The 72089-nt window shown below is 36.9% G+C and overlaps 2 protein-coding genes, 1 long non-coding RNA gene and 1 other non-coding gene across 6 annotated transcripts; 1 reads left to right on the plus strand and 3 right to left on the minus strand.

Annotated features, from left to right (window-relative positions):
• Positions 1 to 18791: 18791 nt before the first annotated feature.
• Positions 18792 to 18898, minus strand: LOC145065205 (small nucleolar RNA R71). The gene has a single exon (XR_013688351.1). It is a non-coding gene; the product is annotated as a small nucleolar RNA R71 (small nucleolar RNA).
• A 10030-nt stretch (positions 18899 to 28928) lies between these two features.
• LOC145060944 (uncharacterized) lies at positions 28929 to 30858 on the minus strand. Its single transcript, XM_079008278.1, has 4 exons — positions 30661 to 30858; positions 29691 to 29826; positions 29384 to 29608; positions 28929 to 29302 (listed from the first exon to the last, which is right to left on the minus strand). The coding sequence occupies exons 1-4, from the start codon at positions 30855 to 30857 to the stop codon at positions 29087 to 29089; spliced, it is 774 nt and encodes a 257-aa protein (XP_078864404.1). The 5' UTR covers position 30858; the 3' UTR covers positions 28929 to 29086.
• Positions 30859 to 32267: 1409 nt separating this feature from the next.
• On the minus strand, positions 32268 to 38946 carry LOC145064805 (uncharacterized). Of its 3 annotated transcripts, none has more exons than XR_013688092.1 (6): positions 38326 to 38946; positions 37459 to 37537; positions 37278 to 37357; positions 37102 to 37178; positions 36261 to 36410; positions 32268 to 32472 (listed from the first exon to the last, which is right to left on the minus strand). It is a non-coding gene; the product is annotated as an uncharacterized LOC145064805 (long non-coding RNA). The 3 variants fall into 3 exon arrangements; XR_013688091.1 differs by lacking the exon at positions 32268 to 32472 and adding exons at positions 32490 to 35664; positions 35776 to 35859 and having other exon boundaries at positions 37278 to 37537; XR_013688090.1 differs by having other exon boundaries at positions 37278 to 37537.
• Positions 38947 to 58950: 20004 nt separating this feature from the next.
• On the plus strand, positions 58951 to 63147 carry LOC145061297 (chaperone protein dnaJ A6, chloroplastic-like). The gene is made up of 8 exons (XM_079008735.1): positions 58951 to 59107; positions 59589 to 59705; positions 60720 to 60861; positions 60942 to 60999; positions 61283 to 61325; positions 61799 to 61847; positions 61937 to 62020; positions 62112 to 63147. Exons 2-8 carry the CDS (start codon positions 59599 to 59601, stop codon positions 62946 to 62948), a joined length of 1320 nt encoding a protein of 439 aa, XP_078864861.1. The 5' UTR covers positions 58951 to 59107; positions 59589 to 59598; the 3' UTR covers positions 62949 to 63147.
• Positions 63148 to 72089: the final 8942 nt, after the last annotated feature.

A 72089-nucleotide genomic window follows, 5' to 3' on the forward strand; every position in this document is an offset into this window, starting at 1 on the left:
TGCGACCCGTCCTTCTTCTTAACAAACAGAATCGGGGCTCCCCAGGGTGAACTGCTCGGTCGAATGAATCCTTTGTCTAACAGCTCCTGCAGCTGTGTAGACAACTCCTGCATCTCAGGAGGAGCCAACCAATACGGTGCCTTGGCTATCGGAGCCGCACCAGGAACGCGGTCAATCCTGAACTCCACCTGTCGCTCTGGAGGTATCCCAGGAAGCTCCTCTGGGAAAACATCTGCGAAATCTCACACCACCGGAACCTCGCTCACTGTCGCCTTACCTGCCTCCCGGATATCCATCACGTACGCGACATATCCTGCGCATCCCTGCTGAAGGTAGCGTTTCGCCCTCGTTGCTGAACATACTGCGGGTCCACACTGCGGCCTCTCGCCATGAATCACTAACTCTCCCCCACCTGGGGTCCTGACTCGCACTAGCTGTTGCGTGCAATCTATCACCGCCCCATTAGGGCTAAACCAATCCATGCCTATAATCACCTTGTTCCCACGCAGCGGAATGGGAACCAGGTCTACTAAGTAGCGCTCCTCAAACAAACGCAATACGCAATCCCAAAACACCATCGATGCTCGCACCGATCGATCATCAGCAATCTCTACCTCCAAAGGGCAATCCAACATGCCCGAAGACTCAGTGAACTTCTTGCTAAGCACAAGAGAAACAAACGATCGGGTAGCACCCGAGTCGAACAACACCTGAACTGGGATACCGTTCACATGGAACGATCCTAACACATATATATATACCGAGCACATATCAATATCATAACATCATAAAATAAAAATAGAGGGAAAGAATCATACACGTCACCACATCGGGTGCGGCGCGTGCCTCGTCGGTAGTAAGCTGAAATGCCCGGCTCCTCACCACCGGAGCCTCCGCCTTGCCCTGCCGGCCATCTGTGATCCGCAGGGTCGCTGGAGCTGGCGCCTTCACCGGCGCTGAAACTGTCAACTGGGGGCAATTGGCCTTCTTGTGGCCCTTCTGGTTACAGTGGAAACACAGTAACTCAGACGTCTGAATAACTGCTGCCGGAGCAGTGCGATCCCTGCTATAGTGCCCATACTTGCTGCACTTGTAGCAGCCTGATGATCCCAACCTGCACGCCCCCTCGTGCGGCCTGCCGCATTTCCTGCAGCGGCTCGGTCCTGACTGGCCTTTCGGCCTACCATCTGATCCCTTGGGCTTCTTCCCCGAAGCCCTTCCTGTCTGTCCCTCCTCTGACTTCCGTTTCCGGATATGCTACAGATATCTCTCCCTCTCCCTCGCCCTGGCAATCATGGAGTCCAAGGTGGGGCAAGCTGAAAAACTAACGTGCTCCCGGATATTAGCCCGAAGCATGTCATGATAGCGGGTCCTCCTCATGTCCTCATCGCCCGCATACTGGGGCACCAACAGTGCCCTCTCCCGGAACTTGACGGTGATCTCCGCCACGGTCTCCGTCGTCTGCCTCATGTCTAAAAACTCCCTGGCCAGCTGCTGAAGCTCGACAGCCGGCACAAACTCCGCCCTGAACCTGGTGACAAAGTCCGACCAGGTCATAGCCTCGATAGCTAAGGCTCCCAACGAGTCACCCACTAACTCCCACCAATCTCGAGCTCGGTCTCGTAAACACCCTGCTCCATACCTCACCTTCGACCCCTCGGGGCAGAAGCTAGTCAATTGTGCAGACTCGATGTCTGCAATCCATCGCCTGGCAGCAATGGGGTCCTTCACCCCGTGGAAATCCGGCGCACCACTGCCCCTGAAGTCCTTAAAGGACAGCGTGCGCGATCCCGACTGGCCAGATGTCATGTCGCTCCTGAATGCCCTGAGGCGATCCTCCATCAACTCGATGATCCCTTCCTTGATCGACCCGAAGATAATGGGGGTCGACTCACGGATGCCTCTGGTAATCTCGGACGTGATGAGCTCACGTAGCCCCTCGTCTACCGGCTTGGAACCCGATCCCGAACCCGATCCCTCCCCTGAACTGCCCACTGCTGGCCTCGATTGTAGTACCACCATTCTGCAATATAGAAATAATAACTGTTAGTGATACTACTACTTCTTGAGGGATCACATCTACCACAAGTTCCGTGGTCTCATCTTGGCCTCCCTTGGTTCGGGTACGGATCCTCTGCTTCCAGTAGTACGGGCCCATACTACCTTCCACTCTATCTGTACCTTCTTCAAGGATTGCCTCGACTCCACCAGATCCCTTTCACTGTGGTTGATCACTGCTATACTCATCCTAGGCTTGCCCCAGGGAAATTTCTGACTCTACTCTATCTAGTCCTCAGCTGCTGCAGGCCTCCTTGTAATGCCAATTAGCCACTACCCGAATACCATCACATGTGATGAGGCTCAGATAATCCTTCGAGTACCCGACTCGTCCCTACAATGGTTGGACTCAAACAAGAGCTACGCAGTAGGATCAAATCCGGCACTCTAAGATTATTCAACCCTGATCACATATGACGTGACGTATTCGCCTAATGGCTAAATCCTCGTTATTCAGAGTCCCACAAAGCACAAAGCAAGCAGCATTCAGACAAGGGTAACAATCTCAATCAACGCTATCTGCTTACAGGAGTTGTACTAGCATACAATGCTAAGCTCATATTACCAGGCATAACCTAATCAGGCTATCCTACTCACTGTCTACTTAATACTAGCATGAAATTCTCATACAACTGAAACACATAAAGCAGGCACATAAGGCATCACTCCTAGATCCTTAGTCCTAGTCTAGCATGATGTTCTACAAAAGCTGATAAACATAACATAAACTTATATGGGTACTTTGGGGAATACTTACTTGAGCTCGGCCGGTCGCGCACATCACACACTTCGTTCTTCCTTAAAACTCTTTTCTCAATTTTTTTTTTTAGAAAACATTTTCTTTTAGAAAGTCTTTTCAATCCCTCGATTTGAGTTCAGACACCCCCGAAGGTGTGTCTGAATCCCTCAAACCAGGGCTCTGATACCAACTTGTAACGACCCAATTTTCACGTCCAAAAATTTCGTTTTAAAAACATTACTTTAGAAAACGTTAATAATTAAAAACATTGTTTGATCAAACCACATCACAACATAAACCATGTCTAAAAGCCAAATCATACAACCAATCGAAATATCAGAGTATAAATCCCAGAGAAATCTAGTAAATGCGGAAACCAGTATGTGTGCATGATGTGCCGCTACCGCGCCGGCTCCTTCCCCTTTGATGAAGAGGTACTTGAAACCAAAACTGTAAACTGTAAGCACAAAGCTTAGTGAGTTCCCCCATCGTACCACATACCATACAAACACATAACATACATACTGCCAGACTATTCTGGGGTGCCTGACTACCCGGTACGGCCATTCTGGGGTGCCGACTACCCGTGCGGCCATTCTGGGGTGCCGTCCTACCCGTGTCAAGCCATTCTGGGGTGCTGACTACCTGTGTCAAGCTATTCTGGGGCGCTGACTACCCATCGGTCCTAACAACCGATCCTCGGGGACTATTTCAACCCTACTACTACTTACACATATATCATACATAACAGACAAATCTGCGGTATCTAGGCTACCCTTTGGTCCTAACAACCGAACTCGGGGACTGGTCCCCTCCTACTACCTCTATCGCATATAACATAACAAGCCAGCATACAAACATATCATCACGTACGGTCAGACATTTCTGGGGTGTCTGCACTACCCTTCGGTCCTGACAACCGATCTCTATTTATATAACATATCAGGTAGTAGCAACCTAGATGATATCACAAAGACAATCATCTAATCATACGACTCCTATTGGTGGGTCGGCATTGTGGCCGTAGACCCACCGCTACTGGAAGGTAACTCACCTCGAACTAGTTGTTGATCTGATCGGGAACCGACTGCCTACTGCTGCTGCTGCTGCTCCGGAAATCCTCCGGCTGTAATTCCCACAACATACTCAATCAAACACTGGTAACTGTCCTTTGGGTAAAATGACCATTTTACCCCTGATCATGCCCTAAGTCAAAGTCAGAGTCAACTTTTAGTTGACCCGACTCGCCGAGTTGGCTCGCCAACTCGCCAAGTCCCTATCCAATCGACTGACCTGGATTCCGTTTCTACTTATCGAGTTAGGAATTGACTCGACGAGTTCTCCTTCCAAACTGATGTTCAAGTCCTTCATCCTACTAGCCGAGTTGTATGAACAACTCGCCGAGTTCATCTTCATCCGATGAATACTTATGCTGCGACTCGCCGAGTTGTATGAACAACTCGCCGAGTCTGATCTTGATCTAAGGAGATTGTCTTGAACTCGCCGAGTCAGGTAAATGACTCGCCGAGTTCCTTCATGGATGAGTTCGGCTTCCAACTCACTGAGTCACGCCCCGTGACTCACTACTCTACTCGACACAACGAAAAAGGGACAAACTCGGAGACTCACGAGCAGACTAGCCGAGTCATATGAACGACTCGCTGAGTTGCTACCATGCAGTCTCTAAATGGTCGATTTTGCTTGAATCCAGCTTATGTTATCCACAGATCTGGGCTCCTAGGGCCTGGTTTACACGTAAAGTTTCCAACTTTACGTGTAGATCACCACCAATGAAGGTTCTAAGGCTTAAAGTGCAACAAAAGGGGTAGATCTAGGGCTTGTGTGCAATATGACTCCATAAAGGCAGTAGATCCAAGCTCCAGGGACTGATTAAGGTCTAGATCTAAAGGCTAGCAACTTGAATCAACTAACAATGCACAACCAAGCTTGGGACATGGTTCAAGGAGGTCTTTAATGGAGTAATAAGCATAGAAACAGAGGGAAAACGAGTTATACCTCCAAGAAACTACTAAGAGAACACGAAGATGCTTGGCTTCCTTCCCTTCCTCTTGATCTACTCCACTTCCTTCTCAAATTCTTCAAGAAAACACACTAAAAAGCCTCAAACTCACAAGAACAAGAGCTAGAACGTATGGAGAGCTTCTGAGGGTGAATGGGGCGGAGTTGGGGCGCAAATGGTCGTTTAAATAGGGTGCAAACCCTTGGAAATTAGGGTTTCATCAGACAGCGCGGACTCGCCGAGTCCATAATATGGACTCGCCGAGTTGCCAACTTAACCGCGCCCCAAGTCTTGTCTCTACTCGGCGAGTCGGGCCTCCAACTCGCCAAGTCCACGGCCAAAAATACAAAATACTCAGATATATCTTACGTACCAGGAACCAGGTGCTACACATTACCTCGCGTATACAAGCCATATATGACTAAGATTAGTAGGACAGTCAGATGTGCGACTCTGCCCCAGGTCCACAACCCACGGGGAACAGGAGATAGGGCGGAAACACACATACTAGATCTGCATAATCACAGTCATATACCACCCTTGCGTATACCTTCAAAAATAATAGGCGGGCTGTATTCGTCCATAGCCTCTATGCTCGAACTTGGTCTGCTGGACGAGTGGTATTTCGTGACGGTCTGCGGACGTCTGACGATAAGGCTTCGCAGGACAAAGTACTCTTCGCACGAGTACTTCGGGGGTTTAGAATGCGACAGATAAAATTTTTGATTCAGGTCGGACTTTCGATACGAATGACGAAAGAAAACAACGGACTCTATACCAAACAAAGTTTTGGTCAAATGAAAGAAACGTCTGATAAACGACAATGTACCCGTGGTATGCTTGGTACTGTATTCCTAGTATGTTCAACAATGTACTCCTTGTAACTGTTCTCGAGTTTCTTGTTTTCTATTTTGAAACTAACATTCCTATGTATCGTACCGCTATGTGCGCATACATACAAATAAAAGTGCTTTACTTACTGAAGGGATACTTTTATACCATGATCCCCCATGGTACCACTACCATCACCCATCATATACAAGTTGTGAATACTTAAGATGAGCTAGGCAGTCGACTGAGCATCTGTGCCTCAAATCCTCAACCAATTAAGGAAAGGGGACCTAAGCGGAGTCACTCACTCTAAGTCTGCAACATATCAGTTGCGCACAACCCTGATGTATAGGGTGAGTCATAATAGCTTCTCTAAGGGATCTTTTAGTTCTCTTGAATATTACGACCTATTTCAACATGTGAGTTGTTATAGTTACTTTTAAGTGTCATCCCCAAATTTTAATCTTATATGAATATAAATTAATTTTAAATGAAATTACTATTTTGAAAGCGTACCACTACTTGACGACGACTCCGGGGTAGATTCTCCTGCGGTGATCATCAGAATACGTCCATCCACGCCTGAGCTCCTGCTTATCGGGCAGTCCCTCTGGTTGTGTCCATACTCACCACAGCCGTAGCAAGCTTGGTTTTCTTCAGCTCCAAGGACTTGGGAGATCGGTTGAGTCGGTGCCCTGCAGTAACGGACTGTGTATCCCTTTCTGTGGCAGTTTAGACACTGCATTTCCCGACATACTCCGGTGTGGTGAAAATTGCACTTTCCACACTTCGGAAGGTTTCCAGCATAACGACTGGCAGGTGTTGAAGCAGTAGGCGTCGTAGCGGCGTACATGGTACTCGCTTGTTGTTCTTGCGGGGTGTCTTGTGTTGTTTGTTTCTTCTTCCTCTTGTTCCCCGACTTCTGATTATAGTCCTCTTCCCTAGATGACTCGGGAATAGGGACTTTTACGCTATGGCAGACTCCATGATCAATGAGTCGCTAAGCCAAGCGTTTAGCACTATCGAACGTGGCTGGGTTAGAAGACAGCACATTTCCTTGGGTCGGAGCAGTCAGACCCCAAATGTATCTTTCTATCTTCTTGCTCTCCGAGGTAATCATCTCGGGGCATAGAGCTGCTAGTTCGCTGAACCAGTCCGTGTAGGTCACTATGTCTGAGCCGACCATAGTGAGATCCCACAGCTCTTGTTCCAGTTTCTGAATCTCGCCTAACGGTCAATATTCTTCCCGCATTAACTCTTTTAGGTTTTCCCAACCTATTCAGTTTGCCACTGATAGGGTCAGTGACTTAACATGGCTGTTCCACCATGCTAGGGCCTTGCCATCGAAGGTGCAGGCAGCAAACCTCACTTTGCTTCCTTCGGGGCATAAACAGATTTCGAAGACCAACTCTATTTTCTCGAACCATTGCAGAAGGGCAATGACTCCTTCAGTCCCTTTAAAGGGCAGTGGTTGGCATCTGGTGAAGTCCTTGTAGGAGAACTCTCCCTAGCGCACAGGGACTTCACGTCAAGTAGAATCAGTAGGCATTTCACCTCCACCTGTATTGATGGGGTGATATTGAGCCATGGTTGTTGCCACAGTCGCGGCCACTGCAGCGTTCAGAGTTGCTGCATCGATTTGTGGAGAAGGTATTGGAGTTATCGGAGTAGTGTGTCTGGGTGATCTGTGAGGAGGCATCTTTGCTAAAAGAAAACAAAGATGAGACGTAATAAGTCTATAGCAACGGACACAAGCCGAAAGCTGAAAAGACAAGGTTATCCTAGTTCTGGATGTATCGGGTCCTGACTTCCACAGGGTTCTAGGAACAATTCATAAATGAGTCTATACCAAATAAACTCTATGAATTTGAAATAACTATCCTCGAATGAATATCTGTTTCCTGAATAACTGTTACCAGTTGCATGTAAGAAAATAATTATAACACATGTAATATGAGCAGTGTTTCCACTCGCTCGATAAATTAACCTAATTAATATTTATTTGTGTGACGCGTAAGACATTTTGGTTACTTCGGCTGATCTTTCCTTGAATTTGTCCTTGTTCCTCCTGAACTCTTCTGTTGTCTACTATGAGGAAGTGGTTACGTTTATCTGGGCTTGTCGTGCGAGAATGAAAGTGACTAAAGAACCTATGAGCTTTAAGGTAACTTTATGGGGTGATCCTTACGGAATCCCCCTATAATTGTACAAGGTACACCAGTTTGTATTGTATATAATTGAAGATCAAATAGACCTTCGAATAATTGATCCCACCTCAACACTACTTCCTTAAAAGGAATGGATAGCGAAGCGTCGGTCACAGATCTATGTCTATAAGATCTTGATTATATATAAAACTTTATGAATATACCCTGTAAGATTATAGGCCTATCCGCAAGGGTCTTTTTAGTTATCACATAAGTTATTTATCTGGACTAAAATACTCCTATAGTATCCTAACGTAATGTACTTGTTATGTTCTAAACTTGTTATCGCGCTATCGTATCATAGAATACTCCCATGGTACTCTAACTCTAACTGTACTTGTTCTGGCGTTCTCTTGACTGGTGTTCTGGTAAGTTTTAACCCTGCTGCAACACCACATCATTCCCAAACACATGTTGGTCACATCTCAAATGAATATAGTTGATCAGGCTATATTGATCCTAGCTATGATTACATAACTGTTCGGGTTGACGATAGTGCCCAACCTTTAAATACTTTTAGTTCTGTTCTCCTCGTGACCCTAGTTCTATTGTGTACATGTATGAGCAAGTAGGTATATTTTTATAACTTGTAGTTATACTCTAAAATATATCATTATCCAGAGCACTTAAGCCCCATTGTATTTATAGACGTATATCTTTTATCGGTTGATATACTTAGTTCACTATAAACAATGCTCTAATACCAATCTGTCACACCCCAAAACCGGAACGGCGGAAACGTTCGGGGGTGGAGGACGTCATGTCAAGTATCACGAGATATGTATATGGTAAGTAAGTAATGAACAACCATTTTATTTAGAAAGAAAGTGTTTACAATGTGTGTGTTCACAAAACATAGGAGTCATAAACAAATAACAAAACAAGACTTGAAGCTGTAATGCTCTATCTTCTAAATTCCCAGCACGAGCACCTGTCTAATAGTCTCCTGAGAATACAAGTTATTTGAAAGAGTTGATCAGCAATTAAGCTGGTGAGTTCATAAGATTTTAGCGATGTGAGTAAGCTGTAAAATGTGGTTGAAAATGTATATGCACAAGTGATGTAAGCTGTAAGTTCTGTTTTGAAATGTTCGCCTGTTCCTTTAGAAAATCCTATATTTCCTACGTTAATGGAAGTTAAGTAAAATGACACTACAAGCCTTTCTATGCGTACTAAGTGGGTACAAGTTATATATACTTGGAGTAAATAAACAATCGATTGTGTGCATCTGCCCGAAACTCACAACCCAACGGGGAACAGCAAGTAAGGCGGATAGCACACATTCCATTGGTTGTTAGATTGTTGTCATATATAATCTTGGTGTATTCACTTGTTACTCATGGAGTTATTTGTAATGGTTACTTTATATCTAATGGAGAGTTCTTTTAAGAAAACCTATACTTCTTATAGTAAAATAATGACTATGGTGATTACATTTATAATAGCTTTGTTTATACTGTTATATATAATCTGATATCGGGTAGATAGTTAATTGGGGGAATCTGCCCTAAGCCCACATCCAAAGGGAACAAGACGTTGGGGGAAAACACACATTTAGCTATCTATCAGATATTAGTTTTATATATAAACATGGTGTATAAACTAAGGTGTTATAGAGTTAACTCACTTAAAGTCTCTAAAACTGTACTAGCTTAATAAAATTGATTAAGCCCTTTTCTGGGAAATCTCTAGTTTTGTCTACCAAAAATACTGACTTTGATGAGTAAGTTTTCTACTAGAATAACTGTACGTTGACTCTATATCCTATGACCTGATCCATACCTAGTAACCTTATGATGACATGATGTATACTAAGCATAGATATATATAGATTCGGGTAGATAATAGATTGGGTGACCTCGGTGGAAGCCCACATCCAACAGGAACAGGAATTACAGCGAAGAGCACACATCCTATTAGCTTTCGGAATCTACTAGCATATATGTATCCTATAGCGTATACATTAAGGAATCATAAAGTTAGCATCATGATCCTAACCTTTAATCGTAGCCTTCTACCACGACATCTTCTGTTCTGAGTTAAACCCAATTGTTCCTTTGTCAAATGTAGAAGTATATTCTCCCTAGTTTATAACTATCTCGACTAGAAAATAGATCAACTTTCAAGTGTTACCGACACTTTATGAAAGTGATGGGAGAAGTAAGTACATAGATGTCGTTTATAATGACCTACGGATGTACTAATAACCTAAAAACATAATTGTTTTATTACGGTCATAATGTGAAAGCTAGAACCCCTACTAAACACTCTCAATGTAAAGAGATTGAGGTAACCAACCGCGACCCCAGCAATTCCTTGCAAGCCGTGTAATTCACATTAAAGTTATATGATCATGTATACCCAATATAACTATCACTAATGCGTTAGTGATTCATTGGTATAATTAGATCCTGTATGTGTGTTATCATGCTATAGCAACCTAACTTGTTTGTTATGTTATGTTATGTTCTGGTATTGTTTGATTCTCTTCACTGTTTGTTCTGTTCTGGTATTGTTTGATTCTCTTCACTGTTTGTTCTGTTCTGGTATTGTTTGATTTCTTGTGTGCTTCATTGTACTAGAAGTAATGAATAGCATTCTCCTAAACTATACCTATAATAGTTTACTAATGCTCTACTTGGACTGTTACTGAAATGACTCATCTCTCTACTAAGTTATGCTTTTACTTTAATAACAGAGCTTTGTATAACTATAAAGTAACATAACTTTAAAACGAGTTTGAAATGTGTTGACAACTTATAAATAACATAAGTAACATTTTGAAGGATGTTTAACAGCAAATATTTACACAATTATCATTGTGTTCAACCTGTATCCCCCCCCTCCCACCCCTTTAAAACAATATAGTTAAATGATTCATTACGGGGTATGAACTCACTTGATGTGGGTGATTCAAACAGGTATGCGTGTAAGGATGTGAAGTTCCACGAAATGAAGTCCCGAGACACAATAAGTCCTAAATGATATATAATGACACATTTTGGCATGAATATACTGTTTATAACAACTATATTAAAGGAAACACCTTCCGGGACTAGTAAACACCTTGACCAAGTGTTGGAATCACATGTGATTCAACATAGGAAGGTAGAATGGCACTCACATGAGTTTACTACCATGGGTTTATGGCCCAAGGGAGTTTATAGTCGTAAACTCATGGCTACTCATGTGTAAGTGCAAGTTTTGAAGGCTAGGGAATGATTTAGGGACCTTGGCTCTACCCTAGGATGAGGAAAAACCACATTCTTTGGAGTTTTTGAGGATTTTACGGCCCAAATGAGTTTAAAACCGTAAACTCATGGCCATTTATCCTAAAGGTCAAAAGGAAGCATCCTAAATTCAAGTCTAAGCCTTAGGAAGTGTTTGTGGCATCAAAACACCCCTAACTTGAGTTTACGGCCCATGGACCACTTTGGCAAGTGTTTGCGGCTGTAAACACCTATATGTGATGGTATTTTGGTTTCTTTGAGTCCTAAACACATCAAGGTAAAGTGCTAGGCTAGTCTCTTGGCTTAAGAAAGGCATTTAGGGCATTTTGGCACCATAAAATGGAGTTCACGGCCCAAGAACATCCTTGGCCGTGAACTCACTTCTAGCCCTTGTGTTTTAATGATTTTGATGTTTAAACAAGTCATGGGTAGTCTCTAGGTTCATTTCCAAGGTTTGGAGGGTCATTGGGCACACACTGGCCCTCAAATTTATTGTTCACGGTCCAAGAAGATCTTGGGCCGTGAACACCATTTCCTTGGTGTTTTTGGCTGATTTTCATGTTATCTAGGCATATATTACACTTTAATACACTCTAGGGTTGAAGTACTTACAATTAGGGGTGGTCGGGTGAAGATACTTGAGAGAGAAATCGGTTTTTCTCTAGATGGAAATGTAACAAATGAATAAATATGGTTAAGAACCATATATATACCTCTAGGGTTTTTGGCAGAAAATATTTTATTCAGGCAATGAACTCTAATATCAACGAGTTTTGGAAAATCATAGTTGCACAATACCCTAGTGCATCCTCTCTCCTGATATCTCTTTAAGTGTAAATCCTGAAATACTCAAACTTATCCCAAAAGTTTGAAAGCTAGCAGAACGGATTTGACTTCGATTGCTGTGGATGGTTTTACAGAATGGAAAGTTTTGGGTTGTCACAAACCGCATGTGCATTGCTATAACGATGTAGATTTCAAACCAGAATTTTTATTTAAAACCAGATTAAACATTTAAGCATATTCCTATAAAACATAATATATTATCCTTTCATTTCAAAATCATAAGTTTTAACAAAATTAATTTATAAAAACCAGCGGAAGTCAATAACATTAACTCTTTCATGCGAATGTAAAGTCATGTTGCGCCTTTCCCTCGAACTGTATCAAAAACAATTAACTTAACAACATATGCAAAAATCTTAGTGAGTTCCCTAGTGTAGTACATATTCCACCATACATAATATGCATACAAATAGAGGGTATCAGCTTCATCCGATCCACCATCAATATTTTCAATCATATACGTATCTACATACATATCAACCATCGGTACCCAGCAACCACACCTCTACGAGATCTCAGCCATTGGCTCCAGCCATCATAAAATCACTGACTCTCTTCCATCGACAAGCGTACCAAGGCTATTGCTAATATTTTTTGGTCGCCTCATGAATGAATAATCATTTCTAGTCGGAACTAAGATAGATAGTCGAATAGATAATCCGAACCATGAGCAATACATCAAACAAGAACCTTGTAATAAGGCTTAAACTAGAGTTCTCAAGCTATGCTATTTAAATTATATACAATCCCTACAGTATCCACTTTGCAATCAACCAATACCCATCCAATCATGACACATAACAGTATCATGCAATCAATCAATCACATACATAACAAAGACTACCTAGTCTATTAGCATACTCGTACCCTAATAGTACCTATATCCTAACATACAAAGGATATATAATGTAACACGCAGTATAGTGAGGAACTCGCCTAAATAGGAGACCTAAGAACCACCGTTGCACACATGAATACTCTCACAGATCGGTCTCATGAACCGCTTATACACCAAATAGAGGTCAAACCTCAATTTACATCTAAACCCCTAAAGTTTGACCAAAAGCCAAACTTGGTGAAAAAAAGTCAACAAATTGGTCAAAGGCGCCCAGTGCCCCCTTCTGGGAACTCCTCTCCCACTAAAAGAGAAATTAGTTGGGAATATGAAAAGACGAGACGGATGCCCTGTGTCCTCATGCTTACGCAGTCAACAAAACAAATCAATTCATTAATTCATAAGTCCTAATTCTCATATATGAAGCCTTTTAGTGTCTTAATGGATAAAGTTTCCAACTTTATCGATTGGGATCGTCGAAACAAGCTAGATCTAGAACCTTAAGTCTCAAAAGTACCCAAAATGCACTTATCTTCATGCATGGAACAAAGAGGGCTCTTACATTTGTTAGGTTATTTATACATCTATATATACTAGATTAGTGCAGCGGAATTAAGCAAGCCATATGTGACATGCCTCCTAGGATCTAGGTTTGACTAATTATAGCAACCTAATTTAAAACTATAAATTTAATAAGAAATACATAATTATTAACCTCTTATGTAGCTCGATCTTGATCTTCTTGAACCTTCTTGATCCCTTCTTAATCTAACCATATTTCTTGGATGAGAGGACCTAACATAGAATCCTTCTAATGGAATCACACCCAATGACTTTAAAGAGAGAACCAAAAGAAAACTAGGAGAGGGTACAATTTGTAGAAACCTTAGAAAGGGTTAAGAAATTTGTCCCAAATAAAGGGAGGGAAGATGTTAGCGAAATCTCAAGCCAAGGTGCAAGGAGGATAGAAACCCTTAGCACCATATTTATAGCTTTAATGCCCTTGCCAAGTTTCATCTCCCATCCCAAGCAAAATGGATATAGTTTCGAAATTCTCCTCCCATCCAATGTGGGATGGAAATTTTAAATTCATTTCATCTCTTAAGGGTTCTGGTTTCAACTAATGAATCTTTTAACTAATTAATATTCTACCCCTTGAATTTATTAATTCATATTTAATTCTAAAATAGTTCTTGATTAGTTTATTAAACATAACAAATTAATAAACTAATTTTATCCTTAATTGTATTTCTTTTAATTTCTCATTTGTGTAATGAGGGCAACCCAAAAGGAATCTGTTATTATTTAGAAATATAACCAATAGTTAATGATCTTGGACACTATTTCCAAGTATGCACTCTTTTTCTACATCATATGATCAGATCTAGACTCAAACATTACTCCATTGCTCTGCGGTTCTTCAAACTCCATGGGACAAGCCTCAAAAAGCTCAACTCTCATTAAAATTGACCAAAAACACAACCAACTTCTAAATCTAAGGATGAAATGCAATAAATCTTGGATCTTTATGATTTACAAAGTTCTAGAAGTGGTATGAGGGCTGATTACTCTAGATGCAAGGCTTCAATAACCAATCTTTCTTGATTCCATCACTCTAGAACCACAAACACACTAAAAATAGATATAAGGAGAGAGAGAGAGAGAGAGAGAGAGAGAGAGAGAGAGAAAGAGAGAATATATATATATATATAGAGAGAGAGAGAGAGAGAAAGAAAGAGAGAGAGAGAGAGAGAGAGAGAGAGAGAGAGAGAGAGAAAGCTTAAACCCTTCAATGAAGGCTAGGTTTGCACAAGGGTCATTCAAGGTATGGCGAAGGCTGAAAATGATGAAACCATAGGCGTTAATGCTCTTAAAATATGCCCAAATCCCAAGGTCTAAGCCCATCTGCAGGAACGCGTCGCGCCCATAATGGGGCGCACCGTGTCCAGACCAAATTTTGTCCGCTTAATTCTTTATTGTTTCTTGCTTCGCTCCTTAATTCTTCCTTTACGTGGACTTTAAAACCACAAATCACATAGTGCAAAAACACAATCGGAAAATGGGTGGAAACACACATACATACACAACACGCATACACACACACACACACACACACACACATATATATATATATATATATATATATATGTAAACATACACATACATATGAAAATACATATACACATTCTCTTAAATACATATATTTCACCCCCTCCCCCCTTTCGGTCTTTTTCAACCGGTATTGGGCCTATTTCACCCCCTTCAGTCTCTTTCAATCGGTATTGGGTCTATTTCACCCCCTTTGTCTCTTTCAACCAGTACTATGTATATTTCACCCCCTCGGGCTACTGAATCGAAAATCCCCATACTAGATCACAAATAATATAACCCTAATTAGCAATTAGGTCATCAACCCAAACCGAGGGTCCAAATTCTAGGTCCCGACTCCTGGGGTAAAAAGGCTGCTTTAACCTTCTCTTATTGGGCCTAACATATTGTTGTCCAAACCCAAATAGCCTAAAGTCGAAAAGACACTAAAGGCCCAATATGGGCCCAAATCCATAAGGCCCAACTTAGAAAGACTTGTGGCCCAGCAAGGGCCCGAAACCTTAAATTTCAAGGTAGCCCAAAACAAAAGCCCAAAATGTGTGTTGTGAGAGAGTATGCATGATATACTCTTTCCTACACCCCGCGTACTACTGATTCACAAAGGGAAAGTTACGGGGCCAAGATGCAATACACGTAATGTACCTAGATTTATGCCCGACGTACGCATCAATGACCAAATCTTTCTATTAGGGTCTTAATTCTTTAAGACTTAATGTCCAACTTTAGATCTTAGTCCAATAAAACATATCAAGCCATAAAGTTGCAATCTTTATGCTTTTGCTTGTCTTAATAAGTTCCAAAACTCAACTTAAACTCTTTAACCACATGAAATGAATACCAACCTTTTCATGGCTCATTCAATCCCATCAAGATGACATTTTTATGCACTAACAAAATCAAAAATGCTAAGATCTAACATTCTAAGCTCTTGGAGTAGCCTATACTCACAAGTATGACTCAAGGGTCCATAATATGTTCAAAACAATCCCTAGACTAGATCTAACACACAGAGTCATCAATATAGAAGCTTTATACCTCCAACAAGCTGGAAAGAATGAATAACCTCTGGATTTACAAGCTCCCACTTGATCAATGCTCCTCTACAAGGTTTTTTCTTCTACAAAGTGCACGGCACACACATCAAAACACACATAAGGGTCAATCTATTGAGATATGGGTTAGGGTTTCGAGATATAGCTCAAAAGAGGCAATGGAGGCTGATAAGGTGAATGCTTAGGGACATAAGGTGTTTACATATGGTGCAAACCCAAAACATTAGGGTTTTTCCCTAACGGACGTACATCCTGTATAAAACTGGTACGCCCAGCATACCAGGGGGCTAACCCCGTATCATGCATGGTTCAAAGTACGCCCGACATACCTTATGTACTCCCAACGTACTAGTTCATAAGTCAAAATAAAAGTAAATAAATAGCTAAGAATTTACCTTGACATAACAAGCATTACATTAAGATTAGAAGACAAGGTTAGACAAAAAGACATATAATGATCCTTTATTTTCCTAGAAGAAATAATTATGAGGTGGAAAAAGGTTTGGTTCGAAATCATTTGACTTTCTAATGTTTTCATCAGAGAGTACAAACTTCTTGAAAGAATTGAGGATCAGGAATCATCATACCCATTTTGTTTAGAATACCATTGAATTTGATTTCCTATAATGCCTTAGTTAAAATGAACTCAATGTTACCTTTTAGAACATAATCTTTAATAAAATGGTACCGAATATCAATGTGTTTGGTCATGGAGTGCCGAATTGGGTTTTAAGAGATCGTAATATCACTTTGAGAATCACAATATATTGGAATCTGTTGAAATCGATAACCATAGTCGAAAAGCTGAGATTTCATCGAGAGAACTTGTGAGGTGAAGCTTGTAGTAGCAATATATTCTGCTTCGGCTATTGAAAGAGAAATACAGTTTTGTTTCTTGGATGACCAGCTAACCAATCTTCCATCTAGAAATTGACAGCCACCATATGTGCTTTTTCTATCAAGTTAAATCCATCCATAGTTCGAGTCAGAATAAGCTTGCAACAGGAAGCTTTCATTGGCAATGTACCAAATTCCAAGGTTCTTTGTTTCTTTGAGATATATGAAGATTTGCTTTACTGCTAAGAGATGACACGTCTTCGGATTAACCTAGAATCTAGCACATAGACATGTAAAGAACATGATGTCGGGACGACTTGCAGTGAGGTAGAGTAGTGATCCAATCATTCCTCTATATTTCTTTTGATCAACGGCAACACCAAACTGGTCCAACAAGATCTTGTGTCTGAAACCCATCAAAACCTTTGCAGAGGCACGAGTGTCCATTGAATATTTATATAGAAGCTCGAAAATGTATTTCTCTTGATGAATAAAGATTCCTTTGTTGGTTTGTTTGACTTCTAGTCTGAGGAAAAACTTAATTCTTGATTCATACTCATTTGGAAACTACAAACCATCAACTTAGAAAAGTTAGCAACCGTTGTTGGATCAGATGACCCAAAGATGATGTCATCGAATTAAATTTGGACTAACATGAGATGCTCCCCATTTGATCTTTGGAATAATATGGATAGATAATTCCTCTTTGAAAACCATTACACTTCATAAAACAAGTGAGTGTCTTATACCATGCTCATGGAGCTTTCTTGAGGCTATAAACAGCTTTTTGGAGTTTATAGCAGTAGTTCGGAAATGTGTAGAGGAGATTGTGTGCTTGAACTATTGCATTTAAGTAGTTATAATATTTTATTTTCATTTTTAATTCTCATTTGCAGTTCGCTTTTGGTTTATTTTTGTTATGTAGGCACACCAGTGCATGCATACAAGACATTGTGGACACTCTTCACCGCTTGCATTTGATCCAGAAATTGAACGAATGGCTCGCTCAAATTGGATCGATAGAAGGAAAATCAACATCATGAGTGTAGATAATGTAGTCGTGGAAGATGTGATCAAGGGTAATGATGATGCAGTTAACAATCCTCCACCACTAGTTCAACCAGTAGTTCCTCAATTCCTAAACAACAATAATGGGAACAACGGGAACAACAACAATGTTGGTGCACCAATCATCTAACCAGTACAAACACAACCGAACAGAAACAAAAGTGTCCAAAATAGTGGAAATGAAGGAGATTGGGCACAAAACATGCGGGCATGGAGGAAACCACAACCGTGGTAATGGTAGAAATTAGAACCAAAATCCTAGAAATGTTGCTCCTCAATTTGTTAATGGTGGTAATGGCGGTAACGAGGATGACTGGGATTTTGATGATGGAAGTGACAATGAAAATGGTTGGAATCAGAACCACAATGGTGGTAATAGGCGGAATCAAGGCAATCGGGGTGGAAACGAAAATTACAGCAATAACTGGAACAACCAAAATTTCTACAATGGTAGCAACAATGGCTACAATGATGGGTTCGGGAATCAAGGCTTTGGGATTGAATACCGAAGGAATTCAAATGGTGGATTCAAAAATGAAAATGGAGGGTACTACAATGAAGGTAACCAATTCTCTCATCTTTATTTTCTGTAACCTAATCGACAATACGTCGTGTCTCATTTTCAGTCGAGAGAGTATGATGATACTTCACCTATACTCTTCGCGGAAGGAAATAAACACCATGTGAAAGTAACACCACAACTAATAAGTGTTTTACCCGTCTTTAGAGGTCATAAAAATGATGATCCATACAATCACCTCTATGATTTCCTTGCAATTTCTAACACGAATACTCCACGAGGAACTAATAGAGATCCCTTTAGACTCCACTCATTTATGTTCATTTTAAAATAAAAATCTAAGTATTGGTTTACCGCTCTTACTCCCCAGAGTATTACTACTTGGGAGCAATTAAAAACTAAATTTTTGCAAGAGTTTTACCCTGCTAGTAAAACAATGGAAATAAGGAAAGCGATACAAGATTTTTCACAAAAACCCAATGAAGAATATCATAACGCATTTGAACGCCTCAAGGAATTGTTGCGTTCATGCCCCCATCATGAATTTCCTCGTTGGCAACTTGTATGTTTCTTTTATGATGGAGTCGACAATACAAACCAAACTATGATAAATGCCTCGTCCGGCAGCACTATTATGATACAAGATAGTGAAGACGTTTAGCAATTCTTGGAGCAGTTGAGTCATGGTGCAAAAACCAGTTACTCAGCTAAGAAACGGGACACCCCGGTTTCATCAGCTGCTTCAGTTGGACTAGACAAAAACGGGAAAAATGAATTCAAATCTAATATTAGTTCTTTAAATAAAAATTTTGACTTACTACTCTCTATTCTAGGCAAGGATAAAGGTGTGTTTGTTTTGCAGGGACAAAAAATATGTGTAAGTTGTGGAGATTCAGGACACATCATCGATGAGTGCATGAGAAGTCAAGAGAGAATCAATCAAGTGCACGACTATGGTCAATTCCAAAATAGTCAGCGATCATTCAATCGAAACTACAACCAAGGCAGGAACTACAACAACAATGAGAATTTCAACAACAACAACCGTCAAGGGAATTACCAAAACCAAAATCTGCCAAAACTGTTCCAACAGTCCAACTTCAACCAAGTTGGAACATCAAAGAAGGATGAAATTGATAGTAACAAGTTGGAAAAAATCTTGGAGGTCATAACCCAACCATATCAGAAAGTCGACACTAACTCCAAGTCCATAACTGCTATCGAGAAGCAGATTGCTCAACTTGCAGAGCAAATTGGGAAAATAGAAGATGGTAAGTTACAAGAACCACAACAGTCAACCCATCCTACACTCAAATACCCGGAAAAGAGCATCAAGTGAGCGAGGTAATCACCTTGCGTAATCAGAAAAAAGGTTGACAACAAGGTAAGTGCTCATCCCGTAGATAATGATAGTGACACTGAAGTCATTTTTGATGAAAAAGAAGAGTTGGATAAAAGTTTCAAATATGAAAAGCAAAACATAGCTAAGGGTAAATATGACTCTAAAGTTAGGGAGCATGGTATGGAGGTTAATATCGTACCATACCCTTCAGCTTTAGAGAAACTGACATCCTTCCCTTTTGGGAAGCGAGGGCCGAAAATGGAAGACATGTGGGATCTATTTAAAGATGTGCCTTCATATGCAAAAAAAAAATTGAAGGATTTGTGTGTTCAAAAACTCAAACTCCAAGCACACCTCCCTAAAAAGGTTAATTTAACCGAGCATGCGAGTTCTATAATATCAAATAAACTTCCACCCAAGCTTAAGGATCCCGGGGCACCTTTAATTTCTGTTACCTTAGGTAACATTAATATCAAAAAGGCGCTAGTTGATCTTGGAGCTAGTACTAATATACTTCCGGGAAATTTTTTTGATCAACACGACTTAGGGACTTTGGAACAAATTAATATCATTTTTACGATTGGACGATAAGCCAAAAAAATTCCCCGGGTATATCATTTAATGTCATAATTAAAGTGGAATATTTCTATTGTCCAGTAGATTTTCTTATGCTTGACACCGAAAGCACCTATAAAGAAATTCAGCCTTTTATTATTTTGGGTCGCCCGTTTTTTGCAACAATAAATGCACAAGTTAATTGTAAAATGGATTCCATGGAGGAAACTGATGGTGTTTTCCAAGTACAAGGGGGAAATTGGATGGACCATAGCAGACTTGAAGGGAATTGGTCCAGCCACATGTATGCGTCGAATTATCACTAAAGCTCGAGTAAAACCATCCCGAGATGCACAACGAAGGCTCAACCCAAATCTGCGGGCTTGGATGGGGAGAACAGATATATAGATGGAGGGTGTCGACACGACACTAGTTAATCTTACTAAGAAGATGCGACATGTTGTTATTATAGTTGATAACACTTATAGTGTTGCTACTCGTCAGTTGTACCAGCACGAGTACTATACATATGCGACCTACAGACGAAATCGTGTACAACATGACCTGATGGACATTGATCTACCACAATGATCTCGAGCACCAGCATCGGTTTTCTACCGATCTGGGGACCCGAGTGACTATCAATCACCATCGGAGTACGAGCACTATCATCCACCACTAGCTACAGTAGACACCGTTCGATTTGATGATTTAGTTGGGTCGATCTTTGGGTATCCTCCACCATACCCATGATATCTGCCACAGCCACCTCTACAGTAAACCTTAGTGAGATCCTCTTTTGAATTTTTTGTTTTTATGGTTGTGATAATTTTCTATTATTTTTCCTTTTATCTTTTTATTTGGGATGAATGTACTGTTATCTTAAACTCATATATTGGTATTGTTCTCTCATGGTTTGGTTCTATGAAATTTGTGATGAGTTAGTAGCTTTTCTATGTCTTGAATGTAACTCATCAAGATGGAAAATGATTGGAGTTTCATACATCGAGTCATATATATATATATATATATATATATATATATATATATATATATATATATATATATAATGTTGATTTTGTGGGATGCTATAACAACCCGTTATTTCAAGTCAATGTAAGTCATACTTGTTCAAATAGAAGTCTAAACTACAACTGGGTACAAGTGAATTAACACCATAACATTGATACAATAAGAACTTTGAATGCCATGATAGCATGTTTATATAAGTTATTGTATGAGCATACTTTAAAAATCATACTTATATAAGTTATATATACTTATATTGAAAACCATGCATATATATGTTTATATAGGTTGATATGTTTATATATACTAAATACCATGTTGAAATAGGAGAATATGAGACAACATATGTAAAAAGGTTAAGTTAAAATCCAAATTAAACACCTTACATATGAGATTTCGGTTTTGGGAATCTAGGATCAATGGTGTTTTCGGTTTTAAGCATCCAGGAACAAGGGTGTTTTCGGTTTTGAGCATCATGGAGCAAGTTGTGTTTTCGATTTTGGTTCTTCCACTAAGACCGAAATCATTCAATTGTGGGGCGTCCAAGGTGATTTTGGTCATGCTAGGACCGAAATCAACCTTATCTTGGCCGAAATCCCCCTTAATATCTAGATATTTTACTTAATTTAACTTCCCAATGTGATAATTCCATTTACCAACGTAAACATCACCTCAACCACCGATCTTTCCCTTCCTATGTAAGATACAAAATGGGATCATTTAACACTTATAGTGAACGAAATCTTCCACAATTTCTCTCAAATATCAAACCTCTTTTCTCTCAAATTCACTTTCATATATTCCCAGTGATCAAGATCTTCCATATTTGATTGTAAGTTCTCTGCATATTATTTAGTGTTTTATGAAACACTTGTGTTATTAGAACACCAAATTCACACACTATTATGTGTTAAATATTATTAGGATACGTTTATTTACACGTGTTTTAACCCGAGGATCATCGCAACCCTATCATACCCAACCAAGAACACACACCCGAGGTGAGTTCATATCCCTACGTTTTCACAATATTTCATTGTTTTAGGGGGGGGGATACAAGCAAAACTCAAGAAATCTTGTGTTAATATTTAAATTATTTCAAATAGTACCAATCGTTGTCGTTACTAAAAATATATACTTACATACATATAAATTATATAATTAAGATTCAACATGCTTAGAATGATGATTTTGCTTTATTTCTTGTTCCCTATTTGGTTGTAGGCTTATGGTATAATCATTTATTCGACTGTCTTTTTAATTGTAATTATATAAGTATTATATTATATTATGGTATAATCATTTATTCGACTGTCTTTTTAATTGTAATTATATAAGTATTATATTATATTATATTATATTATATTATATTATATATATATATATATATATATATATATATACTAGGCGAATGCCCTCGCGTTGCGTGGGATATAAAAAAATATTTTATATTAAAAATAACTAAATCATTGTTATTAACAATTAAATAATAATTTCATAAAAAATATAAAAAATGATTTTTAGTATTGTTATTATATTAACTATATTATAAGTGATAAAGTTGGAACTTGAAGTTGTTTTGCATATACATAGTTATATGATTAAAATAGAAAAAAAATTTAAAAATAAATAAATCATTATTGTTATCTATTAAATAATAATTTCATATTAAATTAAAACGTTTATATTAAATATTACCATTATGTAGAAAATACGATAACAGAGACATCTTTTTATCTATCTTAAATTTTATCATTGTGTACAACATATGATAATAGAGCCAACTTTTTATCTTAAATAGTAAAAAAAAAAATGTTTTGTATCATAAATATTACCATAATTATGTAGAACATATGATAATAGTGACGTCTTTTATAAGGTTAAAACTTTAAATTGTATTACATACAGGGTTGTAAAACTTGGCTAACACAATCAAATAATCGGCATGTTACTTAAACTAGGCCTCCAATGGAAGTGAGTTTGCCTAAATCAGCCAGAAGACACTCGGATCCTTATTAAACTCGATCCAAATCTAAAAGATACGATCCAAAATCATTTTTGAAATTCTGAAATTTAATTGGTCACTTGTCGACAAAGACATTCTCACCAAAGAATACACTCAAGGTCCTACAAAGTTAGATGCAAGGAAGATCTTATGGCTTAGTCCCTTTAAAATATTTCACAATCTTTCCTATTTATAAAGAAAAATACATTCTCTTATTTACTCTCACAATCAATGTGGTATGAAGACATTTTAATTAAACTCATTTCTTTATTTGCCAATAACTTCATTTTGTTAAATAAAATATTAAATAATAAAAATAAAACGTTATCCAGAAAATTTATTGTTCAATAGTTCCATTTTTCAGTAATCTCGTAAGTTGCTATAAAAAATCAAGTTTTTATTGAATAACTTTTTGTTAAATCCTAAAATCATAAATTCAGTTAGGTATTTAATATAGAAAGTTTGTGTATATGTATTTTCATGATTCAAAATGTCATTGTAAAATGAATTCATTTATAAAATATAATCGAGTATATATTTCGTGCTTTGGAATCAAAGTGATTTTTCAAACAATTATAATTTTATGTTTAGGTAGATTTTTTTATATTTATATAACATTATGTAACTTATAATATTATTATAAACAATTTGAATAATCATGTGAGTTTCAAATGTATGTGTTGAAAGGAAAATGTTTCATTTATCGGTCCAAATTGATCAAACTCAGACCGATTCAGCTTAATATATCAAACCACATAACATTTTTTCTATTGAAACCCGGTTTGTATATATTTTGTGTTTTTGAATCAAATTTATTTTTCAAACAATTATAATTATGTTTAGGTAACTTATTTATAATATTATTAGAAAAAATTTGAAAAATCATTGGAGTTTCAAATGTATGTGCTGAAAGGAAAATGATTCCTTTATTGGTCCAAATTGATCAAACTCAGACTGATTCAACTCAATATACCAAACTACATAACGGTTTTTCAACGGAAACTTTGTTTGAACCTAAAAAAAATCTTGTTCAAAACCATTTTCGGGATTCTAAAACTTAAATGGACAGTTGCCAATAAAGACAATCTCACCAAAGAATACACTGAACATCCTAAAAAGGTAGGCATAAGGAAGTTCTCATGGTTTGGTCCCATTGAAACAATTCACAACCTTTCCTATTTATAGAAGAGGAAACGTTCTCTTGTTTACTCTCATCATCGATGTGGGATGAAGACATTGTAATAGAAACACGTTTTCTTGTTAATAAAACATTATTCAACTTATTTAGTAAAACACCCTTTCTCTTGTTTACCCTTTCTTTATTGTTCAATAGTTCCATTTTTCTATAATCTCGTAAGTTGCTATCCAAAAAAGTAAGTTCTTGTTAAATAACTTTTTGTTTAATTCTAAAATCATAAATTCAGTTAGGTACTTAATATAGAAAGCTTGTTTATATGTATTTTCAAGATTCAAAATTTCATTATAAAAAAATTCATTTATAAAATATAATCGGCGTATATATTTCGTGCTTTTGATCAAATCGAATTTTCAAACAATTATAATTTTATTTTTAGGTAGGTGTTTTTTTATATTTATATAACATTGTGTAACTTTTTTAAAATATCATTGGAAACAATTTGAAAAATCATGAGAGTTTCAAATGTATGTAGTGAAAGGAAAATGCTTCTTTTATGGTCAAAATAGATCAAACTCGGACCGATTCAACTAAATATACCAAACTACATTATTTTTTTTCTAGTGAAGCCCGGTTTGTATATATTTCGTGCTTTTGAATCAAAGTGATTTTTCAAACTGTTATAATTTTAGGTTTAGGTAGATGTTTTTTTATATTTATATAAAATTATGTAACTTATTTATAATATTATTAAAAATAATTTGAAAAATCATGGGAGTTTCAAATATTTGTTGTGAAAGGAAAATGATTCCTTTATCGGTCCAAATTGATCCAGCTCCGGTTCAACTCAATATACCCAACTACATAATTTTTTTCTAACTGAAACACGATTTAAACCTGAAAAAATTCGGTTCAAAACCATTTTTGGAATTCTAAAAGTTAACTGGACACTTGCCAATATAGACAATCTCACCAAATAATACCTTCAAAATCCTACAAAGGTAGGCATGAGGAAGTTCTCATGGTTTGGTCCCTTTGAAACATTTCACAACCTTTCCTATTTATAGAAGTGGAAACAATCTCTTGTTTACTCTCACCATCGATGTGGGATGAAGACATTGTAATAAAACATCATTTCTTGTTTATAGAAAATTATTTAACTTATTTATAATATTATTGTAAAGAAATTGAAAAGTCATGGGAGTTTCAAATGAATGTGGTGAAAGAAAATTGAAAAAGGGGGTTTCAAATGCATGATATTTAAGAAAAAAATGCTAGTTTTATAAGTATGTATGATATACGTATAAAACTATTTGAACATGTTAAACAAAAACAATATTTTTGCAATCTATTTTACTACCATTTGGACATAAATGTTAAATTTCATGAAATATATTTATCAAGGGTTTACGGCATCAAACTTTCAAAGTCATTAATAATACAAAGGTTTTCATTTCAATAGAACACACACTATAAACTATAATAGGTATAGTTTATGGAACATACATATCATTTTACCGAGTTCGAGATGCAATACGGAAAACAAACATATAAACTATAATAAATATAGTTTTTGAGATATACATACAGTTATTTATTACAAAAAGGACTTTTCATTATTCTACATGTAACCTTCAATATAGCTTTGTGAGACACATTTCAAGTACTTATCTAAGTACTAACGAAAGCCCTGAAATTATAACCAGAGTCTCATGGAGGGGGAGCGTAACACTTGTGTATAGATCTATACGAGACTAACAAGCCCATGCCTTATATGTTAGCTACAGTTAGGCCGGCAGGCCTAGGGTGACAAATGTCGTACCGATTCTGACGCCTGAAGAACGTCGTATTTAGGTCATCTTAGGTCATCAAGCATGATTATAATAACTCACAATTGGGTATTGAACAATACGATTAGTGTACGAATAAGTAAACAACTTCACATAGTTTTATTATATAATAAAGCTACAATATAGTATTTTACAGTACAGTTGGTGGATCCAGGCACATACAATCACAAAATTTCATACAAGTACAACCACAGTATACTAATTTCTTAATACAGAGAAACTTACATTTCAGGGAACATTTATTTTATGCTTTTATGTGGATTAAAACAACATCATACTATTTCAGAGTACAACAACATTTACACGTTTTGGTCTTAGGGTATTAAGACTACAACACATTTACAATAGAAAATATAGGATTTTCTGGAAGAACATACTTACATTTTCAAGGAACAAAAGACAGATTTCAATTACAAACATGTTTATGAACTTACCAACTGAATTGTTGACACTCTTTTCAAAACTACTTGTATTCTTAGGAAATCAGTAAACAGGTACTCACGGTTTTGAGAAGACAGGGCTTTGTAGTGTCACGTCTTTTAGTTTTTGCTATACATTTTGGTGTCAAGTATACATTGATTTGAACACAAATGTAAAACTGTACATTATTAATATCATGGTTATTGTACTTTGATTACTATTATGCAATTGTTGTGATATTGTACATGACGTCATTCGCCCCCGAACGTTTTCGCCGTTCCGGTTTAGGGGTGTGACAGATGCTAAGCCGTTTTGGAAATTTTATATATATTTAAAAACTGTTATATGAAATACCTAGGTCTATCAAATTGGGCCGTCGTGTCGTGTTTTTGTCTGACACGACAATTTTTTTTGTAACACGAACACGACACGACACGATGTCGTGTTTTTTTTTTAACTAACACGAAAACGAACCAATTAAAAAACGACAACATGACACGACACGACAAAGATAATATTACATAACTATTGTTTTATTTAATTCATATTTAATCATATAACACGATAAACACGAAAAACACGATAAACACATGCTCAATCGTGTCAATTTCGTGTGGATTTGTAAACACGACCACGACACGACACGACATCGTGTTTTTTATACTTAACACGAATACGACACGAAAACAAATTCGAATTTTGATTTTGTCCCGATATCGTTTCGTGTCGTGTATTTTTGTCGTGCCATGTCATAAATTGACACCCCTAGAAATACCCAAGTTTGAAAAATGAAGGTTTTTTGCTCAAGCATACGATTTTTCAATTGAGGACCCAACGAAACAATATGTACCATCATGCTTTGAGTACTTGGTCTTACTTATTCTTGCACCTTTAGGGTTAGGATGGGGCTATTATTGTTTTCACAAAACCAAAAAGCATCAAAGACATTGAAGAACTTCCAAATATCTATATTCAAGCTCAAGTCAAATTTAGTCCATGCAACAAAGGTTTGTATTTTTGGCAGATTTAGTCCCTGCAACAAAGGTCATACATTTTGATCAATTTAGTCCCTACAACAAAGGTTTTATATTTTGGTAGATTTAGTCCTTATAATTTTTTAATTTATAGAAATGGTCCGTGTAATTTTTTTTAAAAAACAGTCAATATGTGTAAGATTTCTTATTTTGACAGATTTAGTCCTTATAATTTTTTAATTTATAGAAATGGTCCGTGTAATTTTTTTTCAAAAACAGCCAATATGTGTAAGATTTTTTATTTTGGCAAATTTGACCCCTATACAAAACTACTTATATCATTTTTTTGTAGTGTTTTGTTTGTGTAGATAAATTTTTTCTTTCGGTTTCGATTTTTATAGGTAAAATGATCAATTTATAGATTTTTGGATTTAACATGATAGAATCAAAAGGCTCAAGTCCCTTTTTGTAATTTTCTCATTTCTTAATGTTTTTTGGTAAACTCTTTCTTCAAGTTTTAGTTATGTAGGAAGGTAATGCATGTTACCCTTCCAACTTCCAACATGGATATAGTATGTCTCTTAAGAATGTTATATAAAAATATGTTTGCATTATTAACATTTTAGAAACGCCATGACATTGACAAATTTCAATCAAGTTTCCATAAATTTTGCTCAACTTATTCGAACTCGCGTCAATAGCGTGGGGGCTTTTTACTAGTTTCTATAAATAACGAAGAGTTCTTGTTCAAGAACCATTATATGCATACGTCAAAGCTTTTGTCGAGGAACTATTTATGACAATAATTTAAAGTTGTACATGGACTAATATCATAAAAAAAATCAAAGAATCTTACCTCGGTTAAAAAATAAAATAAAATAAAATAAAAGATTGTAATCGGTTTCTAACTTCAAAAACCGAAAATTGCGGTTTTTGGTCTAGTTTCAGCCAAAAATCTCAACGTGTTCACCGATATTGAAAGTCAACTAATTATTCACATCACTCAACTTTTCCATTAAACTATATATACTAATGCATCTATAACAAGTATCGTAGAAATATTATATTATTATGTATTAATTTTTTATAAGAACAATTCATCCCAAAGATGAAGAATGTTGTATTCTGGATCTAACTTCATTTTAAAATATCTTATCACCAATATATCATTATAGATTATGGACAAAAGTGATATCGGGTCCATATATCAAAGATTTCACATTCTTGTTTACATAAAAATATGAAAATGAACTTTTAGCCACCAACTTATTGACACAAAACCTTGAGAATCAATAGAACAATATACAAATGTAAGATTTGAATTCAACATAACTAAAAGAAAAAAAAAACAACATAAATTTTCCTCTTCTCAAAACCTAAAAATCACCTCAAATTTGTAACTAAAAACTATCTCAAAACCAAAGCTAATCTTTATAACACTTTAACAAACTCCTTTCAAAGGCTCCACATAGTTTATCTTTGCATGGTTGACACATGAAGCCACTTGCATCTTCCATAGTTTCCGTATCAACCGGCTCACATATGAACTCTTTGTTGCACCATGTACAATGTGTTTTGAACCTTTCATTGATGATTTCAACCTCTTCTTGTTCTTCATTGCCAAGATCCATGTCAGCATGCTGATGTGGACCCATTCATGCCCATCAAAACATTCATATTAGTTGGAACAACAACAACAACAACAACAAAAATTAACTTACTTTTTCAAAAGCACGGGTCCCACTTGGAAGATCAAATCTTCGAGTGGTTTCCTTGTGAAAAGTCGCCAGGTGTCGCTCCAACTCACGCATATCTTGAAACACTATTCCACAAGGAGAGCATTCAATAAGAGTTGAAACTTTAACATCATAGAGTTCACCGGTTGTTGACCAGTCAACATCTTCCTCAACCTCAACAACAGATGAATCTTCAACTCCATTCACCTCCTATACATTCAAAAACCATATTATTTTAATTTTTTCAGAAAGATGATTTCAATAACAGTGATTTGAGGTATTTTGTACTTACAAATGTGGGAACTGTATGACAACCGTTTTCTGTTTCCCTCATTTGCCCTTCTTCAGAATGAGCATCTGTTATTAGGGATTGATTTTTCAGATATATTGCAGCATCCTTGCATGACTTAAAATGTTCCCCTGAGGGGCTGAAGATATTAAGGAAACAGCATCATTAGGGATAATTATGAGGGGATTCTTCAAGAACACGTAAATGTATAGATGGAAATAATCGAATTACTCTAATTATGTTACTTGAGTTTGGACAAAAATGAAGTCTTTTTAAGGAAAAACCATATGCTAGGGTTTGAAAACACAGTCAGTAAACAAACTCTCAAAGTTTGACTAATTATGATCAAGAAACGAATTGAAACCCTAAAATCCAGATATTGTGTATAAGCATTCATGACATTCAAGATTCAAATGAGCATCTAATAGAGATGGATGTGACTTGTGAGCCAGTTCAAAAGATTAAAAATGCCATGAATGTTATGAGAGATTGAGAACAGAGCACTTGCCCTATGTTTCTTCTGATGACATGAAGGAACCAGGTATCAACAATGTGGATCTTTATAGGAACTGAGTAATATCGCTTTAGAAGGAAATAATCAAACTTTTAACTTGAAACTAGGTTGAAAATTGCGTTCGTATGAACAGAAATGAAACCTAGAGATAAACTGTTATTCGCAATTGTATACCTCTTATGAACAAAAACCATTTCTGATTCAATGTAATCTAACTTGAATCGGAAGTCAAAATAGAGGACGAATCGACTAAGAATCTACGAGTTACAGAACCAGCGAAAAATCCGTACAGTTGGTGTTTTTTACTGATTCTGTGTTCAAAGAACACGTACATTTGTTCAATGGAAACAGAGAAATAATCCATCTGGATTTTAAACCTAACTAAAAATTGCATATAAGTTGATCCGAAATTTCGAATCGAAAGACAATGTGAGAAGAGGGGAGAGTGATGATCACAACCTGACATAACTCCGGCAGTAAATAGAGTGCAGTCCAGCGCGGCGGCGTAAAGCGAGCTCGATTTTCCAGTCAATTGGCAGAGCTTTCACGAATTCGGCGGCGTCCACCACCTTCCTCCGCTCACTGCGACCACACCACTCTCCTTGTAAACTCTCCATAAACCCTATCAGCTGTGCCCTCGACATACGTTCCGTCATACTCGCCAATTCGCTCTCATACGCGCCGTCCGCTACACGCGCCAGAAAGTTTAAGTCAACCTCCTCCCCTTTCACAAAAATTACACTTAGCCCCTCCAACTCCTTTTTAGTCTCATCCATCGCCCCATATTTTACCTTTACCTCCATCATATGACTTTTAACCTCATGTTTGGCAATCAACATCTCTCTATTATAATCATCTTCCCCCTCGCCCTCAAAAATGAATTCAAATTTGTTTCGGGTAGCAGGAAGTCTATGACTTGAGCGAGGGCGACGAGGAAAGGAAAGTGTTTGGGCTTCAAGCAAGTTAGGGTTAGTGGTTGGTGTAGTGGACTTTTGGGCAAATGTAACTTCTATGAGACTATTGTAATCGGGGTTATTGTTGTCAAAAGTAGTAGACCAGGTAGAGGAAGGGAGGTGGTGATTAGAAATTGGTACATTAGCCATTTGCAGTGAATTATGGATAATTTCAACTTTCTTATGACTTTGTTGGTAGATGGTGCTTCTTATGGGTTTGTTGTTAGATGGTGTAGGATTTTTGAGAGGTAGTTCTTATAGGGTCTAAAAGAAAGTATACATGAAATAAATGCATTTTTGAAATAGTTGACTTTTTTTATGAAATAATGATAATAATAAATGTCATAAAAAGGATATTTCCTTTGTGAACTAAGCATTAATTTTTTTTTTGTTGCAAACAACATATGATTCTTATAGAAAATGCAACTTATAATTTTTTTAAAATTTTTTATTTGACAAATAAATATTCATTTTGGAGTTGAAATCTACTCTAATAAATGAAAGTTTTTTTTGTCACTTGTCACACTCTCATTTAATTTGTCAAATGTCATTTTGTGGTTATTTTGAATTAGTTTTTTTCCACATGTCATTTTATAAGTTTTTGCATTTTTTTTAATTCCAGATATATAATATTTTAATGTAATAATTGTAATAAATGTAGTAATAAATGTATATCAATGTTATTAATGAACTTACATTTTAATTTCAAAATTCTCAAAATTAAAGTTTATTAGTTTCTTTTGTTTATTTTTTTAAAGTTAAAAGATAAAAAGCATTTCCATTATAACAGTTCATTATTTTTTTATTTTCTTATAAATTCAAAGTTCTCAAATATTTTGACATTTATATTTAATTTTTGTTTTTAAATCAATGCATGTAATACATGGGTCTCACAACTAGTACCTAATAAATGAATGTTTTTTGTCACATGTCAGCACCTAATTTAATATGTCACATGACATTTTTATAATTTTTTTCAATTTCATTTAAGTCCACTTGACAAATTGAGGTTTTTTTGGATTTGTTATTAAATTATAAAAAAATATAATAAAGATAATAAAGAAACTTAAATGTCTATAAATTTTCTATAACATCCCAAAAATACAGGCCAAAAAATTCGTTTTAATTAAGTTATTACATAAAACCATTAGTATAAAAACATTCATAATAATATCTCATGTTAAGACCAAAGTGTCAATAACCAAAACATAGTATCATAAAACCATATCAGAGTGTAATCCCCAAAGATCTTGTGTGCGGAAAACATGGTGTGGTGCATTACGATCAAGCCGGCTCCTTTCCTTTGAAAACGAAGTACCTGAAACCAAAACTGAAAACCATAAGCACAAAACTTAGTGAGTTCCCCCATCATACCACATAGCATACATACTGTCGGGCAATTCTGGGGTGCCCGCCCTACCCGGTCCGACTGTTCTGGGGTGCCGACCTACCCATGTCAAGCTATTCTAGGTGCTGACATACCCGTGTCAAGCCATTCTGGGGTGCTGACATACCCATGTCAATCCATTATGGGGTGCTGACCTACCTGTCAGTCCTGACAACCGAACTTTGGATATTTCACCCATACTACTACCACATATTATCATATCACATATCATAATCTTTCTAGTATAGCTAGGTACTAAACTACCCCTTCGGCCATATCGACCGGTAACCGGGGACTATTCCCCCTACTGTCACTATCACATAACATCATTACACATAAAACATATCAGGTAGTAGCAAACCTAGATGATTATCACAAAGACAATCATCTATCATACAACTACTAGTGGGTCGGCATTGTGGCCTTAGACCCACTTCTATTGGAAGGTAATTCACCTCACACTGCTGAAGTCCCGAAGACATAACCCCCAACTGTTGGATGACAGATTCCCGAATTGTCAATATCAAAACATCACCCAATTAATAATTAGGTTCCAACACATAACAATAAATACATACTTGGGGGTAAATACTACTTTACCCTAACTTAGCTTTATTCAAGCCCAAGGCCCAATCCAAAGGCCTCACAGTTAACTATGAGTCAAAGTCCAACACACGGCCTAATTTTTCAAATTGGGCCCAAACCTTTATAAGGTCTTACCATAAGGACCAACCATTTAGTCCAGTCCAACATTCAACATTCTAATGGCCCAATATCACATAATCATAAAGGCCCAAACTATGGCCCATCTATGGCCCAATTTTCCAAATTGGGCCCAACTCCTTGCGTGGGCCTTACCCCAAAGCCCATTAATTATTCTAATCAATTTGCTTGATCTTGGATGGCCCATTAATAATCCAATCATCAAGACCCAATAAAAGGCCCAACAATAAACCCAAGTGAAATTAAGGTTTTCACATAAAATGACGTTTAGGGTTAAGTGTTTCACTTAACCCATTAAGGACTTAATCTATTAAGTCCATCATTCTTCTAAATAAGTCATATGGTGTAATTAGGCTTAATCACACAATTCCATTCTAATGGACCAAAAGTGGGTCCCAATAAGTCCAAGCCTATAAATCTAATATTAGGGTTTTCTAAACCCTAATTAGGGTTTCCAACCCCATCTTAGCCCAATACACCCAATTGATATGTCTTTTGATCAATTAAGGTTTCACTAGGCCCATTAGTCATCCGTTTGGGCTTTAGGTCCATTAAGCTTCATTGGGCCCATTAGGGTTTATTAAGCCCATTAGTCCTCATTGGGCCTATTAAGGTTTATTAGTCACTTTGTCTAAACATCCAAACGAGTCAAAACACCATCAAAGCACACCGCCACCCGACACGGCGGTCAGTGGCGGCAGCCACCACCCCGAGGTGGTGGTTTTCAATTTCTTTTATTATTCCATTTTTGAATTACATTTTACAACTCAAAATAAACACACCAAAAAAGGGAAATAAACATACACACAACCACTTGTGGCGGCCGGCAACAGATGGTGGCAGCCACCACCTCACGGTGGTGGTGGTGGCCTTTCTCACAATTTCCTACCAAATATGATCACACACAATAACCAGAACACACACACACATGTGTTTTTTTGCTTGGAAAGATGACCCAACACCCACCTGTGTTAGGTGGCGACGGCAGCAGCACCTTAGCGGAAGCAGCGACATTGACAGCAACGGCGGTAGGCAACATTTCGCGATGACAACCATGAGTTTGGGATGGCAGCCACCACCTCGCGGTGGTGGCGGTGACTTCATTGGTTCTCAGTCAAGCAGTCACGCTCTAGTGACAGAAAACCCCACGAACCGACAACACTTGTCTTCAAAGGAGTCATGGCAGTGGTTCTAGTGGTCGGCTGGCAATGAAACAGTAGCGGTGAGCGCCCTCACCGGCTGATGGGATGGTCGTGGCTCTAGAGAGTCGTGAACGGCGGCAGAAAGCTGAGGCTCTATGATGGTGGCTGGAGAATCACGTATCGGCGACACAAAAGGTGGAAGATGAGAGCTCAACATGGTGGTCGAGCTCCACTCTGAACGACAGTCGGCAAGCAACAGTCCTTGTAACCTTGCTCGTCGCATCTTTCCCGACTACGACGTCGGATCCGGGGCTTCTCAGCTTCGTCGGCAGAGGATGAAGCGGTGGTGATTGAACCTGACCAGATAGCAGCGGTCGGAAGTAGAAGATGGATAGGGTGGCACTTAAGGCTGTGTTTGATAAGTGTTTGACCGAGTCAAGTCAGAGTGGGTTAGTAGATAAAAACTTGATGAGTGAGAAAGGCATATGCCGTTTCCAAAATTACCCTTGTGACCTAACGTTCCCATTCTTTCTTCTCTTCCAGCAGCGCCTCCATTCTTTCTTCTTCTTTCGGTGCCTCCTTCATTCTTTCTTTCTTCTTCTTTCAGCGTCGGCAGAAACCTCTTCCTCTCCCACCGATTGAATCGTCCTTCATCTTCTCTCGTCAGGTAAGCTTCTACATTTTTCCTCCTTCTAATCACTTCCTTTGTTCTTTCTTCTTATTTGCTGAAACAATTGTTGTTATGTTGTTGTTATGTTGTTATAATCTTGGTTTATAACTGAATATTGTTGTTATGTTGCTATGATGTTGTTGTTTGCTGTTTTGTTGTTGTTTAAAGTTCTGATTTTTATTGTTATGTTCCAATTCAATTCCGATTTTTGATGTTATGTTCTTGCTTGCTGTTTGATTTTTTAACATTTATGTTTTGTTTATGAGATGAAGAACCCACAAATTGATGAAGAAAATCTGGATGTGGGTATACTTAATTGAGACCGATTAGATAATTTGAGAGGTGAATTGAATTGGGGTTTTGATGAAATGAGAAGTTGGAGTCTGAGATTGCTAGGAGTCATGAAGCCATTACTGAAAGTCAAACTCTTAACAAAGAAGATACAATCTTTTTTTTTGGGCCTTTAATGAAATGTGAATATTAGTTTGAGGGTGTGGACATGAATTTGACAATTGGCACAATTGGCACAATTTTATATACCTAATGATTTAGACAAAATTCACCTGCCCCTGCCCCCATCAGCAACCCCTGTAAAATTTATCACCTACATCATGTGTACTCACTAATCTTTCAAGAAATCTGAAAATTTATATGATATGCTCAAAACTCAAAAGCAATATATTTTATTATGTAACATACCTTTTAGAGTTGAGAATCATAATGAGGTCCGTCTTTAATATTTATGAGCAAAGAAATGGTTGAAGAGACATCATATAACATTGACTGTATAACATCAAAACTACATTACTGCAACACAAATGAAGCCACTACTTGAACTTGGTGTTGTAATGATAATGTCTTTCTATTTCTTAAAACTGTATTACTGAAACACAAATGAACTACTTCCACAATACAAATAAAAACAACAATTTTATATTTGAGAAATTAAATATCCTCCTACCTTTTATTCCTACCATCCTCCTACCCACATTAAATGGTGACAAGTGGACTAAAATATTATCAAATTCATTAAATGTGTAATTAAATGTGACACATATCAACATTTAATATGGTAGGAAGATAAAAAGAATAAAAGCCAAGTTGAAATTACTAAACAACCATTTGAAATTCAAAAACCACAAATTCCAAACTGAAAGAAATTCAAAATTAATGAAGGAATTTACCAATAGGGTGTAGTTTTTTTTTTTTTTGAAATCCTCATTGCTAGAGTTGAAGTGTGCTTTCTTCCGGAGCTTTTCCTTCTATTCCCCATTACCATCTAGCATCATCCTATGCCTTCATTCCCTCAATAGTTTCACAGACCGACCACACCTCTACATAAAATTGAAAACAATATAAAACATCATTGTATAATTTGGCATAAACAAATGAAAATTATGTTTATATTTTACAAAGTTGTACTTGAAAACCGATTTTCTTTCTAGAAGGGCAACACCTACAACAAAACTTGAGCATATAATGCTAGATGGAACCAAAATAATTTCAGTGTTGTTACAAAAGATGTGAACATGATAGTTGATTACATGTTGCCAAGTGGCTAGGTTTCTTCGAAGGTCTATTTTAAGGGGTCACTTTTTTTGTTTGCTTTAGACGCAGATAAACTTATTTACAAATTTGTTCAAAATCATTATTTCAAAATATTTGTAATTTACTCTATTATATGAAAGTCAGAACAAAAATGAGAGCTTTTTGCCTAACTTTCAGAAATATGAGATTTAAGTATTACATGTTGCCAAGCGGCTAGGTTTCTTCAAAGGTCTATTTTAAGGGGTCACTTTTTTTGTTTGCTTTAGACGCAGATAAACTTATTTACAAATTTGTTCAAAATCATTATTTCAAAATATTTGTAATTTACTCTATTATATGAAAGTCAGAACAAAAATGAGAGCTTTTTGCCTAACTTTCAGAAATATGAGATTTAAGTATTTAACCGACTTTTTTTTAAAGTAAAATGGTAAATATACCTTAACAAACAACACAATAGCCTCTTTAATTGATTTTTACCTTATTTCCTTTATCGCACCTATGAGCAAATTCCCTAGAAAATAGCCCATATTTACAATGCCCACCTTCTTCTTATCCTATAGATACACACATACATACACCTCTTAAAAAGACCATTCAAGATAGAAATTGAAAAATACAATTATTTTTTGCATTTTATCCCAGTTAACACACACCTACAAGAGTCTTTATATTCCAACTTTCATTCCCACCTTGCATCACTTCTATCTTCTATATTTTCTTGACAAATTCGTTTCTCCATTTAAAAAAAAAAACCATAAACAGTGGGAACCAAAAATGATAAATGATTAAAAAGGTAAACACATAAATACCAAACATGTTAGAACTCGAAATAACCTGGAACCAAGAACAATGATGGTTTTTTTGTTAGGTTTTCTGTGTTGATTGGTCATCAGAGCTTCCTTACTCCACATCTCTGCATTTAGTCTCACAATCATTCTTTACATTTACCTTCACTATTATTAATTAAGAAAAATCTTCCTTTCATACATTTAAATAGGTAGAAGGCTTTCATCTTTTACAAATTATGGGATTTTTCCATAACATAAAACAAAACAGAAAAAGTCTCCTACGGAGAAAATAAATTAAATTAGATCATGAAAAAAAATTTCTAGCCCCATGTGCCCCAATTACAACTATACATTCACAATAGTTTGAAACATTCACTTAATTGACATGTGAAACTTAAAATATCACTAAACATGCACAAAATTAAATAAAAATCTATGAAAATATGCTTACCACTTCACAAAATCACCATCATCTCCTCATTTTAGATTCCATTTCTAATTTACAACCGTTCACAACCACAACTACCCATTTTCAGTTGCTTTTGTCTAGGATCAGAGATAAAAAAAAAAAGATAGGGTAAAGGAGGAAGGGGAGTTCATTCTGTGGATTTAAAATTTGAAATAGAAAAAAAAAGGCAGTGTGAGAGTAGAATCCAGGAAAAAAATATTGGATCCAGTCTTTGGGTGGTGTAAATGTCAAATACCTTTTTAACACAACACACACACATTTGAAGATACATTATAGACCTAGAAGATGAAGATGAGTGAAAAAATAAATATTAACAGATACTATTTCTACTTCTTCTTGGAGAGTGTCTTTCTTAACATTCAAAGCACCACCACATCCATAAGAAGCTATAAAAGAATCAATTTTTTTTTTGAAATAAAAGTGTCTATAGTTCAAAAATGTTACCTGGAAGTTTAAATGAACCCTTATAACAAAGGACCATAGAACGTCGGTGAGAGGTGGGGGTAGGGTCAGATGTGAAGTGTGAGGTCCGGCGGTAGCAAAAAATGGTGATAAAGATAGTAGGAAGTGGAAATGAACCCTTCAACGTCACTGGTGAGATTCTATGCTGGTGTAGACATCACAAATTGTTTGGTGGAGCATGCAGGGATAGAGAGCGGCGATGGTGGTGGGGTTTTTATGTGATGGTGGCGTTAGGCACTATTGGTTCTAGGTTTTTTAGAAGTGCGATGAGTGGATCAGCGGTTGTGAGTGGTGCGATAGTGATGGGAATGTTGAAGGAGGTGGGGATGGTGAACCCTATCAAACAGGTAACGGTGGGGAAGGGGCAAACCAATGGTGATGGCGAAATATTGTCACAAGCGATGCCTATGCCTTCTTAGAAAAAGCGAGTGAAATCAAAATAATATGAGAAGTGAGTGTGGGTGCTTGGGTTTTTAAAGTGATTCTTGAAGAGATTCAATTCAAATAAGGGGTGAACGAAGATTAGGGCGAAGATTGTGGGGTGATGATGGAAACAGGCGAGATAAGGAGAACGTAACATATTTTCAACTTATGAATTTTAACTTGTACATCTGTTTCTGTTTCATTAGTAGGCATAAACAGATTGTATATATTAGATAACGTCTCTTAAAATTCAGCAAAATATGGTAAATACTTTTTAAGGTATATATATAATGAATAAACCTTTGGAAACCCTAAAACCTAGAAAATCAATAGAAATACCAAAAAAAAAAAAAAAAAAAAACTTTTTATACCATTTTGTTGGAAATAAAATTGAATTTTTTTAAAAAAACAAATATTAATCATATTTTCAGTGAATTTAAATAAAAACTTGTGATTTTTAACCATGTGGAGAGAAAAAAATAGATATCTCAAACTATTTTTTTATATTTTAGGGTTTCTTTTATGTTTATGCATTATATATATATATATATATATATATATATATATATATATATATATATATATATATATATTGGTAGGTTCCGTTGGGATTTAAAATAAAATGGAGATCTTGATATTCAACCACAACCACATAATTCACATCTATCGCTGTAATCCTCTAGTGTACCAGTGCGGTGGATCAGTTATAATCATAAATGATTATGTAGCGTTACTCGTTCCTTTCACATCTGCCACCTTCCCAACCACCAATACCGTCACCGCTACCACCACCTCTGCCACCAGCCGACCTTATCACTGTCACATCCCTCACTTACTTATACCACCGTCACATCTGCCATATATATATATATATATATATATATATATATATATATATATATATATATATATATATATAATCATTTATGATTAGGCATATACGTATAAACATGTAAAAATCATATATGATTATACCTCTCTGCCATATAATCATTTATGATTAGACATACCTCGCCCTCTGTTGTCGGAACGCTAGAGCGTTATAATAACAAATTGGGAATTGTTGATGTTGAATCTCAAGATCTCTATTATATTTTTTTTTTGAATCGCAAATGAACCGTTATATATATATATATATATATATATATATATATATATATATATATATATATATATATATATATATTATAACTTATAACATTTATTGTGGATTTCGTCACACATACAAACACAAACACTTACACGCACGTGTGTGTGTGTATATATATATATATATATATATATTAACAAACCGTTATTTCAAACTTATGTAATAGTGTAGGTCAATTTGTACTTCTTTTTAAATAAATAAAGAGATATTTTGGCATACTATGTATATTTACATAATTGACCCTCAAAAATAAATTATTAAATAATCTCAATTGGGTTGAACCAAGTGATAGAGATTGTAACAAGGTTTCCAAAAATATAAAGAACACTAAAATCCGAGTTATAACGAAGAAGTTATGACCAATCGAAAATCCGCGACAAAACCGGCAAAACATTGTTCAGTGTAAAAACCGAAGCTGCTTCCCTTCGCAAACTGTCAGCCTCGCATAGCCTCGCATAAGCCTCGGATCCGAGGCTTCGGCCTATATAAGGCATGCAAGGGTTCCGAAGAATTTTCACTTTTTCACCCTAAATTTTACCCTCTTTCACCTTTTCCACTCCCTTAAGCTCATATACAACCCCTAAAGCCCGGTATCAAGACTCGAGCCTGAAGTAAGCCGTGAAGCCCCAAAATTCTCGAGAATTCGTCCTCTCTCCTATCAAAACTTTACCCGATTTTTCGCCAAACAAACTAATTTCCTAGAAACGAAACGCTGCCCGTATTACCACCTATCAAGTGAGTTCATACCCCCGTATTTTCATAATTTCTACTGTTTTAAGGGGGGAAATACAAGTATAACACAACAACTTTGTGTTATAAATAAATGATTTCCAATCATGATAAAATGATTTTAAAACATCAAAAATACTCCAAATATTGAACTCTTTTATAAACTTATATTTTTCCAAAATATACATATTTGTATATATAATTTAATATAACTAAGATTTATTTCATTAGTTTAATTACCCTTTGTAACATGTTGAGCAAAGGATTTCATGAAAAAATAGTTATTTACCAATTCATAAAGTAAATATAAATTATAATAGGTATAATTTATGATACATAGAGCAATAATTCATATGAATACACTGTTTTACATGCAACAAGGGTTTTAATTCAAAACAAATCAATGGTTTACACTTATCAAATACATGTTCGGGATACTAATTCAAGAACATACTGACAATCATTTATTTCAGAATGATTGGGTTTTCATAACTAATATACATATAACGTTTATATGCTTTTGGATATGTTCCAGTGTTATTTTTCATACTTTTCAAATACGACCGCGAAAATTTTTATTTTCGGTAGGCCAGTTTGATGTCGATACTTTTGCAATATTGTGGTTTATTAAAGACCTACTTTAGGGTTAAGTATCCAAATTACATATACTTAATATACCAACACAATCGACATGTACTTTCATACTCTTTGAAAAATAACCACTTCATTTTAATCTATCCAGTTGCAAGTTGTACTTGCAATGGATATCCATTTTCAATTCTTTACAAGATTCTTGTTGAATTAAGTGTTTAAGTTCAAAGATATCAAATTCATATTCATTCTTGATATCTCACTATCTTTTTATCTATTGAATTTTATAGAAAAAGATGCCTCCTCGTAGGAATCCAAGACGTAACAATGAAACGGAAGCACCGATGCCACCTCCACCACCACCCCCTCAATTCGATGCTGCCATGTTCCAAGCGGCAGTCACAGCAGCTGTAGCGGCTGCCTTATCTCATATCAATACTCCTGGTGCTAGTGTGTCGGGAGCTGGTCCACGTTCTTCTAACCTTGTCGAGGGTCATGATCACTCGAGAGAGTGCACTTTTAAGGACTTCTCGAATGCCAAACCCAGGACCTTTAATGGAACTGGAGGAGTGATGGTTTTAAGGCAATGGATTGAGAAGATAGAAGCAGTCTTTGAAATTTGCTCCTGTCTAGAGGGTAGCAAAGTTAAATTTGTTGTCTTTACTTTCTCAGATAGGGCCCTAACATGGTGGAATGGCCATGTTAAGTCACTAACTTTGATAGTGGCTAATACTATAAGCTGGGAGAACCTAAAAACCATGTTGATGCGGGAATACTGCCCGCGAGGGGAAATTCAGAAACTGGAACAAGAAATTTGGGGTCTTACCATGGCCGGTGTAGACATAACAACTTACACGAATCGGTTCTGTGACTTGGCGATTCTATGTCCGGAGATGATTGCTCCAGAGAGAAAAAAGATTGAAAGGTATATTTGGGGATTGTCGCCCCAGATACAAGCAAGTGTCATTGCATCTAAACTTGTCACTTTTGACAGTGCCAAGGAAATGGAACAATCACTTACTGACCACGAAAACTGTCAAAACTCTGTGGTTACTGCCCCAGAACAACCTAGGGAGAACAACAACAACAGCAAGAAGAAGGGTTGGAACAAAAGGAAGGGAAAATCTCCTCTGGAACCTTTAAAGAAGCAACAAATAGTGGCAGTCCATGCTACTACTGTGCCTACTACCATACCTACTAATACGCCTGTTGATGCCCCTAACAACCCAACACCAACTAAACCCTATGTCGGTAGCCTCCCTAAATGCAACAAGTGAAATTTTCACCACATCGGAAATTGCCCTGAAATGCAGTGTCGTAACTGCAACAGGAAAGGGCATACTGCCCGATTTTGTAGAACACCGCTTCAACCCCTTCACCAAGTACCTGCCGCTGGAGTAAGTCGAGCATGCTACCAATGCGGTGATGTGGGGCATTTCAAGAGAGATTGTCCAAAAGCTGGAAATACCGGTGGGGTTGGGAGAATTCTAGCACTAGGTCACGAAGGAGCGGTGACAGACCCTGCAGTGGTCACGGGTACGTTCCTTCTCAACAATACTTATGCATGCATTCTTTTTGATTGTGGTGCCGAGAGGAGCTTTGTGAGCCATAACTTTAAACATCTACTAAATCAGAACTCCCAACCACTAAATAAAACTTTCACAGTGGAAATGGCTAATGGGAAATCCGAATCCACCAACGATATATACATAGGATGTACCCTTACCTTAAATGACTTATCTTTCTCAATAGACCTTATGTCAGTCTCTATCAAAAGTTTTGACGTCATAATAGGCATGGATTGGTTGTGCCCCAACCATGCCGACATCCTATGCTATGAAAGAGCTATTCGTTTGGACTTACCAACTAACGAAACTCTTGTTATTTACGGCGACAAACCCGAAACGAACCTTCAGATCATTTCTTGCATCAAGGCACAGAAATACCTTCGCAAGGAGTATTATGCATTCCTAGATCATGTGGTAGACAAAAAGCAAGAAGTGAAAGACATCGCAAGCATTCCTGAGGTCTGCAACGTTCCCGATGTATTTCTCGATGATCTTCCAGGGGTGCGTCCCGAACGACAAGTCAAATTCCGAATCGACTTAATCCCTGGAGCTACCCCATAGCCAAATCCCCCTATCGTCTTGCACCTTCTGAAATGCAAGAATTATCCAGCCAGCTTAACGAACTCCTAAGCAAAGGTTTCATAAGACCAATCTTCTCACCTTGGGGAGCACCGGTTTTGTTTGTAAAGAAGAAGGATGGATCATTCCGCATGTGTATAGAATATCGCGAGCTGAATAAGCTTACCATCAAGAATCGATACCCTATGCCTCGCATTGACGATCTGTTCGACCAACTTCAAGGGGCAAACTACTTCTCAATGATAGACATAAGATCCGGATATCACCAGTTACGAATTTTGGAGGAAGACGTTCCCAAAACCGCGTTCAGAACTCGTTATGGTCATTACGAGTTTATAGAGATTCCATTCAGATTGACGAATGCACCTGCAGTGTTCATGGACCTAATGAACAAAGTGTGTCATCCATTCTTGGACAAATTCGTTATAGTCTTCATTGACGATATCCTTATCTACTCAAAGAGCAAAGAGGAACATGGCCAACATCTTCGTCAAATATTACAAACTCTTAGATCGGAGATGCTTTATGCGAAGTTTTCAAAGTGTGAATTTTGGATCAGGAAGGTAGATTTCCTAGGTCACGTGGTCAGTTCCGAAGGAATACACGTCGACCCTTCCAAAATAAAGGCAATTGAAAACTGGTTGGCACCCAAAACACCTACAGAAATCCATCAATTCTTAGGTCTTGCTGGCTATTATCGCAGATTCATTCAAAATTTCTCTCGAATAGCTAAGCCTCTTACTACTTTGACCCAAAAGGGTTTAACTTTTAGCTGGGGAGAAAAGCAAGAAACAGAGTTTCAAATGCTGAAGCGAGCCTTGTGTAGTGCACCAATCCTGTCTCTCCCTGAAGGAACAGAGGATTTCATAGTGTACTGTGATGCTTCTAATCAAGGGCTTGGATGTGTTCTTATGCAAAGAGGAAAGGTTATATCATATGCCTCAAGACAGCTGAAGACACATGAAGTCAATTATACAACACATGACCTTGAACTAGGAGCAGTGGTGTTTGCTCTGAAGATCTGGAGACATTACTTATATGGCACGAAATGCACAATATTCACGGACCATAAAAGTCTCCAACACATCTTCGATCAAAAAGAGCTGAAAATGAGACAACGACGATGGGTGGAGCTACTAAACGATTACGAATGTGAAATTCTTTATCACCCTGGTAAAGCAAACATAGTAGCTGACGCCCTTAGTAGAAAAGAATACTCGGGACGCCGGGTAAAGTCGTTGACCATGACAATCCATTCGCATCTGTCCACGCAGATCAAGGAAGCTCAACTTCAAGCCTTGAAACCCGAAAACGTAGCAGGCGAAACCCTGAGAGGAATGGATAAGAACTTCGAAGTTAGGGATGACGGAGTCTATTATTTCATGAACCGGATCTGGACACCAAAGTTCGGTGGTTACAGAGATGTGGTTATGAATGAAGCACACAAAACCCGATACTCCATCTACCCAGGTTTAGACAAGATGTATCTGGACCTTAAGAAGCTATATTGGTGGCCTAACATGAAGGACGAAATCGCTACCTTTGTGGGGAAGTGCCTTACTTGCGCAAAAATTAAGGTAGAGTACCAGAAACCTTCAGGCTTATTACAACAACCTGAAATCCCTGAATGGAAGTGGGGTCGGATTACAATGGATTTCATAACCAAGTTACCCAAGACATCAAGTGGTTATGATACTATTTGGGTAATCGTCGATAGATTAACCAAATCCGCACACTTCTTACCAATCAAGGAGACTGACAAGATGGAAAAGCTAACAAGAACATACCTCAAGGAGATTGTTAGACTACATGGTGTGCCAATATCTATTATTTCAGACTGAGATAGTAGATTCACCTCTCGTTTTTGGCAGTCTTTACAAAACTCTCTGGGAACTAGGCTAGACATGAGTACAGCCTACCATCCGCAAACCGATGGACAAAGTGAGAGGACGATTCAAACATTAGAAGATATGTTACGAGCTTGCGTGATAGACTTTGGAAAGGCATGGGATATTCATTTACCCCTTGTTGAGTTCTCTTATAACAACAGTTATCACACTAGCATAAAAGCTGCTCCATTCGAAGCCCTCTACGGCCGCAAGTGCAGATCCCCTATGTGCTGGGCTAAAGTGGGTGACATGCAGCTAGCTAGAGGTCAAACTCCTTACAGTGCTCTCACTGGTCCAGAAATTATTTGAGAAACTGCCAAAAAGATCGTACAAATTCGGGAACGACTTAAAGCTTCCAGAGATAGACATAAAAGCTATGCTGACAAGAGGAGAAAGCCCTTGGAATTCCAGGTCGGTGACCGCATTTTGTTAAAGGTCTCACCCTGGAAAGGCATGATACACTTTGGAAAGCGTGACAAGCTGAACCCAAGGTATATAGGACCATTCGAGATTCTTGCCCGAATCGGCCCTGTAGCTTACAAACTTCGATTACCCCAAGAACTAAGTAACATTCATCCTACCTTCCATGTTTCGAACTTGAAAAAGTGTCTTTTCGACGAGACTCTTGTGATACCACTTGAGGAAATTGAGTTAAACGAGAGCCTCAATTTTGTGGAAGAACCCGTAGAGATACTAAAACAGGGAAGTTAAGAAAACCAAACAAAGCTGCATCCCGATAGTGAAGGTTCGCTGGAATGCAAAGCGGGGACTTGAATTCACATGGGAGCGGGAGGATCAAATGCAACAAAAATACCCACATCTTTTTCCCTAGTCTATCTGTAAAGTAAATTTCAGGATGAAATTCTCTCTAATGGGGGGATAATATAACAAACCGTTATTTCAAACTTATGTAATAGTGTAGGTCAATTTGTACTTCTTTTTAAATAAATAAAGAGAAATTTTGGCATACTATGTATATTTACATAATTGACCCTCAAAAATAAATTATTAAATAATCTCAATTGGGTTGAACCAAGTGATAGAGATTGTAACAAGGTTTCCAAAAATATAAAGAACACTAAAATCCGAGTTATAACGAAGAAGTTATGACCAATCGAAAATCCGCGACAAAACCGACAAAACACTGTTCAGTGTAAAAACTGAATTTTTAATAAAAGGCTTTCTAGCCTTAACAATCTAAATGAAAGTTATAGTTTATGTTAAACCGAGAACTTTCATAAAAAGAACGCCAAAATCTGACTTCGTATGAGGAAGTTATGATTTTTCTAAGTTTCGGTATAGCAGTGTACAGCTAAAAACTCAAAATAAAGATCGAGTGGTTTTTAGCCTACATAACCTAAACGAGAATTGAAGGTCTCGTCATTAGTAGTACAACGGTAAAAAGACAGACAGAAACGGACGTCGTATGAAGAAGTTACGAATTTATAACGGATTCACGTCCCGGTCTGTTTAAAATAATAATATTAAAAATAAAGTCAAAATTAGCCGACAAAGTCTAAACGAAAGTCGTAGAGTATAACTTTACCTACGCGTGCATATAAAGAACGTCAAAAACGGAGTTCGTATGCAAAAGTTATGAATTTTACAAGTTTTGGCAAAAAAAATAAAGAAAAATAGCAAAACCCGGGAATTTTCGCATGAACAGTAACGCCACGTCACCCCTCGCATGCGAGGCCCCCACGTGTCAGCTGTTGATTGGACCGATGCCTCGCGTGTCGCCTTCTGATTGGACCGTAGCCGAGGTCCACTAAGAACCGGACAGCCTCGCATGAGACACACCGGACCTCACCCTCGCACGCCCCTCGCACGCTCCTCGGACACCCCCTTCGCACGTGCCCTCTTCCCATTGGACCGAGGTCTGGTCCAATCCGAGCCTACCACCTCCGAACCGAAGTTGCTTCCCTTCGCAAACTGTCAGCCTCGCATAGCCTCGCATAAGCCTCGGATCCGAGGCTTCGGCCTATATAAGGCATGCGAGGGTTTCGAAGAATTTTCACTTTTTCACCCTAAATTTCACCCTCTTTCACCTCTTCCACTCCCTTAAGCTCATATACAACCCCTAAAGCCCGATATCAAGACTCGAGCCCGAAGTAAGCCGTGAAGCCCCGAAATTCTCGAGAATTCATCCTCTCTCCTGTCAAAACTCTACCCGATTTTTCGCCAAACAAACTAATCTCCGGGAAACGAAACGCTGCCCGGATTACCACCTATCAAGTGAGTTCCTACCCCCGTATTTTCATAATTTCTACTGTTTTAAGGGGGGAAATACAAGTATAACACAACAACTTTGTGTTATAAATAAATGATTTCCAATCACGATAAAATGATTTTAAAACATCAAAAATACTCTAAATATTGAACTCTTTTATAAACTTATATTTTTCCCAAATATACATATTTGTATATATAATTTTATATAACTAAGATTTATTTCATCGGTTTAATTACCCTTTGTAACATGTTTAGCAAAGGATTTCATGCAAAAATAGTGATTTACCAATTCATAAAGTACATATAAATTATAATAGGTATAATTTATGATACATAGAGCAATAATTCATATGAATACACTGTTTTACATGCAACAAGGGTTTTAATTCAAAACAAATCAAGGGTTTACACTTATCAAATACATGTTCGGGATACTAATTCAAGAACATACTGGCAATCATTTATTTCAGAATGATTGGGTTTTCATAACTAATATACATATAACGTTTATATGCTTTTTATGAGACATTCAATTCAGGTTGTTTAATTCATTTTAGACAACCAAGGTAAAGCCCTGACATTATAACCAGAATCTCCAGTCAGGGGATCGAAACAAGTTGTGTGTAGATCTATATCGGGATTGACAACCCCGCACTCAGGCTGCTAGCTACAGTCAGGCATACACGCCAATGAGTGGCAATTGTTATCAACAGTTTAAGCGCTTATCAGGCGTTCATCTCTTAGTATGGTTGTAATAACTCATTAAAAAGATATTAACAACACGTTAGTGTATAAACAACTAAACGTAAGTACATCTTCAAAGTACCAGTTTACAAAATGCAAAGTACAATGGTATACTATAGTTTTCAATAACAGCTGGTGAAGCTAGGCACACTCTCAAATACAAGTTTTACAAATACATTGGTTTACAAATAGGACGGTTTTATGGAATAAAACTACTTTTCACATACCACAGAAAATATGGGATTTTCTAGAAGTGTTTTCATATTCAAAATACAAAGACACCCATTCAAAAATAAAGACTTATGTACTCACTCAACTTATTGTTGATACTCTCTTTTCAAATTACTTGTATTATCAGGGAAATAATAACAGGTACTCCCCGAGCTTTTTGAGAAGATGGAGCCATTAGGAGTCTTATCTTCTTCTTTTGTATAACTATTTTGGTTTCAATATACAATGATTGAACACATGTAAATATTATACTTTTAAATACAATGGTTGTTTGTGCTTTGATTACTTTGATACATGTGTCGTGATACTACAAATGAAGTCCTCCACCCCCGGACGTTTCCGCCGTCTGGTTTGTGGGTGTGACATATATATATATATATATATATATATATATATATATATATATATATATATATATATATATATATATAATGTAAGATGGCTTAATTTTATGAGGCTGTGAGATGCAATTCTAACCATTCATTTTTGTAGATAAAAAAAACATTTTTAAAATGCAAAATAATTGAAAATTTTTTATTTTTTTTTCAAATATTATTTTCGTCATTTATATTTTCCAAAAAAGAATAAAAACGGTCACCAAGCTACAAATATGTATCTAAACTCATGAAGAATGTAATGGCTAAATCTCTCCCACATATTGTTCTCCTAATATCGTCATTTCTAGAGAGAAAGAATAGAGAGGGAGAGAGAGATTTTAACACACAGAGAGAGAGAGAGAGAGAGAGAAGCAGAGAGGTGGAGTGTGGGAAATAAGGAAATGATTAAGAATTTGGGAAGGGATTTTATTTGGGAGTGTATGGCCAAAATTTGAAGTTATGAGGGAGGTTCCCTCTCTCTTATTTCTTTTAAGAATTCAAACCTTTGATTTTTATAAAAATTTCCAAGTTTTATAAAATCATGCACATTAACCTAGTTTTTATTCATAAAACCTTGGTTTTTAACTTCTAAAATAAAGGTAAATGCTGATGATTTAAATTTTTATTTCCTTGATTAATTTTCCAATTAATTTTTTAACATGATATATAGAGATCCATAATTATTTTTATAGAATTTATGGTGTTAAACTTGTAAAATTTAGGTTTTAGGGCTTTTAGGGTTTTGGGATTTTATAAATCTTTGGATATCAAAATATATTAAATTTTTGAGACTTCAAATTATTTTAAAGTTTCATAACTCTTTCCTAGTTAGGAATAATGTTTTTAGTTCATCTTCATTGAAGTTTTGGCATTCTATGTACTGGTTAAGTGATTTAAACGAGTTGTGAGAGTTAAGTGTACTAGTCCTAGATTCTAAATGACCCTAAGTTCCTACAAGACTATGACCTAATTTCTACTACTAGGTCAAGGATATATTGTGTCTATATGCTTCCTACAAAATGCTCGAGTCGAGGAGTGACCGGAATTTGATAATTGTTACAGTTAAAGTAGTTGTAGAATTTACGTTTCAATGTGAAATCTAAGTACACTATCCCTCGTTTCTAATTGTTTCCCTTGTTTCTAATAAGTCAAAACTTAGCTTCTATCTACTACTTATAGCATGTGTCATGCCTACATGTGCAACTAAGTGATTCAAGCGAATTGTGAGAGTTAAGTGTACTAGTCCTAGATTCTAAATGACCCTAAGTTCCTACAAGACTATGACCTAATTTCTACTACTAGGTCAAGGATATATTGTGTCTATATGCTTCCTACAAAATGCTCGAGTCGAGGAGTGACCTGAATTTGATAATTGTTACAGTTAAAGTAGTTGTAGAATTTACGTTTCAATGTGAATTTTAAGTACACTATCCCTCGTTTCTAATTGTTTCCCTTGTTTCTAATAAGTCAAAACTTAGCTTCTAGCTACTACTTATAGCATGTGTCAAGCCTACATGTGCAACTAAGTTTATTCAAATCTAGAACCGAATTGAATTTTGATGGTTGTCACAAATATCGATCAAGGAACCTACAAAAACTCCAAAAAGATTTTATTTTCTTCTTTTCCACCTTTGTTTAGAATAACATTTAGTTAGGATATTTATATGCATGCATTTTTGTTATCTATTTATTCTTACCTCTTTAGACCACATGAAACATGGTCATAAGTATTAAATCACAGATTGGACTTGGGTCTTGTTATGGAATTCCTTGTGTTTGACAAGTAGGGCACATTTTGAGACTGACATACCACTTTTTGACTGCTTGTGTGGGGGCTCAGATGTAGGAGCTTAATTGGTTCTAGGTACATATGGAGGTGGTTAGTCAGGATGATGTGTGTAAGCAAAGACTAGCTCGAAAAGGTATTTTGAAGACATGGAGATTCACATCTTAGTTAGGGGGAATACCTCTATGTACTCTTAAGTCTTGCCTGAACCTTGCATAGATAGGTTCTCACCACCTTTTGAGTTAGGTCTTTATTTTTATAGGGATCTAGAGTATATAGTTAGATAGGTTACGTTCATCGCGCCTTACATTAATGAACTTTGAGGCGGGTCCCCGAATTTTCATTTTTGGGACCATAGGTTTTTTGGTAACGCCCATTTTTGAGTCATTCCCCACCCTTTTTAGTAGATCATTGATTCACTGTCAATGTTCATTAGGTATTTATATTAGCCTCTACATAATACTCCTTTTTCATATTTATGAAGTAATTGGAAAAGTTGAAGAAAAAGAAAAGCAAAAACAAAAAGAAACGTAACAGAAGATTCAAAGAAAAGCAACAAAAACGAGAGAAATGAAGAAAAAAGCAACACAAAAAGAAGAATATGAAATCAAGTGGAAATTCAATCTCAAGCTACCTCCTTAGAAAAAGAAGTAGAGGTTTTTTTATTGTGGTGCTATATGGGGAAAGTTGGTGAGCTTCTTTTGCTTACTTTTTGGATCTGAAAATTAGATGTTTTTCTCTACATCTTGGGAGCTTTTGAAGGGGAAGAAGACTTGAAGAACACATTTTTTCATCTTGTTTTCACTTGGATAATGTTTGGTATCTCTAAACTAATTTACTTTTCTTTAATCGTAACCATGTTAGGCTAAGTTTATCTTTGGTTGATGTTGGTTTAACTCATTGATGACTAGTTATTTTGAAGATTGCTTATGAACTTGTGGTTGAAGTTTATGAAAGTATTTTCTAGTTAAACATCTTTTTATGTTTGTTTGTCTTTAATAATGAGTTTAGATGAATGAATGTTTGATTTGTTGGCTAATTTCTTGATTAACTAATGGATCTTCGAATTAGTAAGCAAAAAATAGTTTATGTGTTTGTTTTCATTTCACCTAAGCTATGGAAATACTCCCTTAATAATGTTAATGTAAGCATTTGATTACCCTTTGGACTTGGTGACTCTTAGAACTTAATGCTAATTGATTTTCACAAAATTACAGGTTTCATCAACTTTGTGACTTTGATTAAGGAAATGTGTTATGAGCTCTCAAACCATTTTAATAACAAAGAAGACTTGATGTGATTTATGCTTATAAATTTATATAGCCAAGTTAAATGAAATGACAAGTATTACAACAAAACATCTAATGATAAGTTAACTAGTTGTTCATGTGGTGAATGTCAATATGAGTCATCTTTCTCTCCTTGATTTAAATCAAACATTTTACTTGTTTACTCGCAATTTCTATATCTTAGTGTAGCTTTAGTTTCTTTAAAACAATCAAAAGATCACCCCCCCCCACACACACACACATTTTTACTTTTATCAACCACTTATACTATTTTAGTGTGCAAGATTTAGGGTGTTTATTTTTTTGGCCTCGACAACGACCAACGTGTTACCCCTACCAACTAGGTAATGTTGCAACTACAAATTACACAATTATGTTGGCTTTTGATTGTTAATAAGCATGTTCTTCATATTCTTGGTTTCAGTCAAAAGACAATATTATTGTTCAAAACTTTGATGAATTATATATTCTTGCTTTTAGTAAAATCTTAGAGTAATTGATTTTTTACATGCATAAAAACCAATGTTTTCATCAAATGTTTTTTCGGTCTAAGTTTTAATGCGTTGTCCACACCCAAATTTAAATATTTTATGATGTTTGGTTTATTGTAATTTTTATCATTAAAGTTATGTATTTTGGGTTGTCATATTATATCAAAATATTTGTAATCTATGTTAAGTAAGGTATGTACTTATGGTTGTATTTCTTGTAACGTTTGAGTCGCATGTTTGACTACAAAGTAAACCGTTTGACTACAAAGTAAACCATAAGGCATAAACAATCAACGAAAAAATGGAACAAAACTAAAGGAATGTTGATGGTTCATGTGTTTTTAAGCACACATGCGGACATGAACAAAAAACTGGTCTCGGATTGGTCCCGAGAAAAAATCTAGACTGAACCAATCTAAATTAACATCGGACTGCCCGATATCATTCAAGACCGGTCTGAAACAAAAACATATCGTTTCGAGTCTAGTACAAAAAAAAAAAAGACGAGACCGTTTCGAAACCAACTCGAGACTAGTATAAAAAGGACCGGAAGCAAAATTTTGTATATATTTTATTTTTTGTATTAAGTACATATTTTTAATCACCTTACCCAACTTCTTCTCTTCATTATTTTATGAACAAAGCTATTGTATCATTTTTATTAAATATTAATGTATCATTTTGGTGTTTTGTTAACGAAAATATTCGAAATCGAAACCAAAAACTAAAACACCGAAGTTGAACCGAAAAGATGCATACAAAAACCGAATAGATTGGGATTGATCCCAAAAAGAATGGTTCAAAAATGACCGGACTAAAAAAAATAATGACTCGAGACCGTCCGAGACCAATAAGAAAAAGAAAACTTAACCGTTTTAACATACTAAAACATTGAACCGTCTTAAACCGATCCGAAACATCCAATATACACACACGTTTCCTACCAAAAGAGGATCTCATGCCCAACCATTTTCTTGGACCCAATGTGCACTAAAATTAAAAAATAGTAATTATTTATGACATTTAATAGGAAATTTATTAATCTAATCCTTGTAAACGACTTTATTAATAAAAATAACCCATTTTTTTAAATGACCACTTGCTCTATAATATCGTATTCCGAAAGTCCGTATGACTATTCAGGAGTTTGGGCGTTCAACGAATTTCGGAATACGATATTCCGGAGTATTTATTTTCATTCTGGAGTTGGTGTGGAGTTGGTGGATGGTTGGTAGTGTTTCGGTCCGGAATCTGACACTGTCGTACGTTTTGAACTGAAAAGTGCATTCCGAACTACAGTCTGGAATGTGCGTACATTTCCTGAGTGAAATTCCGGGAAGGCAAAAATAGGTTATTTGTTTGTTTTTCTACCCTATATGCAGTCCGCTTGTTTGTTTGGTAGTATTTTTATACGTTCCAGAATGAGTATGCATACAAAATTCTTTCGCGTGCTAGTTTCTAGTGGATGGCAGTGACAGCGTATCGAGGGATTTATACAGTATATTGCTCAAGACTACACATGCTTTGGTGTAGAGATCAACAATGATATCAAATTCATAGGGTTAATTACTTTGGTTGCTTCCAAGTTCAGGCTACACACTAATCAAATAAATCTATCTTTTCAATGTCCCGTTTCAAATATAGTTATGTTGATTCTTGACGATGGTGATGTCAAATATTTTCTTAGTTTTGTTGTAGTATGCCTCCTAACACAACACAAATGTTTGTTGTTAATAATGTTATGAAAAGTGGTATTCATCGCTTTGGCGGGGAAAATCGTTCCGGTGGAAATGGGTCTTCCGGTGCTGGAAATAACCAAATATGTATTTTATTACCTATGACAACCAACCATGTTCCTTCTTACAATGGCCCTATAGATGGGGGTGATTATAGGTATAAAGGTAAGGTTGTTGATGATGCTTCTCCAACAGTCGATGTTGATGAATCTATAAATGATGAGCAAAAACTAACATTCTTGGTGGATGATGGTAATATAATTCCACACAGGTAGCCACTTGAACATTTTCAGAGTTACATTGAATTTGATGGGGATGATATTGAAGGTGAACAGGAGGAAACTGATCCCTTACAACCCCGAAAAAACACAACAAGAAAATTTTCCTTATTATTTTTCCGATTCTGAAGAAACACAAACCACTCATTGGGGTATGCCTAAACCTTTATCATTGCTCGAATTAGCTCAACAATAACGTGAAGGTTCTACAGCCCATAATTATACTTCCTATGTGAAGTTATTCCAACTATTCAAAAGCAAAAAAGAACTTAAGCTTAATTTAGGATTCAAAAGTGCTACGGAAGGCTTCCAATATAGAGTGTCAAAATCTACAAAAGATAGGTTTGAAGCTGTTTACTTTATAGAAAATTGTGATTGGCGGATACAGAAAATGAAACACAATACTGCTGATACATTTCAGGTGGTTAAACTATTAGAGAGACACACTTGCTTAAACACAAAACTACATCCACATCATCAACAAGCCAACAAAAAGGTATTGGGTCACTTCTTGAAGGGTATATTAACTGATAGTACAAGTAATATGTTGCGAGGGGAAAAAATACAACGAATTTTAAATGATCGTCTTAGTGTACATATTTCATACTTTGAAGAAAGCTTTTAAAGACTATCTTTATATTGTTACAACTTGGAGAAGAAGAATCCAATGAAGGTTAGACATATAAAAGACAAGTTATGACAACAAATATGAATACTTTTTCATGGCTATCGGTTACACGGTAATATTTCTTATATAATGAGTTCTTTATATTTATCATTTTTACACGTGTGATCGCTCTAATGAATAATATATTAATATTAATTAATTCTTAGGTTCGAGCGTTTCAAACTTGTTTGTGTCCTATTATTATCATTGATGGATCACACCTTAAAAGGAAATACTTGGGCACGATGTTCATAGCAACAAACATGTACGATAATAATCAAATCCTCGTTATTGCATTTGGTGTTGGGAAAACTGAAAGTAGGGAGTCATGTATATGGTTTTTATCAAGACTCAAAGAATGTATTGGAGACATGCCCTCTTTGGCTATCATATTAGATATAGTCGATTCAATTGAAATGGTCATTCAAGCTGTGTTCCCGAACGCATACCACAAACTCTGCTGTCATCATTTGTTGATGAATATGATAACAAAGATCAACAAACAAGAGAGAACAAAGATTTTGTTTTGGGAGGATGCAAAAGATTACCGACAGTCTGATTTCAAAGAAATTTAGGGTAGGCTACGTCATGCACTAAACGAAGACTATCGTACATGGCTAGAAATAATCGATTACGAGAAATGGGCAAGGTCGTATTTCCTTGTGGTTCGGTATAATATTATGACATCAAACAACGCCAAGTCCATCAATTCTTTATCAAGAGACGCACAAAAACTACAAATAACAATGTTGATTGATTTCTTTCGAGCAACTATGCAACAATGGTGGTGTCAACGACGTAAATGTTGAAGGTAACTATGTATATTATAATACTTCCATGATCATTGTATTATAACTTACTATGCATGCCAACATATATGTAAATGTTTTTTATAGTTGAAAGCAAAAAATATATTACTTAGTATGATGAGAAGGTTATCGATAAGGAGGATAAAAAAATCCTCTAGTTTTCGGGTATACCAAATTGATCAAAGTAGATATGAGGTGACCGACCAAATGAAAAATGGTATAGTAAACTTGGAATCTCGTTGTTACACATGTGGGAAATGACAATTGTCAGGTATACCTTGTTCTCATGCTATGGCGGTATTCAAGGAACTGTGATATCATCACTGCAATACATGAGTGTCATCATATTTCAGAATAGAAACATATTGATCAATATATATATATATATATATATATATATATATATATATATATATATATATATATATATATGTTTCCTGCACCATTACCAGCTGAATAAGAACAACCGGATGAAGTCATGGTTGTATTACCACCATTGATGGACAAATGACAAACCGGTCAACCACAAAACCACAACCGTATCCCATCCCAAGGTAAATGTCGGATTTAGAAAAAATGCAGTCGTTGCCAAAGGACTAGTAACACAAGCAGAAACTGTGATGCTTAGTTTCCCGCAGATTAAACAAAAACCGAATCTTTTAGTATGACAAGTCAAGTGCCAAAAGTAACGTTAAGTCTAAGTGTAGATCTAACGTTAAAACTACTTAAAAAATAGTCAACAATATGAAACAATTGATCTACAAATCCGTAGTGATGTCTGTACGAAATTATAATATTTTACAAAATTCTGTCCGGAAGGATAAAATTGTTTTTGTTACATGGTGATTAGGAAATTGTTTAAAACATGCACAATAAAAAACCATAACACAAATATAAGGATAATCTACAATATCTATCTATGGGGCACTCTCACTCAACCACAAAGCAACACGCTCCTGCTGAGTAGGTTGCAACAATTCGTTGGGGGGGGACGCTGCATAAAAGAATATATAAAGGTTAATGTTATGTTATTTTCTCATAACAACTTATATATTATAATGTGAACTAAGCTACATATATTTCTAACATCAAGAATACATTTACAGTCAACAATGTATAAACGCCTCATCGGAAGGTATGCAACTACCCGAGGGATAACACTTGATATAGGGGAACCAACTATAATACTGTTAGGAAATGTCTTCATGATCAAAATCTACAAAATTAAGATGTCAAACAAGTAACCAACATTTTACAATACTTGTTGCTTAAAAGATATTATGAAACATAGTCAACATACCTTAAATTCATAGACAAAATCCCTGCAAAGTATATGTATGTCTACTGTCGACTCTTGCCTCGGTGGGGTTCAAGTGCACCCCAATCTTATCAAAGAAAGTACGCAACTGTCTATAAGTGAAATCCCATATCACTATGTTCCATGGGTACTTGTGTTAACAATTGCACTTAATAAGTATGTGTATCATTTGATCTATGTAAGTAAATAACTGTATACATGTTAAACTCACCTAAATTAGAGATGATTGCGAGACGTTCATTAGTAACCGGTTGTCGAGGGTATTTCCCCAAAAATCCCTGCTCTAGCATATATAGTAGGGAGACTCTCATCGCGTCTGCATCACCTAACTGATGAGGCAAGTCATTGAACACGTGCATAAGGTCAACCATTCTTACCGAACGTGAAGCCGACACAAATGGAAATACACGTTGTTTGAACTGTGCAAAATCATAACTCGGGGGGAAATAGTCCCCGAACCGCAAACCGGTAATCAGGCAAAAAACTTTCATGTCAAAGCAAACCCGATAGTCGTGTACCGAAAATAGAAGCTCATGTAGGTCAATTGGAGGTAAAGTAGTGTATTCCTTGCACATAAGTTATTGACAGTGTAAGGGCGACATTCTACACCTATCGACACGTGAACATAATCACCAAAACATGATTGCATAAATATGGATGCACAAGGTGGTCTATGTTGTGATCGAGCCATGATTTCCCACCCGAGTTCACACCTACAGTTTGTAGTGACAACTGCTTTGTGTATTCTATCATGCTACAATCAAAAGAATCATTAATTAGCCAATTTAGTATGTATGTTTCAGAGGACAATTTCGAAATACACTATTCCGGATCACATATCTGTATCAGAATTTCAGAACAAAATTCTGGAACCTATTTATAGATACGGTCTCCAAATAATAACATTCCGGATCCATATTTCGGAACTGTTCGTCGGATTCCGGAGTAGATCTTAATATTCCAAATATGTTATACGGATTTCGGATTTGTTCCGGAAGAGTCAAAATGAGGATATTTGTAAGATTTTTCGATATAACATACATATATAACTAAATGTAATCCCATATTTCTCTTTAAAACCTATATAATTGCATAAATTATATAGGTGTTGACATACAATCTGCAGTAAAGATGTATAATTATAAACTTACATATAAAAAGTGATACTCTCCACCGTTAGAAGAAGACATTTGTGAATTACTAAGTTCGACACAGTCTCCGAAATGAAGGTTGTATCAGTTCAAAACAGGTTTCAGAATGTATGTTCGAGAAATGACATCCAAATGAACTCCAAAAAGGTATTATATGTTGGACCACAAAATCGGGTCGGGTCCTATAACCATTATCATTTTCTAAAAACGAGTCAGAAATAACCCGTTCAGACCATGTCGTTAATTTATCAAAAAAAAAAAAAATAGTTATTTTTTTTAAAGTATCATTAGAAATGGTTAGATTACTTGATTTCCCTTTTTAATATATATATATATATATATATATATATATATATATATATATATATATATATATATAATACAAAAATACGTTTATATTAAATTAATTTATTCCTATTTGAACTTTTCTAGACATCTCTTGTACAAACCTATTTAATTAAATATTTTTAACTCGAACGAATGGAATTGAAAGAAGTAATATCCACGGTCAAAAACAACCTATCCTACGGGAATGAGGTGGGCAGATGCGCACAGGAACATAAACGAATAGGGCAGTATTTAGTATACGTCTCCACGTCCAAAGAGCTTCTCTTTCTCCCTCTCATTGCCTCATCTCTCCAGTAACCTCTCCGCCGGCAACCACCACAATCCGTCGTGCGTAATCGTCCAATTCATCACTACAGATTGTTCATCAACTTCGTTCAGGTTCGTCCCTTCAATTTCATTCAATCTCCCTTCGTTGAATTTACTTGTAACTCTAATTCGTCGTTAATTTTGGTTCTATCTCTCCCTACATACACACTTTTTAATTTTTATTTGCTATTGAACGCATATTCGTCTGTCATATTGGATGAAAAACCCTAGCTTTTTGTCTTGGTTGACGTAGGGTTTTGTAGACGGAGTTGTTAGAATGTTGATATCCTGACGAAATCATTTCTTACTAAATTGATTATCACTCTTGTCTATTTATAAGTAAAGCCTCCATTTTTATCCAAAAAGTGAAGAGGTAACAGCAAATCATGCCTAATTTGAGGATTTCTTTGAAACATATTTGTTTTCTTTGAAGTTCTGTGGAGTCTATATAACCTAATTCAATGACACAAGTTCATATTTCATAAACTATTTATTGTAGAAAGTATTGTGAAATTTCAAGTTGTAATATTTATTAAGATTTGTCATTTTTCAGAGTATATATAATGGCAATTGTACCTTGTGCGAGTAGATGGGTGGCTATGTGGGGTGTTCAACCTCAGTCAATGTTGAGTGTCTCTTCAAGTAGCAAATCTCATGTCCATATGCCTTGGTGAGTATTCTTTTGATTGTTTAACCTGAATTGTGTTTATCAAACAATACACCAAATTGTTTTATGTATCCTTACTGGATCTCTTTAGATGTTGCTTTGTGTCCTATACTTCAGTCATTTATGAACTAACTTTGCAGTAATGATCTCTTTCAGTTTTGTTTGACCTTGTTGTGCCTTCTACTTCCCCTTTCTTGGATTCTACTTGTGCATATTTTGTAGTGTTTTTGTTATTTAGGAAGTTAAGTAGGCGGTTTAATACCATGGTGTTTGTGTTTCACGATTCTTGAAATACTTGATGGATGCATTAGTTTTCATATTACAAAAGTTTTGAAACCAAAGTTAAGTGGTTTTGAACCCATAATTAAGTAATAAAATAGCATAGTTAAAGTAGAGTTGGCCACAAGCTCTGCAATTATCACGGTTAAAATTTCAATAGCGGTCACACGCTGCTATTTGAAGTCGTTATCGTGGTGGTATAACGGCTTTTTATTATATATATATATATATATATATATATATATATATATAAATATAATAAGAGTATTAATACTATATAGAATCAATATCATAAAAAGTCATATAAAAACATACCATAAACCATATGTAGTGTTCTAATTAGACCTGACAATTCGTGTATTTGTCATGAAAACGTGTCAGCTACGAATTTGACACGTTACGATTACACGATGAGAAATAAGCTTTATCTCAATTTTTAAGATGTATTCGTGTCGTGTCGTGGCTCTCATAGATTCGTGTTTTCGTATCTGAAATTGCCAGGTCTAGTTCTAATAGAGTAATATGCAGCTCAGTTAGTCGTGGTTTTCATATATTGAAAGAGATGATCTCATATATGAGGGAGTGGAGACATAAAATTAGGGTAACCGAGTCTTATAGGACTTAATTTTATTATCTTTATGTGTTTTTTTAGTTTTTATCGACTTATATATTACATTGGTTACTATTAGTACTATTTATATGCCTATTTTATTATAAGTTATTCTTTTTTATCATTAGTTTTTCAACAAAAACAAGAGCATTTGCATCACCATGTTCAAGCTTCTTTTCACAAGGTTCCATGCATGCAATATACGATGCGAGTTCATTTAGTAATTCTCGTAAGCGTAGAGGTGGTCGCCTCATTGTCCGAGCTGAATCTGTAAGTTTTATTATTTTTATTTTTTATTTTTAATTTGAAGAAAATTCCTTCTTGATTTTATTTTTTACTTTTGTTTACAGGATTTCTATTCGATACTCGGTGTGTCAAAGAGTGCTACTAAAGCAGACATTAAAAGTGGTTAGTAAAATTTTAACTCCATGATAATAATGTATTTTTTCAAGGATTGTTCTAGAGCTAAATGCAAGTAATAGCAACATATTTTCATTTATATAAATTTATAACATTGTGCTTTCATTTTTTTTTATTAAGACAATATACTTTGAAAAATCTACGGAATTCTTTGTATTTGGATGCATTGTAATAATTGGGTGGATTTTTAGAAATAGAATGTTGTCAATATACTTTGTTAATTTGAGTCCTTTTAATAAAATAGTTAATAATTCTGTTAATTCATTTTCAGCTTATAGGAAACTTGCAAGGAGTTATCATCCAGATGTGAACAAGTAAGTTTTACTACCAATTCCATTTATATAAACTATTAGTTGTGGAACTACTTAATAATAAGGAGGGCATTTATGTCTTTTTTACAAACAAGAAATCCAGTCAAATTCTTTAAAGTTAATTTTTAAAATAAAATGGGTAGCTTTTTGGGTCATTATGAACTCCCTTGTTCAATGATGTTTCATATTGCTCTCTTAATTATGTTTAACCTTAAACAAAATTATTTTATTTAATTTTATTGTTAATTAATAATTGTTATCTGAGTTTTGTAATTCAATTTTTTTTTTAAATGCTATTGTTAAGTACTACTTTTTTTTATATATTTTTTATATGCTCAAGTCTAAATTGCATATTTAATATTTTTGTCCCTAAAAGTATTTTTTTTTTCACTAGGTTGCTTTTGTTTTGGTTTTAGTCCCTACATACGTAAATGACTATTATGCCCTTGCCTTATTTTTGTAACGTTTCTTTGCAGAGAACCAGGAGCCGAACAAAAGTTCAAGGACATCAGCAATGCTTATGAGGTAAAACCGTAAAAGTAAAACTCATCATTCTTCCTCTAAATTCTCACATCTTTCAGTAAATGACAAAATTACCCTTCTTCTCAATACAGGTTTTATCAGACGACGATAAACGATCAATATACGACCGGTACGGCGAGGCCGGACTCAAAGGCGCCGGCGGCATGGGCAACGGGGTAAGTTCAATTCAATCCACCAAAAAAATCATCAGAACAACAAACTTTTCATTTATTCACTTCTAAAAATTTCTCAAATTAATCCAAACAGGATTTCAGCAACCCATTTGATATCTTCGAGTCACTATTTGACATGGGCGGAATGGGCGGCGGCCGGAGCTCCCGCAACATGGCCACAGAAGGCGAAGATCAAGGCTACAACCTCGTTCTAAACTTCAAAGAAGCCGTATTCGGAGTCGAAAAAGAAATCGAAATATCAAAACTCGACACCTGTCCAACCTGCAAAGGATCCGGCGCCAAACCGGGAACCACCGCCTCCCGCTGCTCCCCTTGCGGCGGTCAAGGCCAAGTCATCTCCTCCGCCAGAACCCCCCTCGGCATCTTCCAACAAGTCACCACCTGCTCCTCCTGTAACGGAACCGGAGAAATCTCAACCCCCTGCGCCACATGCTCCGGCGACGGCCGAGTCCGAAAGTCAAAACGAATCAGCCTCAAAGTCCCTCCCGGCGTCGATTCCGGTAGCCGGTTGAGAGTTAGGTCAGAAGGTAACGCCGGAAGAAGAGGCGGACCCGCCGGCGACCTTTTTGTGATTCTCGATGTTCTTCCAGATCCGGTGCTGAAACGTGACGACACCAACATTTTGTACACTTGTAAGGTGACGTATCTGGACGCGATACTTGGGACGACGGTGAAGGTGCCGACGGTTGACGGGGCGGTGGATCTGAAGATTCCGGCGGGGACGCAGCCGGGGACGACGTTGGTGATGGCGAAGAAAGGGGTTCCGGTTTTGGGGAAGGGGAATCGGAGAGGCGATCAGTTGGTGAGAGTGCAGGTTGAGATACCGAAGCGTGTGAGTGGTGAAGAGAGGAAGTTGATTGAAGAACTGTCAAATCTTAAAAAGGGTAAAGTTCCAAGTGCTAGTAGATAAGATGAAAATTTATTTGTTTTTACTTTTTTGGGGGATATAATTTTAATATAATTAGGAATATTTTGTAGCAAAATTTTGTGATGGAATATTGGAATGGATATTTGTTAAATCTTGATTATAAGTGTAATATTCAAGAAACCTGCAAGTTGGGTAATAATGTTGACAAGTTGATACTAATAGTATTATGAAAGTTATGTCATTTTCTATTAGTTAATTCCTTTTAGATCCTTTTCATGAGCATGTTTGGAGGTTGGATCTTTGTTATGACTTATGAGTGATAAGCGATAAGATTGTCCAAAGCTCCAAATGGTTTCTCCTTAAACATTTGTTAAGCATTTTCTTTGCATGTTATGGCTCATGTGAATTACCCAAAACGTTGTCGTAATGTTGTGAATACCGCTCCACCCTTGTCCCTTGCGTTTTTGTAAGGTGAGTTGGCGTTAAGATGTGGTTAAATGGTGACTTTTTCGATAGAACAATCAAATTTACGGTTGACAACGACTCATTTTTTTTAAAAGTCGGGTTGGTGTAAGCACCTATCTGTGTTGAGCTGCAGAGCATGAGTTGGTGAACTCAGTGTAGTGATGTGTTGATGATGAGATTATGGGGTGATAAGAGAGCAAGTGGATCCGGGTAGGAGTAATCGCTTGGGATTATCTGGAGAAACCATGGAGTGAGCCCATGGTGTGTTAGTGAATGAGAGAGTGTTGTAAGACTACAGGGAGCCGTAGCATTCATGAGTCAGTGGGAGAGAGTGTCGTGATACTGCAGGGAGCCGTAGTACTCATTAGTCTTCGAGAGAGTGTTGTGATACTGCGGGGAGCCGTAGTACTCACTAGTCAGCGAGAGAGTGTCGTGATACTGCGGGGAGCCGTAGTATTCACTAGTTAGCAGGAGAGTGTTATGATACTGCGGGGAGCCGTAGTACTCACTGGTTAGTGAGAGGGTGTCGTAAGCATACAGGGGGAACCGTAACAATCAGTAGTCGATAAGAGTGAATATTGTTTTGCGGGAAGCTGTAGTATACACTAGTCAGAGTATGACGCAAAGGAGTTCTTAGGCTGGGGTAGCCTTACCGCTTGAGTCTTCGGGAACCTGGTTGTCGGACCAGGGGCGAGACTGGGGTCTCTGTGTCGGTCGAGGATTGTTGTATCCCGGGTTGAGGAGGGATTATTGTAATCAGAAGGAATTGGAGAGATGGTGTGTGCATAAATTCGCGAATCGTGGGTTCAAGTTGAGTATCAAATTGGAAATGAGTGGTTCCAATTCTGTTGTGGAATCAGACTCTCGAGTTGAGTTTGGGACAACTCGTGTATTGAGTAGGCGGGTTGAGGTTTCGGATTCACAATTGGGTTTCATTTTGAGGGGAAATGATCTCCATCTGATGTCTCAGACCGGAGTGGGTCAGTTTCGTTGGTATGGGAAGAACCGCGAGACGCATGGAACCAGTAGATGGTAGACGACTGAGGTCGGAGGTGAGATGACTTCAGATGGGGTTGTAGTATTCGCTTGGGTTAAAGCGAACTTCGTGACTTGTGTGTCACAATGAGCCGAGGTAGTTAATGTGAGAAGGAAGCCGGTATGTCGTTTTATTGGGTATGTGGGTAACCTTTGGAGGTTCAACTATTGGGTCAGAGATGACCGGGTGCTCAGTGTTGGAAGGGACATTTGAGATGAATTGGACTTATGAATAAGGGTGTCAGAGGATCATTCCGAGCTGGCTTGACCGCTTCCTTGTCCGAGGGCAGAGTTTTGAGTATCGTTCCTTCAGAAGAGTTCTGAAAGCTGTTCAGGTGGTGGGTCCTTAGTGGGTTTTGACCTTTCCGTTCCTCTTGAGTTCGAAGGGGATCGATTAGAGAATCAGAGTTGGTAGAGTGTTCGTAGAGTCTGTTAGTCGATGGACGATTAACATAAGGGTGTTTTGCGAGAGTGGTCTGGCAGGGAGACAGACTACTAGGGTTTTCAAGTTCTGGAGAGTCAGATCGAGTACCGCAGTGGCAGAAGGGTCTATCCCTCTTCGGGGTCGGGAGTCCCTGTTGGGTTTAGGTGTCTTTGGAAGAATTGTTGTATGATATGAGGTCCTTTCGGTGGTACTTCTCGGGTTATTGGTTTTGATCTATGTGTGATAACGAGCGATTTCGAGGGCGAAATCTAATTCAAGTGTGGGAGAATTGTAACATCCTGTTTCGGATCATCCGTGATTAGGGGTTGTGGGTTGTAACCCAGGTATGAGGAAGTCTCGGGGTTGCGACGAGTTGCTAGAAGCGTAGGGCATCTCGTCACCTTTCCGTGGATATGAGGTACATTGGAATCAGAGTTATATTGAGGAAGCAATGGAAGTTTGAAGTTTTGGCAAGAATAATCCCTTATTTGAGAAAGGTGACAACTGAGTACGCTGGGGGTACGTGTGTGTACGCTTAGCATACTCATGTCCATGACTTCTAAGCGGAGCCACCTAGTAGGCTGGGCGTACCACAGGGTACGCTGGGCGTACTAGGCACAAAGTGAAAACCCTAATTTTGGGTGTGTCCCTATATAAAGAATGAGATGGCCTTATTCCTGGCCACCATCCTCAGGACATAAACCCTCTCAAACCCTAAATCCTCGTTCTTGAGCTTGTGTGTGTCCATTGGAGAGCCTTAAGTGATTTTGGGTGTTCTTGGAGTAAAGAAGGAGCTTTAGAGAAGAAGGAGTGAAAGTCCAGGCCTTGGATCTGAGCATATCTGAGTTGGGTGCTTCATCATGAGGTATAAAGCTCCAAGCTTTCTCACTCTTTTGTTTTGTGCATCATAATACAGTATTTTAGGATTTTTGTCCCAAAAGGTGGAGACTTTAAGAGATATTGAGCTCCAGAGACTATGATCAACCCCTTTGAGTGTATTTAGTGGTGTAATGTCATAAAAATCCAATCTTGGACGTTGGAATCAAGCCATGCATGAGTTATGAGCTTTTTGAGATAAGAGAGTGAGTGTTTTGGGTGTTTGTGACCATATCAGCCATGCAAAGGCTTAAAGTCACGGACTTTATGGTGTAAGGGTTATTAGGGAATCCAGATCCCTGATTTGAGTCAAGGTCTTAACTGATTAAGACCAAATGAGTAGAAAGAGTGAATCTGGGGAGTACACTGAGCGTAATTCCAGTACGCCCCGCGTATTGCCCCAGTGTCCCCGTTGTCCAAATCACAGATCTGTGATTTGAGTCAAGGTCTTAACTCTATAATGGTTTGATTAATAATCCAGGATCCTTAAAACATAACTCTTTCACTGGTGTGTACAATCACACCGATGCCTTCCCGCGATCCTGAGAAAAACCTGAAACACATATCACATAACACAGTAAGCACAAAGCTTAGTGAGTTACCCAAAATACCGCACACATCTCATTAGCCACTCGAGGGTATAACACAGTAAGACCCTCCGGTCAATGTGTCTCAGTGGGACCCTCTGGTCCCATAACTCAGGTGGACCGTACGGTCCTAACTCGGTAAACACAGAATAATACACAACATAAATCACATAGACATAATGCAGGATATCACAGTACTCAATATAAACACATAAGACATCTTAGTCACACAAAGATACCACTCATGGTAAGTATAGTGAGAAGACTCACCTCAGATGATGAACAACCCCTATAAACGCTGCTGTTACGCACCAGCCTCTAACTCTGAGCCAAACCCACAATTAACCCAATTAGGAACTAAGTCCAAACTCTTACTCATTAGGTCTAAAGGTTGTCCACTAACCAGCCCATCCATAACCTAAAAACATTAGGCCCACCAAGGCCCAATAATAAATGGGCTCTCCCGTATATATATATATATATATATATATATATATATATATACACACACAGAGAGACACACACACACACACACACACACATATATATATATATATATATATATATATATATATATATGTGCTTTGGGCCCTTAAGTTGGGTTTGCCATTTAGATTTGAGAGTTGGGCCTCAGGAGAGCCCATTTATTATTAGGCCTTGGTGGGCCCAATGGGTTTTAGGTTATGGATGGGCTGGTTAGTGGACAACCTTTAGACCTAATGAGTAAGAGTTTGGACTTAGTTCCTAATTGGGTTAATTGTGGGTTTGGCTCAAAGTTAGAGGCCGGTAGCCCGGTACGTAACAACAACGTTTATAAGGGCCGTTCATCATCCGAGGTGAGTCTTCTCACTATACTTACCATGAGTGGTATCTTTGTGTGACTGAGATATCTTATGTGTTTATATTGAGTACTGTGATATCCTACATTATGTCTATGTGATTTATGCTGTGTTTTATTCTGTGCTTACCGAGTTAGGACCGGAGGGTCCACCTGAGTTATGTGACCAGAGGGTCCCACTGAGACACATTGATTGGAGGGTCTTACTGTGTTATATCCTCGAGTGGCTAATGAGCTGTGTGTGGTATTTTGGGGAACTCACTATGCTTCGTGCTTACTGTGTTATGAGATATATGTTTCAGGTTTTTCTCAGGATCGCGGGAAGGCACCGGCGTGATATCACGCCAGTGAAAGAGTTATGTTTTAAGGATCCTGGATTATTAATCAAACAATTATAGAGTTACGATTTTTAAATTAAATAAATGAGATTTTTGTGAATTGTATTATGAGAATTATGTGATTTTAAAATGAAAATTTTGTTTGAAAGTTTACGGTGTTACATATATGCTTAGTGTACAATGTTGAAAAGTGACTTGGAAACTTCGGTACAATTCTTGGGACGTGTATGAATAGGTGTGAAAGTTAGTATAGGAATGTACTACTAGAAGCACATGATTTTTACTTGGCTCATGAGGAGTCGCAAAGTTATTAAGGTACTCGTAGTTGGATAGATAGTGTGGTTAACACTATAAATTTGTTTTGCGTTGTTTCCATCATTACCTGCAATATGGTGATGTTTAGGAAAGTGGCTCTAAGTTCGGGCCCAAGTGGCCATGAAGGACCGAGTCCAAATAGATCTACATAAGTAGACTAGGTTCTGAGAACCTTGTTCGAGATAGTATCAACTTCAGTTGTTTGATTTAAGAAGGAAGTAATAGAGGTGATCGGCATAAGGATTACAACTTTCATTGGGACTGAGCAACTAGCAACTAAAGTTGCTACATGCTATGATATGGTTGTATGTCAACCTCCCAGAATCAAAGGATCAAAATGTTAGACGAGAAGAATAAGAAAAATGGAAGATGTTTTCGGTGTTAGCGTGTGTCTCATGGAGACAAAGATTTAGTTCATGATCGACCTTTTTGCAATGAAAGGTTATCAGAATATGTGGTGATAACATTATGATATTCAAACATAATGGGGACCCCTATAGAGCAGAATCCAAGATTAGGATCAACGCTACATGACTGGAATTCGACCGAGGTTTCTCAATCCATCATAAAGGAATTACCTAATATGATTGAATGAATCACTGACTTGTTGATTGTTTGATTTAGGGAGAAAATTTTAGCTACTCATGATATTGGGGAAATGATAGAAATGACACCAGATTGGAGTTTGAAGACACAATCAATAAAGAGGAAGCAGATGCAAGACCTAACTCCACTGATAAAAGCCAAAGAGTTTGGTACTACTGAGACAAGAGTTCACGGTCTGTATGACCACAACATTTGTGCTAACTGTAGGGGAACCCACATGTTTTCATGTCACAAGTTCAAGTGCTTCAAGTGTGGAAAAATATGACATGTACCACGAGACTGTACCAATTAAGAGGTGTTTTTCCAATGTTTTCTACTTGGCCAAAACAAATCTAGCAGTCCTGGATTAGAGGCAGAGGCGACGCAGACCCCAACACTTGTGGTTTTTACAAAAAGTGGATGGAATGTTTTTGGTTTAAACGCCTAAGTTTTTTCAATTGTCTAGTGGATTTCTGGGGGAAAATGACCCCATGACCAATAAAGGAGTTGTGCTATTTCCTATTAAGGAAGAATGAGTGATGCCGATGGAAATGTTTGATATGTTCTCAAGTATGTTGCTATGTCCATTTTTTGTATGTAGGTATTAGTATGTAATCTAGCAATTGCTGTTGTTGCTTGTAAAAATCTATTACATAATAATATCCTCTTGTACCCTTTGGTTATGCATATGCTTTGTTGCATTTATAGAAACCACTTTTCTACTGGTTATGATCTTGTTTAATTTTCATTATGTTATGTAAAGAAGATGACTTACATTTGGCACAAGCAATAAACTACGATGAAAGCATCAAATTCGTTTATAGGACAATCTAGAGTTTCTTTAAAGTCAAAAAGAGCTAAAAAGGACATAGGTAGATCCAGCCTCGACTTTAATCGTTCAGGAATAATAGTAGATGATAGGATGAACCCAAGTAGGGGTGAGATAAACTCAAGTATGGGCGAACTGAACCTTCATACGAAAGAGCGAAGGGCAGTTCAACTTTCGGTTTTAATGTTTAGGACACATAGAATTACAACACAAGTAGGTGGAGGTTGTTAGTTTCAGTTTTGTTGTGTGGGTAAAAGAAGAAGGAAGTCTTCTGCTAGAATACCCATACACTATGAGTTTCTTATAGTACTTTTCAGGGAAAGGTTGGTCTTTCCTCCCAAGCGTCCAATAGAATTTAAGAATTGGCTAGATTCCTGAGTGCGACTTAGATAACCACGAGATCCATATAGGTTCATTCCTTCAAGGATGTAGGATTGATCCTTGTAACATAGAAACTATTAGACAAGGAATTTAGTAGGCCGCAAAGTTCTCCATAATAACTGTTGTGTGCTTTGGTGTAGAAATAGGATGGACCACTCCAAATATTTACCAGACTTAGAGAGTTTTGTTAAAGACGCATTAAGGATTTAGTTATCATATTTCAAGGGTTGATGATAATAGGAGCGATGTCAGGGAAAAATGTGTATGAGTCACCATATGAGGTACGTATAGACAAAATAAGAGGGGTCTAGAAGGAGATCATTCAAAATGGACTATGCCCATTAAAAATATGTGGTAATACCTTATGGGGGTTGCCAATGTATTAGGAGTATATGCAGAATTAGTGGATTGACTCATTGATCCATGTTCGACCAGTTGGTCCTAATGTTATTGGTAACAGTTGAAGTTAACTAAGAGTACCTAGCATGAATTAGTAAAGGTTCATTATAGAAGTGAATCATTCTTAAAAATTTCATAAGTGGTAGTACTTGTTGGAGATTTAGCTGTGGAGACGCCTCGTCATTTAAAGGATTGTTGTAGTAATGTCAATAAAAGTTCAACTTGAAGACATCAAGAGGATCTAAGGATTTTCTATAAGATTTAGAATTGCGGTAGAGCGGTAGAATATCATCAGACATATGTCAAAGCTTTTCAAGTTTTCTTGGATGCAGGAGTTCGGTTGGTAATAGAGGATACATAGTTAGTGTAAGTTTCTTAGATATGTTCGTTTAGTTAAGGGTTATGTTAGGTTACTAGATCATCAACTAAGTTTCTTAAAAGTTGTATGTGTTTTGGAGGAGGTAGCTTGAGAACTCTTGATCCAACTTTATCATATTAATTGCTTTCGATTAGCAACTAGTGTTCAACTATTTTTCTGTTTCCTGGCTACACGCGACTACGTTCGCATCAATGTTGTTTTAGACTTCAAAGTAGACTAAGTATTTGGTTTAATGATTTCTTATAACAGTAAGTGTTAGTTGATAGAGGAATATAGTCGAACCATAGCGCTCGTAGGTTAATATATGGAGACAAATTAGACTTTAGAGCCCGTGCTACCATGTATTAATATGTTAATGTGTCATTGTTATCATAGGTCTTCAGCATAAGCAACATGTTGGTTTATTTATTCATGTTTTCGATAAGTGTGAGAGTTAATATAAAACTATGACCAAATTTTAGTATTCATAGGTTGACATAGGACAATGATTAGACTTTAGCATCTGTACAGTATAGATTAAGGGCGTCGGGTCGGTTGTAGCCTCAAAATTTTAAGTAGCAAAGATATATTGTGACTAATAGATATCAATGAAGGATGATGAATGGGTTCTTTTAGAACAGTGGGATAATAGTAACAAGTCTTTAAGACCACCAATAGATTGATTATGAGTCTTCAGGCCCAATGGGGATGATGAAAATGAGAAGGCTGACATCATACAGTAGTTAGATAGTATCACGTGTCGTGAGCATGTGTAGGGATAAATTGCATGAGCGATAGTTGTACCTTGATATAGGTAAAGTAGTTAGAGCCTTGCGAGAAGGCTATTGGTGACCTAAAATTTATTATAATCTAATAGGTTGGCAGATGAGCAAGCCTTATAATGAGTCCCTCACTAGTATTGGAGTATTGGTTCCAAAGTTTTCTAACCAGTAAACCCGTTATAATAAATTTGGTTAAATTTTAGGATGTTAGAACACTTAAACTATGTCGAAAGACCACTTGTAATCTAGGTTTGTGTATGTTTTAAAGGTATGCCATAGAAATATGTGGTGGGACACAGTCAGAATGGTATAACATAAACCTTTCATATGGGAATGTTTCAGAAGGAGGCAACTGTTAGGATTTCATAGATAAATTTTCCTTGTTACTTGCTTTATAACAAGTCGATGATGTTCCTAGTCAAAGGAACAAATCAACATTTTTATTTCTAAAAGTGATCACTAGTCGTACAGTATACATTCTGGAAGTTCGGACTGACTAGTTCCCAATTTTTGGGAGACTTCGCAAAGAGTTCAGGGGTAGATTAAAGGTAGAAAATGAAGTCCTACAGTTAAATAAATACAAATAGGTGAAATCAATATTGAGACGTTGGTTAGGTCCTGAATTGACATCGAGTACCCCAATTTATTGGTGTGTAGGAATTATCTTAAGGCGTAGTAGGAGTAGGATTTCGAGGACGAAAACTTTGTAAGTGGGGGAGAGTTGTAACACCCTATTTTCACTTTATAGTAGAATTTAATATAAACATTTGTTTATAGAATTCGAAGTAGAAATATATTAATTTTTATCCAAAGTAATCATCTTGGAAGCTATAGTAGTCATGATTGCGATTCCATGGATATAAAGAACGCTTAAATATGACTTTGTATGAATAAATTATGATTTTTTGAAGTTTCAGTGCGATACAATACAACAATGTGTGACACAAAAATCAAAATTAAAATCGGTTATT

This window comes from Lactuca serriola, chromosome 7 (genome assembly GCF_051521515.1).
Source record: "Lactuca serriola cultivar US96UC23 chromosome 7, Lser_US96UC23_V15, whole genome shotgun sequence".
NCBI classification, from domain to species: domain Eukaryota; kingdom Viridiplantae; phylum Streptophyta; class Magnoliopsida; order Asterales; family Asteraceae; genus Lactuca; species Lactuca serriola.

Coding starts and splice junctions, on each gene's coding strand:
- LOC145060944 (XM_079008278.1), bottom strand. CDS start 30,857: ATGACGGAACGTATGTCGAGGGCACAGCTGATAGGGTTTATGGAGAGT. Junction 29,827..30,660: donor TACTGCCGGAGTTATGTCAG/GTTGTGATCATC, acceptor TAATATCTTCAG/CCCCTCAGGGGAACATTTTA. Junction 29,303..29,383: donor GGACCCGTGCTTTTGAAAAA/GTAAGTTAATTT, acceptor GGTCCACATCAG/CATGCTGACATGGATCTTGG.
- LOC145061297 (XM_079008735.1), top strand. CDS start 59,599: ATGGCAATTGTACCTTGTGCGAGTAGATGGGTGGCTATGTGGGGTGTT. Junction 59,706..60,719: donor TCTCATGTCCATATGCCTTG/GTGAGTATTCTT, acceptor TTTTATCATTAG/TTTTTCAACAAAAACAAGAG. Junction 61,326..61,798: donor TATCATCCAGATGTGAACAA/GTAAGTTTTACT, acceptor GTTTCTTTGCAG/AGAACCAGGAGCCGAACAAA.